Raw genomic sequence first — 60,948 nt, 5'->3', positions numbered from 1 at the left:
AAATAGTGAACTGACCTGATGTAGACGAAGAAAAACGAATTTCTCCCTTTTGATTGTTTTTCCTTCTTTCGTGAACACGGTGAGATTAAGTTAGAATCAACCCTTATGAGATGCAACCAAAATAGATTGCCTCTAATAAACCAACACAAGATCAAAGAGAAAGAGGGATGAATAAGATTAATTAATCGATGGAATGCCGAATGAATTCTTGTCCACGAACTAGGGGGTGGGAATTCTTTTCTCTCTCTAATTAGTAATTTCGAAAATCACTATAGGGGGAGGTTATAGGCTTGGTCGAAATTCATTAGGGGAGGGGTATATATATTAGCTTGTATCTAAACCCTAGTTAGATAGGAATAAGTTACTTAATAGGAATCCAATTCGGAAAAGGATTCCTAATTATTATCTCACTATATATCTAATATAATTAGGATAATAATAAATAACCTAATTGGATAATAATAGGAGAATATTAATCTAATTAAAACTCATAATTAAATTATCTCTTAATTAATTTAATTCATAATCCTAATCTAATTTGGATTAATGGAATAAAATTAATTCCTTACTAACACATATAAATTTCGGCCCCCTCCTAGTATTTGGGCCTTACTGGGCTTAATTGGGCTTCCATCTATTAATCATATCCATCTCTCTTTTGGTTCCAAGTCTTATGTGTGATCCATTAGGTCCTTACTACTTCTGGCCGTATGCAACCTATTAAATTAATTTCTTCAAGAATTATACTTAATCCCTTGCATAACGGAATGATGTACATAGTATGTTATTGGCAAGTCCATAATCATTCCCCCAGAGTTTGTTAAGAAGACAGGTTGATTCTGTCGTTAACCCTTCCGTATTAGTTACGGTATAATACAATCCTTTATCAACTACATCCTTGAATTGAATCTTATGACTATGGGTAATGTCAAGTCACATATAGCGAGACGTTCATTTTACTTGTTATTGGCCGAGTCAACTCAAAAAGATAGGTTAAGTGAAATCTGTATTTCTACTCTTAAGCTATCACCTTGCAAGGGTTTAGAGTCAAATCTTCCCCAAGCGATCCTTGGATGTATCTCCCATTAATCGGGAGTGATAAATGCTCAATCCAATGTATAACTACCCTGAAATTACTTCATGTGACACCCAACCTTTGCAGTTCACACCCCAGAGTCATCTCTGTTAAGGATCGTGGGACCACAGGATCAAAGTCTCACATTCAGTAATTCAGGATGACCAATTAACATTCCTTTGAGTCTGAGGATTAGTTATACCTATTAATACCAATGAGATGAACAGTTGACAAGGATGAATCTACCCATCCTGTTATCTCAAATCGAATCCCCAATCCTAATGAACAACGTTTCACCGGATCTATGTAACTGTCCAGATATCTATATATGTGAAGCTTGTGAGATCAGCTTTCTGTCGGACAGAAGTCATTGTTACATACAAGTCTCAACTGTGACATATCAATCCTAAATATATCACTTGATTTGGGGTGGTTTTAAGTTTATTAGTTTATTATAAAGTTTGTCTCACTTCATGCTTGTATGAACACTTTATAATCACTTTAAACAAACTTACGGATTTCCTTTTATTAGACTTTATTTAGTGCTTAAAAGGGATTGCCTTTATATAGTTATAAAACATATATCTCATTAAAACAAATGATATAAAGAACAATTCATTAACAATAAGTTTTTATCCGGCAACAATTGACTATAGGACACAAAACCCCAACACCTCCCTCTCCCACCTAATGTTCGCTGATGATATTGTGTTAATGGCTAAGGCATCTGAGGGTCAGGCAGGCATAATGAAAGGAATTCTTGATAAATTTTGTCAGACCTCTAGACAACGTGTTAATTTTCCCAAATCGGGGGTGGTGTTCTCTTCAAATGTCTCAGAGTGCATTGGTTCAAGGATTTGTGCTGCATTACAAGTTGCTCCTACCATTAATATGGGTAAGTACCTTGGGGTACAATTGTTCCACCAATGGGTTGATAAAAGCTCTTTGCAACATGTTGTTGACAGGGTGCAAAGTCGGTTACATGGCTAGAAAGGGCAATGCCTCTCGTTTGCGAGAAGAACTACGCTCATTTGATCTGTTGCATCTTCAAACCCAGCTTATACAAAACGGCTCTAATGCCAATTGGTGTGAGTCGTCAACTGGACAGATTGAATCGATAATTCCTTTGGAGAGGGACTAGTGATTCGCGAAAAATCCATCTTGTCAAATGGGAAACGGTTTGCAAGCCGCGTAGATTGGGTGGGTTGGACATTCGCAGTACAAGAGATTTCAAGCTTGCTGTGGTCGTTAAGTTAGGATGGAGATTACTCACGGAGGACTCTACATTTTAGGTTCGAGTTTTCCGAAATCGGTACATGAAAGGTAAGATGACATTTAGGAAATCAGACTCCAATAAAATTCTAGCCATGTGTGGAAGTGTGTGTTTAAAGGATCAGTTATTATCCATCAAGGGCTGGAGAGACTTGTGTGTAATGGGAAGTCTATAAGGTTCTGGACTGATAGATGGCTTGGAGATACCTTAATTGAAGAAGTGTGTGAGTTACCCACCTCAGAGGAATTATATGGTAAATCAGTTGCAGAGTATTGGAAGAGCAAAGGAGGTTGGGATTGGGAAGTGCTTCAGGAAATGGTACCTAACTCGACACTTCTGAACCTTACAACGATGATGGTTTTTTCGGAGGCTGAGGAAGGCGATGTTTGGCGCTGGAAACCATCTAGTAATGGGTACTTTAGTGTCAAGTCAGCATTCAGTTGACACAAAATTGGGAGAGGAATTCCCTGCAATCAGAAGCATGGAAGAAAGTTTGGAATTTACAGGTCCCGGAGAGGTTAAAGTATTTCTACTAGTTGTTGTTACATAACACGGTGCTGACAAACATGGTTCAGGTTGCTAGACACATTTGCGAAGATGAGGCGTGCGTGGCGTGGGGTCTCCTTGAATCCACAATACATATTTTGAGGGATTGCCAAATTACTGTAGATTTGTGGCGGTCGTTAATTCTTGTGACGGAATGGGAGATGTTCTATAATTTGGAGTAGAGGGACTGGTTACTGAGGGGTTAGAATTCGCAGGGGCAGTGGTGGAATGTAGATCGGAGCACTATTTTCATGAGCATCGTATGGTGGGTTTGGCGATGGAGATGCTTGTCCGTGTTCGAGCCTAAAGCATTGGTGTGTTTTGACAAAGTCGAATTTGTCTTTGCAAAAGCTGTTGAGTGCCAGAGGGCGTTTATGGATGAACAACATTTGTGGGATAGGCCAGTAAGGGAAGTTCTCGTAGGATGGAAGCCTCCGGAGATAGACTGGCTCAAAGTAAACAGCGATGGAGCATGCAAAAGGAGTCTGGGACAAGCTACTGCGGGTGGAGTTGTACGTAATGATAGAGGAGGCTGGATTGGCGAATTCACTGTTAATCTTGGTATATGCACGACAGTCTTGGAAGAACTTTGGGGGCTCTATTTCGGGCTAAAATACGCATGAGACAAGCACTACCGTAGAGTAGTTTTTGAAATGGATTCTCCAGTCGTTGTAAACATGGTTAAGAACAGAACACATGCATAGTTTTTACTGGCTTATTGTTGAATGTCAAAATTTACTCAGACAGGATTGGGAGGTTCAGCTAGTTCATGTCTTACGCGAAGGGAATCGAGCCGCGGATTGGATGACAAACTACGCAAGAAGTTTAACATTGGGTCTTCACGAGTATGAGGTGCCTTCTGTAGACATCCAAGATATTCTTTTCTCTGATCTATGTGGTACTTGTGTCCTTAGGATGATGAGTATTGTTTAGTTTTTCTGTTTTGTTTCTCGGGGTATAACCCCTCCATGTTAATAATAATAAAAAAAACATTGGAGGATTTTTTTATGATTTTGATTTTAGTGGATTCAATATCTACTGATGCAAAACAAATTGGATGGTTTATTCGAACAGTCAATAAGATATAGGAAAAGTATTGGATCTATCTTGAATCAAAGTGAAGAGTAATCATCGTTAAAAATAAAAGGAATATTGTTGTTTCCCACACTTGTGGTAATTCCGACCACCATCGAATCAAACCCGATTAACTCAGGATGGTTTCTTAGATCCACACTATACTAATAATGAAGTTGTGATTTTTTCATCAGTCTAAAAAGGATAAAATCGTCAAATATATAAATAAATCTCACCCTTTATAGAAGTCCAATTAAAATTTAATTAACAAGATAAATAAGTTTTTAGAAACTCAACACAAACATCCAGTCGAATTAGGAAAATGCTGTAAAACATATTTCCTCCATTCCATTATATAGGTCATTCTAGCAAATTAGTTTTTTCCCTAAATATAAGTCATTCTAGTATTCCAATGTTTATTGCCTAATAGTGACATGAGAGAGAATTGTTTTTTGTATTGGTACATGTGTTTTTTAATATTTCAATGCTTATTACCCAATATTGACATGAGAGAGAATTTTTTTTTAGTTAATCAATATATTTCTTAATTTGTGTGAAATACCCTACAATGACTTATATATTTCTTAAATGAATAATATTTTCATATATTTTCAATAAAAATAAAAAATAAAAAATCCAAAATGTATATTGACAAGTAAATAACTCAATGATTAATTAGTGTGGGGGTATTAGGAGGAAGGTTACAATGAAGTATTATATTAGTATTTATAATTGGTTATTAAATGTATTTTATTTTATCCAAAGTTTGCCAAGTTGGATGCAAATTGGAATTGGAAAAGATAAATGTTGGAATATGACTGACTTGGTCACAAAGCAAAAGTCATGTTCGTTTAACGCTCTTGATTTGATGTACTACATTTATTTAATTAGAATTATATTACAAAAAGAATATATACACATTTATAAATAGCGTTGAAATGTCAAAAAACTATATCTTATAAAATAGTATATCGAATTAAATTCCTAGCTAATGAGTAACACCGAAATATGCTGATGACTATTTTGGGTCAATTAAAGATGGCATTTTAGGAAAATCATACATTTTATATCAAATTAATATTATAAAATTAAATTTATTTTATTTGTTTTTGAAGAAGTTGTAATAGAATACTAACTTACTTTGTTTTTTTCACTATTAGATGATGATGAATTTTAAATAGTGATAAAATTAAAATAAAACTTATTTGTCAAAAATAAAATAAACTTAATCTAACCTCTAATACTTTTATTTTTAAGTAATTGCATTGATTATAGCAAAACAACTAAATTTACTTTTTTTGATTGTTTAAAATGAAACAGAGTTAAGAATATTTATATTTTATATATTTAATTTACAAGAAAATAAATGAATAATTTATTTGCTTCATTTTTTTTTTGCTTTTTTCTTTCAAGAAAATATTTTTTTATTGAGTTATTTTTACCTTTGTTAAATTTTTTTACATTAAAAAAGACTCACAAATTTGAATTTTGAAATTTGTAAAGTGAAAAAAGAATAACGTATTTTGTTAGATATTTTATAAATATATACACTTATGACCGTTAAAAACTAAAAAGTTAAAATAATAAATTTAACTGAATTTTATGTTACATTAGCTGTATTATGAAAATAATGAAAGTTCAGTGGCCATTGGTGTTATTAACCCTGATATAATATCTAACAATAATATTATCTGTTAAAGAAAACAAAAATCTAATAATTTCCTTTAATAATAGAGGAATAGTTAATCATTTTGCGGCCAAATTCATTATTTATCTTTTATCTGTTTTTTTTTACACCTTATCCATTTGGCGTTTGTCACCGAAATTTCCGAGGACTTACTTGGCCAAAAAGCAACAAGTTCGAGGGTAACATCGTCTTTTCAATTAACATCTCCCACTTGTATTTTATGAACTCTGCTTTCTGCAATTTCCTTTCTCCTTCACATCTATCATCCTTTTTGGGTTTTTACTTCCGCAAGAAACCTCTTCCTGCTCCTCCTCCTCTTCCTCCGCCGCCGCTTCCCAACCACCACCGGATCATATATGACAAATAGCATGAGAATAAATATCAACGCTATAAAATACAATTTCAATTTTTTATATATACATAATCTATAATCCAAAGCAAATTTGTGGAATATTGAATAGAATTTTAATCCATATTTTCAAATTTCTTTCGTTGGAGGTGTTGAATTGAATTTGCTACTGAGTAGTTGATGATTTTGGTTGAACTGTTAAAGAGGAGAAAGGAAGACGACGGACTTAGAAGCGTCGATTTTATATTTATTTTTTAATTTTTTGAGGTTAATTGGAGGGTTTAATTATGTGTGCGGCAGCGGCGGCTGGGGACTGGTTTGCCAGAGGAATTACTGGGCAGATCGGAGGAGGGTTCAGCCATGAGAGCGAGCATGACTTGGCTCTAATGGTCAGTGATTTTCTTGAGAACGGAGGCAGCAGCGGCCCTGATTCCTGGTGTAGCAGCGACAGTGAATCCGGTCTCTCCGATCTCCATCATCTTGCTGATAAAATTTCGGTAAATTTCAATTCCTCCCTAACTATTTAATTCCTTTGTGGTCTTTGATGTTAAATTGTCGAACGGATTGAGCGAAGAAGGGAAGGGAATTTCATTTGTAATTCGTTTTGGGGTCTTCTTTTCCTAAAATTTGCCAGCTGGGATTTATGAATGCTTGTTTTTGTTGGAGGAATTTGAATGAGAATTCGTTTTCTTCTTAAAATTTCTTTGGCTTGGTGTTCGAAATTCAAGTCTTTTAATTGAGGAAACTTGTTCCTATTTTTTCTAGGAACAAAAAAGATTTTGGTTTTGTTTTCTGATAATTATTCAGTAATTTTTGTTCAAAAGGTACAGGGATCAGTCCTTCGTGAGAAACATAAGAATACTTTCCTTTTCCTTACCGTATCAGAACAGAATATAGAGGTTTAATGATAAACCTTTTTCCAATCCTAGAATCAATCTAGTGGAGCCTTTATACTATTAGGTTTTAAATATTGAGATGAAGTTATTTATCCTTGAAATGCAGAGGAAGATAATTATAGGCACCAAATGCCCTTTTTGTGTATCTGCAACTTGACCTGATTGGGTAACCATTAAAGTAAAATCTAATATTTTAGAAGTTGAAATCTATAAGAATGAGTGTTAGTTGCAAAATTTGATTCCTTGATTTTCATATTCTGCATCTAGTTTTTATGTGGTTAAATATCAACCTGGAGCTTGATGATCTTTTAAAATACACCTGAAATGTATGATGTTGGGGCTTATAAATTGTGGTTTATTATCATTTGGCTGGTTTCCAATTGTAAACTATATTACTCACAGGATTGAATAACATTCTTTCCGCACATTAAGCTAATCTTCTTAGGTCTGCTTAACAGTTGATTGTTTGAAAACCATTGGTATTTAGTTTTTAAAGGGCAACATTAGCATCTGCAGGCACAGAACTAGTATTTCAAAATCATATGGAAGATTTAAAGCCATCATATAATTGATGTTAATCTTCAGTTGGTGAAAAATGAAAATAAAGAACTTTAGAAAATTTTCATTGTTAGCATTGTTAGTTTTTAATTGTCACTCATGCTCCCGTTTTTTCTTCTGCTAAATAAATATTCAGTGTCTTAACAATCTGTTTTTTTCATGCTAGAACTATTTCTTAGTTTCTTAAAGATATCGTTTAAATATTGCCATATATTCTTAGTCTATCTTTGCTAGAAATGTTGCTGTCACTTCTGTTTGCAATGTGTTCTCTTTCATTTACTCAGTGAACTAATTTCTGAGCTAAGGTTCCTATTTGTAGTCAGTTTATAAGAAATTTTATTGTATGCTTGTAGGTGTATGGATAGGATAGTGTACTGAAAGTTCCTGACTGTAGCTGAGCGTATATGAAAGCCACAGCTCATGCTTCATGTATGATTGATCTCCTAGTGATTTAATGAACTCTTTGGTAATTATGTGATGTCTTTATCAGTGTCATTTGAGTAGAGATGTTAAAAGGGTATCGGTATGTGTAGTTTCTTAAAAAAAAAAATTCATTTCTGTAGTGCCTTAGAATTAAATAACTTGGTTAGACAACTTTTATTTGCTTCAGTTATTACTTCACTTTTTGAATTTTTTTTAATTAAAGTCCCTGATTATATTTCTTTAAATTATTGAATCATTGCAGTTCTACAGGCACTCAGTGGCCCAGTATGAGTCTGACTTGCTGTCATTAGTTCATTCTCTTATGTTGTCGATCAAGGACACAGACTTGTACCTTGTTAAGGCAGGTCTATGTAATGCCAGCTGCATTAGATTTTCACTGGTGAAGCTCTTGAGACTTGCTGGTTATGATGCTGCTGTGTGTGCATCTAGGTGGCAGGGTGGTGGCAAGCTCCCTGGAGGTATGAAATAATTAATATAGTGCTTTTATTCCAGAATTACATAATTAATATTTGGATAAATCTTATTCTCTTGTGAGAATTGAATATTTTTCATGTCCGACTATTTTTGGGTTAAGGAAACAAGTTTCTATGTCACCTGAATCTGAAGTCCTTGAAGATGCAATTGTAGTATAATGAAATTAAGTGGAGAGTGTTTCTTTAGTTGAAATTTTGGCCTGATAGAAATTTCCTCATCAAGTGCCCTTTTGCATTTAACAGTTGTAAGGTTTGTAATCAAATGCTGTGTTTTATGATCATAAAATGATTGATTCTGCAATTATTGATGCACTTATCCTAAATTGCCTAATGTTGTGGTAGCAATCTTTGATGTCTTTTGCTTATGCTGATTTTATTTTACGTAGAGGCTATGCTTTAATTTATGCACGTTGTTTCTTTTGTATGTTCTAGATACAACTTGTTGCTTAATCTCTTATGAGTTGTGTTTTTATTTTTGTATGGCAGGGGATTATGAATATATAGATGTAATCCACTCCAATAATGGTGGAAGCATTGAGCGTCTTATTATTGATATCGACTTCCGAAGCCATTTTGAGATAGCTAGAGCTGTTGACTCTTACGACAGAATATTGAAATTGCTTCCGGTTGTTTATCTGGGTTCTATGAATAGGCTGAAACAATATCTTCAAGTAATGGTTGAAGCTGCAAAATCTTCCCTGAACCAAAACTCGATGCCTCTTCCTCCATGGAGATCTCTTGCTTATTTGCAAGCAAAGTGGCACTCACCATACCAAAGGCATTTAAGCCCTGATGAACAAGATTTTAGCAGCACAAAATCTTATGATCATAAGCAGTGCAGCGAAAATCTGAAGAGGCTTCAATCTCGGCTTCGATCAGAAATAGACGAAGAACGACTGCTTAAGCCGATGAATGATAACAACTGGAGAGTGAAACGAGAGAGGCGGAGACATTCATTCTTGAGGGGTCTATGAAGAAGTGTATAGCAATTTTGCGTGGGAATTGCTAGTTCCCTTTGTGAGAGAGATCAATTGTACTGCGGCTTTTTGTGTTTAATGATTCTTTTTCCCTCAGATGAATAAATATACAAGTATAACAAAAGAAGTCCAATTTTATAGAGTGGACGTAAAGGACAATAACACGGCAGAGATTATATACTCTTTATATCCTGTGGTTAGCTGCTGCAAGTTACTGACTGTTGGAGGTTTTCAGAAGTGCTCTCTGTCAGCATCTCTAGTCAAGTTTGCATCAAATTGTTTAATTTTTTTAGTTTTCATCTTCAATATATTCTTTGGCTTATTTTTTTATGGCAAAAGGAACTTTTTTTTATAACCTCTTTTCTTCATCATTTATTTTTCTTTAAGTGTTGAGTTTCATGTATTTTCAAGTGATTGTACAAGGGAGTATATATACTTCAGTAATAATGGATATTGATTTAGTAGTTTAGTTAAACTAAACCTCTTGTTTTTCTTTTTTCTTGTCTGATTTCATTTCTTATTTGCTTACTTATTTGGAGATGAGGAACCCAATCTCCAGGATTGGTGATTGCAAATGTTAATGTTTTACCATTTTTCTGTGCAATTTGAATGGATAGGTTGAAAAATGTTTGGTTGGGCTTGGATTGTTAGCGGCTTTGTGTTCATGTTGTGATTAGTTGGAATGGAATTTTGATCCATAGTTCGAATTTTCTTTCATTGGAGGTGTTGAATTGAATTTACAACTGTGTAGTTGATTGTTTTGGTTTAACTATTAAGAGGGGAATAAAGAAGACAAATCTTGTTGTTGTTTTTTTTGGGGTTAATTGGAGAGTTTAATTATGTGTGCCGCAGCGGCAGGGACTGTTCGGCCAGAGGAATAACTGGGCAGATCGGGGGGGCTCTAATGGTCAGTGATTTTCTTGAGAATGGAGGCAGCAGTGGACCTGATTCCTGGTGTAGCAGCGACATCGAATCCGGTCTCTCTGATCTCCACCATCTTGCTGATAAAATTTCGGTAAATTAAAATTCTCGCTATCTTTGTTGTTTTACATTTTCCAGAGTTTACAAAGTTCTTTAATTTAATATCTTTGTGGTCTTTGTGGTTTAGAAAAGATTGAGCGAAGAAGGGAAAGAAATTTCATTTGCAATTCGTGTTGGGGTCTTCTTTCCTAAAATTTACTAGCTGGGTATGATGAATGCAAGTTTTAAACATAGGAATTTGAATGAAAATTTGTTGTCTTCTTATATTTCCTTGGCTTGGTTTTCGAATTGAATTCCTTAAATTGAGGAAAATTGCTCCTATTTTTTCTAGGAACAAAAATATTTTGGTTTTGTTTTCTGATAATTATTTGGTAATTTTTGTTCAAAAGGATCATGGTTCAGTTCTTCAGTTCTTGGTGACAAACATAATAGTAATTAGTATTCTGCTTGGTACTTTCCTTAACATAGGAGAACAGAACAGAAATTGAGGTCTAGTGATAAATCTTTTTCCCTCCTTGAATCAATCTAGCAGAACCTTTATACTATTCCTTTTTAAAAATTGAGATGAAGTTATTTATCCCTGAAATGCAGAGGGAGATGATTATAGGCACCAAATGCCCTTTGTGTCTCTGCAACTTGACCTGATTGGGTAAACCAACAACAACAACAACAAAGCCTTAGTCCTGAAAACCTGATTGGGTAAACCATTAAAGTAAAATCTAACCTTTTTGTGAATTGAAATCCATAAGAAAGAAAATATTAGTTGCAAACTTTGGATTCATTGGTGTTCATATTATGCACAAGTTCATTTGTTTTATATTGAATTTGTTACAAAATTTATGGAATGCATCTAGTTTTCGTATGGTTAAATATCAACCTGAAGCTTGATGGTCTTCTAAAATAAAATTGAAATGGATGACGTTGGGACTTACCAAATTTTGGTTTAGTATCATTTGGTGGTTTCCAATTGTAAATTGTATTATTCACAGGATAATAATAATAACATTCTTTATGCATTTTAAGCTATTCTTAGGTCTGCTTAGCAGTTGATTGTTTGAAAACCATTGGGATTTAGTTTTTAAAGGACAACATTATCCTGTGTCCGCAGGCACAAAACAAGCATTTCAAAATGATGTAAAAGATTTAAACCGTCGTATAATTGGTGCCAATCTTCAGTTGGTGAAACATGAAAATAAATCTTGAAGAAATTAGAAATTTTCTGATATTAGCTTCACAGTGCCTTCTATGGTTACTTTGTCTTTTTCACCATTAGATGATGATGGACTTTAACAAAGTAAGTTCATCCAATGGTGGTAAAAACAAAGTAAGGCTTACTTTGTCAAAAACAAAGTAAGCATAGCCTAACCCTAGCTTTCATTAGTTTTTTAATTGCTACTATCATGCTCATGTTTGCTTCTGTTAAGTAAATATTGAGCGTCTCTGCTACCTGTACTGTTCATGCTAAAACTATTTCTTAGTTTGTTAAAGATATTTTAAAATATTGCCATATATTCTTAGCCAATCTTTGCCTCAGCTCATGCTTCATCTGTGCTTTAATGAACTCTTTGGTAATTATGTAATGTCTTTATCAGTCTCATTTGAGTAGAGATGTTAAAAGGGTATGTGTAGTTTCTTGAGAATTTTCACTTCTGTAGTGCCTTTGAATTAATTAATTTGGTTAGACAACTTTTATTTATTACTTTTCTTTTTGAATTTTTCAATTAAAGTGCCTGATTATATTTCTTCAAACTATTGAATCCTTGCAGTTCTATAGGCACTCGGTTGCCCAGTACGAGTCTGACTTGCTGTCATTAGTTCATTCTCTTATTTTGTCGATCAAGGAGACAGACATGTACCCTGTTAAGGCAGGTGTATGTAATGCCAGCTGCATTAGATTTTCGCTGGTGAGGCTCTTGAGACTTGCTGGTTATGATGCTGCTGTGTGTGCATCAGGGTGGTGGCATGCTCCCTGGAGGTAAGAAACAATTAAAATACGGATCTTATTCCATAATTCAGCAATTAATATAATGATATTGGGATAATCTTATTGTCCTGTGACTAGAAGTGACTATATTTTGGGTCAAGGGAACAAACAGGTTTTTTTGTGATATCCTTGAAGATGCACTTCTTGTATAATGAAATTAAGTGGATAGTGTTTCTTTGGATGAAATTTTGGCCTGTTAGAAATTTCCTCATCAAATGTCAGCCAATTAACTCGTGGAAGCTTCATTTCAAATGCCGTCATTTATGATGAAATTATTTGTGTGCCATTATCGATGCACTTAATTATAGGTAAATCCCACCCGTGGATCCTCAACTTTTGCCTTCCTTTCTTTATGGCCTTTGAATTTCAAAATGGCACATAAAAGAAATGGATTTACCCTATACTAATATAAAACCGTCGACCATTCCAATAACAGAGAACCCTCAAAATTTCCAAAAATGATAAACAACTTTAGTTCTTGTATCTTTTCATTTTGAGGTCTGTCATCCATCATTTTATTGTAAGAGACTTTTACTCTAGTAAAAGGTTACTATGAGATGTATTTTTATTTTCATTTTGAGGTCTGTCATCCATCATTTTATTGTAAGAGACTTTTACTCTAGTAAAAGGTTACTATGAGATGTATTTTTATTTTGTATGGCAGGGGATTTCTAATAAGTTGATGTAATTCACTCCAATAATTGTGGACGCATTGAGCGTCTTATTATCAATATTGATATCGATTTCGGAAGCCATTTTGAGATAGCTAGAGCTGTTGACTCTTATGAAGGAATATTGAAATCGCTTCTGGTTGTTTATCTGGATGCAATGTATAGGCTGAAACAGCATTTTCAAGTAATATTTTAAGAGTCTAACATGATGGGCTAGATTAGGCTGGATCTAACCGGATTATACACTAAATTATGTCCAATCCCATTCTATCTTACATAACATTTATATCGGGTTTGGACTGTGCTGAAAGATATGAAAACATTGATTAAAGACTGATCCTATACTTTGAAGGCCACAAGTTCTTAAGGGCCACAAGTTTTGATTGAATGGTATCAGTACCGTCATGTGAATACTACTGCAGTACGATATATTCAAACAGACCACTCTTTAATTATTATCTTAGTGGAAAAACACACATTCCATAGATGGAATGCGGATGAAGCAACAGTTACATTGCAAAATGTACCAAATCCACCACAATTTGTTTAATTAACATATTCATATTAATAAATTTAAAATTAAACTTAAGCTATAATTATAAACAATGAAAATGCAATAAACTAAAATTGGTGTATTCTATGGTTACTTTGTTTTTGACAAAGTATCATTACTCGGTTTGTTTTCACCATTGGATGATGGAGTATAAAATTAATCTAATGGTGAAAACACACAAAGTAAGGTTTACTTTGTAAAAAACAAAGTAAGCACAACCTTTACCACTAAAATTTTGTTAATTAACAAAATTCAATCAACACGATGTAAAATAAAAATTATATATATTTAACAAAATAATAAGGAATTAAATCTAGGTATAAATAAATATGATATAGGTATGGGTTGAGCAGATTGTGTCAAGCTTGTACTTTTGAGATAAATTCTAAACCCGATTTATTTTATACAAATGCTAAATAAATATATCTAGACTGAATCCATATAGAACGAGTTTGGATGCCTAATGAGCCTGTGAGTAAAACTGAATTGAAATCGAAAAAACTGAACCAAGTCGAAGCATTTTATATCTCTATTTGGTTTGTTTTTTTTTTAATTTAAATTTTATCTCTCTATCTATATGTAGTTTATTAAAGTAGTATTTTTTTTTTTTTTTTAAATTTTGCGCAATGCGCTTACATTAAAGAAGAAAGAAAAATCCCCACCAGACTATAACCTCCCAAGGCATAGGTAAGCTCTCAACCACTAGATTAAGAGCTTCACCACTATTATTATAGTAGTATAAAAATTAAAAAGTCGTTACCTAAAGGTTTAATACATCAAGAGCCCCCTCAACTTGTTCAAAAAGTTTTATTTGCGGCTTGAATTTACATAGTGTCCCATTAACCTCCTAAATTTGCTTAAAATAACCCATTGGCTCCTTGGATTTGTTTAAAGTGGTCTATTGGTCTATGAATTTGCTTACAGTGATTCATTTGCCCATTGAACTTGTTTAAAGCGATGTACATTTCAATTTGTCTAAATTTATAAAAAGAATCAAAACTTAAAAAATAAAGGCCTAATTCGTGATTCTAAATCGTATAAAACAAATTAACTTTTTGTTTCATATATTTTTTATAGTGTTTTTATAAATTTAGGGACTTAATCATGACACTTTAGGTAAGTTTGTAGGGCTAATAAGACCGTTGTAAGTTTAGAAAACCAATCAAGTTTTTTAGACAAATTGAAAAGGCAACTAATGTATTAAACCTTACCTAAACAATACATAAAAAGTCCACGTTTGGAACAATAACACAATAACATTGTTTATTACAGGGCAACATAACCCTAAAAATTATAAATAAAAGGACTTGAAAAAGAAATTAAGCGAAACATTGAATAATTGATTGAACAGCACCAATAGAAGTTATAGAATGAGAGGAAAAGCCAGCCTTTTCAATAACAAATTCCCATTCTTTAGCAGTTCTTTCTTTGCCTGTGTTTGTATGAGCCATCATCACCATGTCCAGCAACAATCTTGCCATCTCCAATTCATCATCCGTTTTTTCTTCGCTAACTACGGCTTCAATAATTATCACTTTCCCTTTTCCTTTCGGAACAACTTCTTTACATTTCTTCAGAATTTCTATACATTCTTCATCGTTCCAATCATGCAGAACCCACTGTATTCATATTATATCATATTTATCAATCAACTAAATTTTAATAGATCTGCATTATCTATGCGTCTAGTAGGCTGCAAATGCTCCGTTCAGCTCGATTTATAAACAAGCCGCTCGCGATTAGAGGCTTGATTCATAAATGAGCCGTGAGGTTGAACATGGAAAAGCTCGCGAGTAGGCTCGGTTATAGGTTTCTGAACAAGTTTATGAATAAGCTTGATTATAATATTCACGCATAGCCTCAACAGAGGTTCATGAACAAGCTCGTGAATAAGCTAATGAATAATATCGAATATTATTTATATTTAATAATTATAATTTGATATATGAGCTATTTCAAAATTAAATATAAATTAGATTAGAACGCTATGGAGTGATTTAGAGTTTTTTTTTTTCCTTGAATCATAATCAGGTAGCTTCGGATCTTCATCATATTCACTTCTTCTTCTTTTATTCCTGTTTTCATTTTCCCATTCCTCTCCTCACACTATTTTTTTATCTAATGATTAAAAGTAGGTTTTCAATGTTTATGTATGTAAAATTGTATTCTTTCATTTACTAAACATGATATTATTTTGTTATTGTTCGTAACCCAGTAAACGAGCTTGTTCATGAACATACTTAACGAGCTGCTCGTGAGTAAGCTCGTGAACAAAAGAAATGAGCTGCTCTTAAGTAAACTCCTGAACAAAATAAATGAACTGCTCGCGATCTAAGCTCATGATAAACGAGTTGAGTTCAACTACAAATTTGAGCTCGACTCGAGTTCATTAACATCAGGATGAGCCGAGCCTGAGCAGATCAAAGCTCGGTTCGGTTCGGCCCGGCTCGATTATAGAATATATTTTAAAGTTTAGCATTTAGGTTGATATTGACTAACCAAAAGAGAAGCAGCATCAGCATTAGGAACACTCTGAAACATGTCACCACCAACATGTGAAACACCATGAAATTCTTTAGCAACTGATACAACATGAGGAAGATCGAAATTAATCCCATGAATCCATGGAAAAGCTTCAACCAACATACTCACATAAGTACCATTTCCACCACCAACATCAACTAAACTTCCCACTCCATCAAAAACCTCCCCACATTTTTCAATCACACTTCTCACAGTCACTCTAGCATTACTCGCCATTGCTTCATCAAACATCTTGCTATGACCAGGATTTCCTTCTGTATATTTCCACAAATCATCCCCTCCGTGAGCCGCCTTAAACGGCGGCGTCCCATTCACCAAGACACGGGAGCTAAGATAATGCCACGGGGCTATCATCACCGGGCTACTTTCTAGCAGAACGAAAGCTTTGAAGGTGTTTTCTCCGGGGCCAAGGAGCTTGAGAGAGAGAGGTGTGTGTTCATAGCCTAAGGTGGTTTGTTTGAAAATGTTTTGATGGATTAAGAACCTCATGATGCGGTAGAGGAAAGATGGATTGCAATTTAGGGTTGATGATAGAGTAGAGAGTGGAATTGGGGTTTTGTGATTTTCAATTGCTTCTGCTATTTTGAGCTCTATTGCACATTTTACAGCTGCCATGTTTGCGAAGCCGAATATGTATTTCCATTTTTCTACTTCTGCTTGTGCCTCTTCTTGGTTCATCTCTCTTTTTTTCTCTGAGTTCTGATGAGTGAGTTCTGCAGTCTCATCCCCATATATATAAGGACAAGAGTAATAATGTTGAAACATATAATGATCTTTTCCATAATTGCTTTGATACCAGAGTTTTGATTACCTTAACCTATGCTACCTTAGAAGTCCTAGGGTACGCATTAACTTTTAGTTGGAAGATGATCTATCTAAAGAGTGTCTTATGAGCATCGAACCGAAAAATCGAGCAACCCATAAAAATAAATAAATGTTAGAGAAATATATATCACAAAAGATTAAGATGTCTTCGAATACGTACAATAACAATGACTGACACTAATAATGTTTTCTTCCAATATCGAACCCAAATGTCTATCCACGTATAGAGATCTTAATCTAAAAAAGATAAAAGTTAACGTTGATAGGCTTATATATATTTGTGATAGGGAAATTTACAAAACTAACCAAATGGGGACGCTCATTTTCATTTTTATATCCATTTCAATATATGTTATTAAATTGTACACTTATACATGTTTTTCAAAACACCTTTAGTATATATAAAACTAATAACACAACACAAAAGCACAATCCAAATTCATCTTTTTATTTTCTCATCTCATGCATTCAAGCTTCATCTCCAACATCACTCTCAAGAATTAATTCAAGTTTCTTGTTGATTTCCAACATCATACACGTTTTTATTGATTTTAAATACATGATAATCAAATGCAATTCTAAGTTCGTCGAAATTTATGATGTTACTACGCAATTGAGGTCCACGATTTATGATTTTACTACGCAATTCGTGAATTGCGAAGTAATTAAACCTAGTTTTCTTCACTTCAAATTTCAGTAGAAGTCTGTCCATAAAGTTTGTTATTTGTTTGATCTCGTGCAATGGCCAATGGATAAAAGTTGCAAATACCATGACATATGTGGGTGGTGAATCGAAGTTGCTTCGAGTTTCAACAAAAATCAAGTTAGAGAGGTTAAAAGAGAAATGTATACTTTTGTAGATGTTGATTCAATCTTATTTGACTTGTGTATGTCCATGCAAGCAAAAATTGGTCCAAATAAAGATTTTGGCAAAGTAGTATCTATTGTTGATCGTAATGATTTGTGATGCTTCCTAGAGTATTACTGGAAGAATCTGACCTATTTGATCTCACTATATGTTGAATTGATACCACGAACAATAGATGCACAAATACTGTGAGGTTGTAAGGAAGAGAATGTTGAGATGAGTAGCCCCATTCAAGACAATACACGTCCAAACCATGTGTCAGATCAATCAAGTTGTGATCCATTTGTTGATGGAATGACACATAAAGATATATGGGGTGCTTGTAACCCCGATCATGATGATGTTAAAGATACATTTATCCCTGAAACACCACCATGAGCTAACTATGTGCCATCAAGTATTTATGAGACATATGATGCAGATAGAAAAAGGAGGACTGATCCATTTTAGTGGTGGCTTCCAGAGGTCCATGATGCACCCATGACTCCTATTGTACCTAAAGCATTAATATATATATGATATATTGTTGAACAAACGAGAATTGCAAGATGCACTTGAAAGACATGCAATTTAAGAGAAGTATGAATGGAAGGTCTACAAATCCAGCAAGTCTTTTCTTAAAGTTAAATGTACACATGATGTAAGTGACGGGCTAGAGCTATTATGATACACAATTTTGAGATGTGCAGGCTTCAAAGAATGGATAGGATGGACCAACACATTTGTCACATAGATCAAATATTACCTCATCACAGGAAACTAGGGAAACACATTGCACACACACTACTAAAAGAATAAGTTTGATCAGGATATAGTGTATCAACCAAAGGACATTATTTTCGATTTTGGGAAGGATCACATAATTAACCTCTCTTAAATGCAAGCTTATAGAGCAAGAAGTTGGATGTCAGAAGCTCAATGTGGTATATTGGAAGAGTCATACATGTTGTTACCAGACTACGATGAGACATTGAAGAGTACTAATCCAGGTACAGTTACTCATATTGAAACTGTTGATGATGATGATCACTTTAAGTACTTCTTTATGGCTATGGATCCTTCACTTAGAGATTTTAAACAACATATTCGACCTATTATATGTGTTGATAGAGCTTCTTAAAAGGTAAATTTCCCGATACCTTGCACATTACGGTTTGCAAAGATGGTAATAATCGAATTCATCCCATTGCTTTTCGGATTGGATTGAATGAAAGTAACCAAGCATAGACATGGTTTATGACCAAACTAAGTGAATGTATTAGTGATGTTAATTTTTTTTTCCATACTATTAGACAGACACAAGAGTATTGATTTTGCAGTTAATTTGGTGTTTCCAAATGCGATACATGGATGTTGTTGTCAACATAAAAAAATGAATGTGAAGACCAAATACCGGTCTTTTAAGAAAATAGCAAAGTAGTATTGACGAGCTACAAAAGCTTATCGCATCTCTGATTTTGAGAGGCATTCTCGAAACTTCGAGAAATACATGCCATGTGCTGTATATTTGGAGGAAGCTAGAATCAAAAAATGGTCACATGCACACTTTTCTACTCATCGGTACAACATCATGACCATAAATATAGCCAAATCATTAAACGCAATCATGGTTGATGGTAGACGTTTGCATATCATAATAGTTTATGGGTTTTACGAGAGACATACGACATCATATGATAAATCTAACTATGTTTGTCACATTTGTTCAATTTAACCCATGTTTTAACATAATATATATGGTTTTCTAGAGAACGAACATCTCATTTAACAGAATCGGTTGGAGTGATGATGACAAAACACGTACATAAAGCAGTTACTTATTCATTTTGGGAAATCGACAATCACACATTTGAGACTTGCGATTGGAATAAGAGGGGAATTGTCGATTTAGTATCAAGAACATGCACGTGTACGAAATGACAACTATATGTGTTTCCAAGTAGACACATATGTAGAGTTATCGAGTTCTAGTTAACTAATGCATATCCATGGCTAGATAGTTACTATAAAAGCGAAACACTTAAATTGACTTATGATGAGTATATAAATCTAGTTGGCCACCATTCGAAATGGGAAACCTATGAGAACCTATGACAACTATATGTGTTTCCAAGTAGACACATATGTAGAGTTATCGAGTTCTAGTTAACTAATGCATATCCATGGCTAGATAGTTACTATAAAAGTGAAACACTTAAATTGACTTAGGATGAGTATATAAATCTAGTTGGCCACCATTCGAAATGGGAAACCTATGAGAACCTTATGAAAGTTCTCCATCTGTAACTGGAAGACCATCTGTCGGTCGATCGAGAAGTCAAAATAGAAGACCAGATCAAGGTGAAGATGTAGTTCCAAGAAGATATAACAGGTGCAAGCTTGATGGGTATAATCGGTTGAATTATCATCTCCAGTACCGAATACATCACGAACTCCAAGTGAAATTCCAAGTTCTTCGAACTCTATGGCGCGAGGTTATGGATTAAATGTATAATTTCACTCAACTGCATAATGTAATATGGATTAAGTGTATAATTTCATTCAGTTTCACTGAACTACATAATGTAATATTGATTAATTGCAAAGTAACTCTATAGTTTAGTGCTTCGCAATTTCCAAAATGTGAACTGACTCTGCTAAAATGGAAAGATGATTTTTATATAAATTGCGATTCACAATACCTCAAATATGAACTGACTATTCCAAAATGCAAATATTATTTCACATTTTATATAAATTGTGAGCCAAGATATCGATTCATAATACCTCAAATGTGAATTGACTCTGTCAAAATGTGAAGATCGTGTGGAGTTTCATTGAAAATGCACTCAATTTCACTAAATTTTATAATATAAAGCATTCAATTTCATAGCATGAAGCATTTAATTTTACTCAGTTTCATAATGCAATATGGATTAAATGTAAACACAACGCAATGTCATAACATTATATCGAGCACTTGAGGAAATGACAAGACTTTAGCCATTTTCCATCAAAGCACACGTGGCAGAAGACAATTTCATTTCTTCATCTAGTATGTCTCCGTCATCTTCCAAAGCTCAAATATCCAAACTTGTACACAAGAGACAAATGAGTAACTAAACTATATTTTTATAATTCCTACGTAACAATATACATGTATATATATGTATATATATACACACACACAATTCATACTTTGAATACATGTGCTAACCCTCCTAGTTGATATTTAGTAGGAGCGTTCTTTTCCTTAGACTCAATTGCTTGTCATCTTTTGGAGATAGCTCTCGTCATAGTCCTGTGCTTCTCATCCCAAGCCACCTCTTCCTATGGGAATGCATTAAACAAAGTTGGATAATCATCAAGCACGATCCAATCAATATTCACCAACCTAGTTTTCTCGGTGGTGATCAACTAATGATGTATAAAATATAACATCGCAATACTAACGACTTCATCGTCATCCTTTTTTCTCCAATGATATTTACAAACACTTAAAATATATTCTGGTGAGTTATGGGATATATTCCTTTGAAGTACTTGCTAATTACTTCCTTTTTATGTAGCCTTTTGATCCTCTTCGTCATCTCTTCCAAACCACAAGCTACTAATAAGTGCTAACTCCCAATCCCCAAACCTCAATTCAACTCCTCCAATAGAGAACCACATCTCTCTAGGGAGAGATCTAACATGCTCAATATCCTAGTTAACAAAATATGGACAATGGTACCGGAGAAGGCAACGTTATCCAAATCCATAAGATGTCCTAAACATCTATTTTTGAAGGCCTTTATTGTGATGTTGTCAAATGATTTTGCAAATCGACCATGGCAACAATGTCACCTTTAACTATTATTGTGCCTTTTAGATCCAAGCTCCACAGATACTTGAATTTTACACCACTATCCAATTTTAGCTTATCACTCGACTTTGTAAAAATTAAAATAGTCTGCATTTCAGAAAATATATTTTCATTTCAGACAATACAATGTGCATTTCATATTTACAATTTGCATTTAAGTAAAACGGTTTGTGTTTTGTAAAACAGGCCAATTTCGCAATTCATCTGAAGGCTTCACGTTTACCTATTTGCGAAACTACCAAATTCACAATTTCATTCAGTTGCGAAACATGTGGAAAATTGCGATTCGCAATGCAAGTGAAATGTTCACAATATCCAAATTATGAAGCCCTTTTGCAAAAAAAAAAAACTTCGCAATTTATCAGAAGGCTTCACATTTACCTATTTGCGAAGCCATTTGCTAAAAAATGGCTTCACAATTCATCAGAAGACTTTTTATTTACCTATTTGAGAAGTTGTAGATTCAAGGTTTTGGGTTTATTGGTTGAAAATTTGGTAAATGCGAAGCAAACCCATAAAATACAAAGTATTGCAAATGAATTCTGAACCAAATCCGTTAATTTCTAAACCAATAAACCAAACAAACACATCCCAAATGAGTTCGCAAATCATCATTGTACCATTAACACTAACCCTAATAAAGCATAACACATTAAATTCATGTTCAATCACAACAAAATAAAAACCTAAAACCTATTTGAAATACATAATGCAAAAAACGCAAAGAGATGGAGGAAACTTACATTTGATTTGGTGTTATCAGGTTTTTGCATCTTCTTTCCAAATTTCTCCATGATTCGCCTTTAGTTTTGTTTCACAAATCGCCTTTCAACTTGGAAATAGCAAAAAAAAAAAAAAGGTACGGGGCTGTGAGAATAAGTGGGGTAAACAGCTTGAGTAAGTGTATAGTTTGGTAACATGTATTGAAATGAGTCTAAAAATGTAAATTAGCCCTCCATTAGGTTAGTTTTGAAAATTTCCATTTCAACATATGCTACCACCAAACTATACACTTACAATACATGTTTTCCATAAATACCCTTACTATATATATATAAAACTACAGTTTTGATCACATACACCTTAATGAGCATGTAGAATTTGTTCATTCACCGTTAGATCTAGGCTTATTAGAATCCTAAGGTGGAGATTCAAAGCATCCCGAGACTTAGATTTAATAAGCCTATATCTAACGACGAATAAGCAAATTCACTTGCTCATTAAGGTGTATGTGAAAATTTATGTATAAAACTAATAACACAACAGAAAATAACATACACAGAAAATTTTAATTTACGGATAGAAATTTCATTTTGCTTAACTTTTGCTTTGAACATTTTGCTTAAATTTTAATCACAATCCAACAGCTTGAACATGTTCTTTCTTTTTTTCTTTTAATAAATTTGAGTCTGGAGATTGTGGTTGGTTGCTGTGGGTGCCAATTTAATTAAGATTTTTAGTTCCTTCTCCTCGTTGTTCCCAGCCTTTACTAAATTATTTTTAATTAATTTCCAGCTAAATATTTATATAAAATTTTATACCCTCAAATATAAATCCAAGCCCTTAAAATTATAATACGCCCGATGCACCACGCCCGTACGTTGAGTCGATATAATTTGATGATTCGTCATATATTTTAGAGTCTAATGTTTATATATTATGGTGTGGTGTAAATTTATATTTTATGGGGGTAAATTACACTCATGGTCACTGAACTTTTATCCATTTTAACATTATGGCAATTGAATTTCAATTCTTAAAGGTATAACCACTGAACTTTACACTTTTTAACACCGGTGACCACTGAACGCCACAAAATGACCGTTGGCGGTCTCAAAATAAAAAATTCTAAGAGTTAATGATATTCTAATGAAATTTAATTCTTGAAAATTTTCGTTTTGAGGTCATTTAGGTGATGTTTGGTCAGGAAAGAGAGATGGTGAATTTTTAGAAAGAGAAAGCTCAAAAACAGGTGTCCAATGGTGTTAAAAAGTGTAAAGTTCAGTGATTATATTGTTAAGAATTGAAGTTCAACGATCACAATATTAAAATGAGTAAAGTTCAGTAGCCATAGTTGTAATTTACCCATGAATTATGATTAGTGAAAAGTGCTGCAATCTCATCCTCGTATAAATGTGTGGAAGGCTGAAAACTAAAACAGTTAGATATAATCGCTTTGTGTGGATGGGTAAATTATTAGAAACATCCAGTTTTTTTTTATGTCAAATGGAAGATTTTCTATATATATTTTGACATGTGTAACACAGACTCATATATATTATAAGAGACCCCACTATTTTAATTATTACGTGGAGTCACACTACATGTGTCCAAATGTGAATTGGGGATCTTCCGAATGACATAGAAGACCGGATGCTTAATATAAGAACTTGTGTGGACATGTGTTATACAAAATTTTATCATTTGACATATTATAGTATTATTTAATAATATTTTCTCTCATGGAGTATTATCATAGGTGACGTTTAACTAATTTTAAATGAAAAATTAACCGATTTGTAATTTTTTTTGCCACATGATACAATATTTTGATATAGTCATGTAAATATAACAATTGTTTTAGGCTTAATACATCATTTGCCCCCTGAACTTGTCCAAAAAGCTTGATTGGCCCCTTGAACTTTCAAAGTGTCCCGATAGCCCCCTGAACTTGCATAAAATATTCAGTTAGCCCCCTGAACTTGCATAAAATGTAATCAATTGATCACTCGGTTGCAAAAAAAATAAGTTAAATACGGAAGATATATTGCACGAGTCTTAAAAAAAGTAAAACGACCGAAATCGGAGTATACGGTGCTTAGAATAGAAAAGACAAGTTGTATAGTTGAGCAAGCAATAACTTCATTTTTAATCTATTTTTGAATTATGTAATAACATTCTAAGATGCGTGGAATACATCTTCCGCATTTAACTTACTTTTTTGCGACCGAGTGATCAATTGATTACATTTTATGCAACTTTAGGGGGCTAACTGAACATTTTATGCAAGTTCAGGGGGCTATCAGGACACTTTGAAAGTTCAAGGGGCCAATCAAGCTTTTTGGACAAGTTCAGGGAGCAAATGATGTATTAAGCCATTGTTTTAATTTATTTTTCTATATAGCCTTAATATGTTGATAATATTTATCTACATATTAAATCTAATTAAATCAACTGCCAAATGTATATATTACGTGTCAAAACTTGTGTCATGTAGTAAAAAATTTAACAAATATATGTTAGCTTTTCATCCAAAATGGGTTAAGTGTCACCTATGAGAATACTTTAAGGGTCAAATGTTACCAAATGATAGCACATAAAAAAATGACAAAATTTTGGATACCACAAGGACCAAATATGTGTTTAATCCCTTTAAATTAAAAGGATAAAAGTACAAAAATAAACTTAAATTTTTTGGAGAGTTCCAATTTAGCTTCCACGTACGAAATAACACCAAATGTTTACAAAATAGCACAAATTTAAACTTTGATAACGAAATATGACATGTCATTCATATTACTTTCTCCATGTACAGTTGACAGAACTTAACGGGATAATATGAATGACGTATCACGTTTGGTTATCAGGATCTAAATTGATACTATTTTATAAACATTAATCATAATAGTACTATTTTGTATTTTGTAGGTATACTATAAATTGATACTATTTTAGTAATAGTTAAGATTACATTAGTACTATTTTTAAGGATTAGTATGTCCAACGTTTGGTACCAAATTAAAAGACATTTTCCAGAAAAGTAATAAGATTTGAATTTATGTGTTGGAATTTATAAAAGCAGAAAATTATGTTATCCACAATATTTGTTGTCGGGTAAATTATTTGAACTCAGTGGCTCATATTCTAACAGTACGTTACAGAATAGGGTAATGTTTGAAACATTGATGATAAACTTATTTGGACACAACACAATATGTTGTCAGCAAACACATGATATATTGTCGCATATTTGGACAAAATATACAGTCACCAAACACATCATGATCAACTTATTTAATATATATAGTCACCAAAATATATTTTCTGCTTTTCTCTTATTTAGGTACCGTTTGTTTGGGGTTTCAGAAAAGGGTAAGGGAAATAGAAAGTTTCATTTCTTTTGTTGGTGTTTGTTTTATTAATTTAATTATTTCATTTACCCTTTTTTAATTTTGGATTTATCCATGACTCTTCTAATCTCATTCCCATAACCCCCTAAAGTTTTTCATTCCCTTTCCCCTCTCTCTCTCACTAATTTGAACATATACTCTCCTTATAAAATTTAATTTTAGTCTCTATTTTGTTTTTAATTTTTATTTTGGTCTATATATTTATTTATTTATACTTTTTTAATCATTGGATTAATTTCACTTTTGATCCTTATATTTATACTTTATTTATTTATTTATTCTCAAAAAATATTTTTGACTAATTTTTACTTTTTGATTTTTATTTTGAACCTTATATTTATGTATTTATATATTTTTTATCCCTAGATTAATCTCACTTTTGATCCTTATATTTTATCATATTATTCGGTTTTGGTATTTATTTTAATTATTTTAAAATAATTATTTTCTTTTTAAAATAGAATATTTATTCATTTTTTCTATTTATTTTATTTCAGTTTCTTCACTTTCATCGTCTTTTGATTTTAATGGTTAAATAAATTGATTTTCATTCTACATGTGATTAATTTATTAACATAGATATATGTATGTATATAAATTATTGTTAAAAAACAACTCTAGTTTATTACCTCATTTGAACGAAACACCCACAAAGGGAATCATGAGTTTAACATTCCGTTTGTGGAACTGAAACAAACAGAAAATAGAATTCAGGGTCATTCCATTCATTTCTCCTTGTTTCCCTTTCTTGATTCCATTCTGTACCCTTGTATGAACCAAACGCCCCCTTACTACCTCATATTTTTTTAAATTTTATTTTTCTTTAACAAATTTCATATTTTTCTTTTTGGTTCTTGATAATTACTGGGTAGTTTTTACAGAGTTCCAATTCTGTTTTTTTTCCCGAGTAAAGACGGAAAGCTAGAATTTAGAGGAGGTTGAGCATTTTAACTAGGCTGACACTCACAACAACGAGCTCCGAATATTATTAATAGAAAAACATATCAAAAAGAGAAAAATTAAACAAAGTGGCATTGCATAACACCGCTAATTAAAATCATTGGATTTATAGAAGAACAAAACAAAATCCCCCAATATTGCATTTCACAGAAGATAAACCGTACTTCGCCAAGATAACAATAACCTGAATTACTTCTTGTAAATATGCGATAACTGTTAAAAATATTAATCCAAAAAGATAAACAATGCGGGAATAACAATAATAACAACATAGAAAACTTATTAATTTGAAATTACTAAAAATATCAAACGAAAGACGAACTCAAACCGTATGTACAAGTTATTACCGGAATATGAATACATATCGAATATAGGGACAAAACCAAAAGTCCAGGGCATTACTCTTTAATTGAACTTAAAGAATATTGCAAGTAAAATTGAAAAATTGACTATGCATCCATAACCTACCAAAAAAGAAATCCAAAAACCAAAAGGCAACGATCCAAATTGTTGTAAATTTTGAGATTAAATTTTACATAAAGGCAACGGCTATGAAGTGTTGCAACACTCAAATGGTTTCAAGATGAATGCAACATTTAATTGCAAATGTTTGGATTCCAACTCCCAGACAAAAAAGACAACAATTTTCATACTAAGCCAACAATTTGGAACCGTTGCAATATTTGGGTTCCAACTCCCAAACAGTTATAAATCGTTTTTGAATATCTTAACACAATTTTTATTAATCTTTTATCTAACAACCCCAACATGAATAAAATTATAAAGGCTTAATAGGCATCCAACCCCCTAAATTTGTAACTTTTTTCACCTGGCCCCCACAACTTAGGGGACAACCTCTCAACCCCATCAACTCTCCAAAAACATCACATACAACCCCTTACATCCCTATGTTCGATCAAAATATTGACCCGTGTAGAAAACGCGCTTAACTGTTGACCACACCAATGTCATGCGCCATTTTTTATTAAATTTTTCCATTGAGACCCCTGCTCGGCGAGCAAGCCCATTTGTGCTCGGCGAGCAACTACCAGAGATGGATTTCAATCAGAATTCTTATGCTAGAATGGAAAATTTTAATAAAAAATGACACGTGACATTGGTGTGGTCAATAGTCAAGTGCGTTTTCTACACGGGTCAATATTTTAACTGAACATAAGGGTGTAAGGGGCTGTATGTGATGTTTTTGGAGAGTTGGGGGGTTGAGAGGTTGTCCCCTAAGTTGAGGGACCAGGTGAAAAAAAGTTACAAGTTTAGGAGGCTGAGTGCCTATTAAGCCAATTATAAACCACAAGATTTGACGTGGTGATAACTTTCTATATATCGCTCTATCTGTATAGGATGTAAGAACAACCCTTAAACCATACCGTTGTAAAAGTATATTACAAAGTATATTTACTTTACCAGCTGACTAGTAGATGCGATGTCCTGAAACTAACGTTTGTGTAAACGGTGATATATTTCACACAAATATCAACATAACACAGTTTTTGGTTCTCATGGCCACTATTAAAAAAACAAGGCCGCATAGACCCGTCTAAATGCTTAAAATCAAGAATTTGCCATGATTTTCTTTGAGTAGTCCGCGTTTTTTTGGCCCCCATGCTATTTTTAACCACCTAGGTTCTGTCTAGGCCGCCTGGACACCGCCTAAACGACCATGAACAAAAGTGTTTTATTATTATTATTTGTTTTATTATAATTCACTTTTGAACAATGTCATATGGTTATTTGTGAATTGTGTTTATTATTTTCGAATATTTTAGTTTAATTGTGTTCTGTACATGATATGATTTAAGATTTTAAGGACATTGTTTAATATTTTTTGGTGAATTATATTACTTGTGAACATTATATTTTATGAGTTTGATTTGTTTCAATGCTATTGTTCTTGAAATATTGATGTTTACACAATTTTAAAGATATATATTACAAATATACATATTTTCTATATTAAATAATTTTATATCATTAATTGTAGATAATATAATACACATTTTAATTGAATTTATATAATAATTTGTTGATTAACAAATTAAAAATATAAAGTTACAAATCTGATTAATCCCCGATGGTCTTGTCCAAGCATTTAGAGTTTTTACAACCATGCTCATGTTTATGTTCGTTATGAACATCTTCCCATTCTACAAGATTTTTAGAGAACTAAGCCCCATTAGTTTTTTTTGGAGAGACCACACTTTACACTAACATAGGTGATTTCTAGTCAACAAGGTTGGATTTTCCTGCATATAAACCTTAAATTCTAATGGGCTTCAATCATATTCCTTTCAATGCCTTTTCAACTTGATCTCAACTTAATCTGTTGGTTAGTTGATCTAATGTTTTATCCTTTGATCCTACAAAATCAATAGAGATGACACACGTTGAAATCCGTTGTCTAACGATATTATGCAACGACGTATGTGTCAATCCTGTTGAGGATAAAGAAAAAAATTAAAGGAAAAAAGGACCAATATCACAACAACAAAATTTCATATACACTATACTCACAATTTTTATTCTTTTTTAACTCATCACAATGATGAACTAACATTTGCAATCCATATTATCACAACAACACAAAGACTCTTTTTATTGCACTTTTTTCTTTGCACTCACGCACAAATTACAATGAGATAACTCTAATATATATAGAGTCTATCAATTCAAACAAAAACCATCACACATTTATTAGCAACCTATTATTAATTGTTCATGCTTTGACTAACAATTTTTTTTCCATTGTCAATGCATTCACGTGATGCATTTAAAAATTTCCTTTTTTTTAAATTAAAAATTTAAGTTTAAAATTTTATTTTAACAAATCCTTACTCCATTGTTATTGTTATTATTATTATTATTATTATTATTATTATTTGCTTATTATAATTCACTTTTGAACATTGTTATATGGGTCATGTTTGGGAATTAGCTGTTAGCTGTTAGCTGATTACATTAGCTGATTTGACTAGCTGATTTGATTAGCTGTTTGTGTAGACCTGTTTGGTAAAAATTAGCTGATTGATAATAGCGGTTTGTGCAAAAAGACAAATAAGGGCATTAATTTTGGCGCAGGAGAAGAGGGAGTCTATCTATTAGGGTTAAAGAAGTCCATTAATTTTAATATTGCAAAACGCTAATTGAAAAAGCTCCTTTTAAGAGTTTTTTCTAAATTAGCGTTTTCATCCCAAAACTCTCTCCCAAACCTCTCTCCACCAAACACTCCAATTAGCGGTTTCAGTGGTCAAACCTCTAAAGTTGGTCAAAACCGATCTTTTTATCCCAAAACGCTCTTTACCAAACAGGGCCATGGTTATTTGTGAATTGTGTTTATTATTTTCGAATATTTTTTTGTTTATTTGTGTTCTATACATGAAATGATTTAAGATTTTAAGGAAATTGTTTAATATTTTTTGGTGAATTATATTACTTGTGGACATTATATTTTTATTAGTTTGAGTTATTTCAATGCTATTGTTGTTATGTTTACACATTTTTAAACATATATATTACAAATATACATATTTTTCTATATTAAAGAATTTTATATTATTATTTTTAGATAGTATAATACATATTTTAATTGAATTTATATAACAATTTGTTGATTAACAAATAAAAAATACAAAGATACAAATCCCCGATTAATCCTCGATGGTCTTGTCCGCCCGACTAGCGCCTATAATTTTTTAGAACCTTGCTCATGCTTATGTTCGTTATGGTTATAAACATCTTCTGGTTCTACAAGATTTTTAGAGAACTAAACACCATTAGTCTTTTTTGAAGCAACTCCACTTCACTCTCACATAAGTGATTTCTTTTGTTCAGAATTCCGACGTACAAAGAATCATTGAAAGCATGACTTAAGTCTTCCCAGTTTATTTCATTATTTGCATCATAAAAATGGACTAAGGTTGAACCCTCAGTGACCTCAAGGATATATGCAATTAGGTTATCCATTTGAATATAGATCTTGGGATCTCCGATCAACAAGATTGAGTTTTCCTTCATATATAAACCTTAAATTCTAATGAGCTTCAATCCTATTTCTTTTGTGGCATTTTTTACTTGATCTGAGTTTAACCCTTTGGTTTTTGGATTTAATGTGTTATCTTTTGTAAGTACAAAAGAAGGAATAGAAATAACTTATCGGAAAGTAAAAGTTGTGTCGTGGACAGAACCACTGTGTTGAAAACGATTACAGCAGACTCTGGTGCAATCTGGAAGTTCGATCGTCAACCAAGGTTTACACAGTGAGCATAGCACTAGTGCACTCTAGGGTGAAGCTTTGGAACAACAAAATATTTAATTGCCTAGAGAAGAAAATCGTAATGGAGATAAAAATTGTAATCGCAAACTTTCTATGTCTCTGAACTTCTCAGAGTTCGTGTTTTATTTTGGTATAAAACGAACGTTGTAGTGGACAACGTTTTTGGAGAGAAAAACGTAATGGTTGAGTAAAATCAGGGATAGGATTTTAACTTGTTAAGAAATAGTAAAAAAGGTTTAAAATATTTAATGGCCAAATAAAAATTGGGCCTAGTCCAGTCGGGCGTCGCGCGAACGAACGAGCGAGCGCGCGCGTGTGGTTTAGTTTGTAAAACCCACAAACACAATTTAATAACTCTTTTGGCCCAACCCAATATAAACCCTTCAACCATCTCAAAAGTTTCCCATGTGGGATACTTAAAGTCACAAAAAACAAGCAAAGGCTAAAGAGCCATTTTACCAAAATCTCCAACAATCCCCCACAAATGGCTTTATAGCAAAACAGTTTTAAGAACAATAATAAATCTTTTCTGGGCAATAAGTTACAGATTTTAAAAACTTAAGCATCAATATCTTTCGATTGAATTGATACATAGTGATGTGAGGCAACATGTTATAGTTTTAGAAGTGAATTGCTCTTGAACTTCTACAACTCTAACTGAGACCCTCACAACACGTAAAGAAAACCTTTAAACGAAATTTTGCTGTTCCGCGATAAAAACAATAGCGCTTTTAATGGCCATGCGCACCCCTTGGATCTCATGAGTGCTCTAGAAAGATAGCCCAAAGTCTTTCATAGAAGGCGGCCCACCTTCACACACATGTAGGTGATCTCTATAAGAGACCATTAAGAGTTTCTCATAACTCAACCTCAAAAGGAGCATCCATCAAGTTCATATAAATGAACCACCACACCACGGGCTATGGATTATACACACACTATCAAAAGTCATAGGAATAGGTAAAATATAGTGTATAAAAAGATAGTATGGTTTTGTTTGACCACGTATGGTATCCACCATATTTTCTTTAATCAGTGGGCTTTAGGCCCATTCCCCTCGACGTTTCTAGAACAATTCTTCTAGGTAACCCTTTAGTGAACGGATCGGCTAGATTCTTCTCTGATCTCACAAAATCTAAGGCAATTACCCAATGTTTTAAGAGTTGTCTTATTGCACTATGTCTAATGTGAATGTGTCTTTTCTTTCCGTTGTAGACACTGTTTTTTGCAGTACCCATGGCTACCTGTGAATCACAATGAAGTGAGATAGGTGCATTAGATCTCCCCCACAATGGGATATCTGCTAATAAACTTCTCAACCAATCTGCTTCTTGACTAGCTAGTTCTAGTGCTATAAATTCTGATTCCATGGTTGAGCGTGCAATACAGGTTTGTTTACATGATCTCCAAGAGACGACACCACCACCCAAAATGAAAACATAACCATTAGTGGAACACACCAAATCATTTTTGGATGACCAGTTTGCATCACTATATCCTTCTGAAACAGCAGGAAATTTATTAAAGTGCAAATTAAAGTTCATGGTACCTCTCAAGTATTTAAGTAAACGACGAAGTGCATTCCAATGTTCATCATTTGGATTGTGAGTATATTTACTCAATCTATTTACAGCATATGCAATGTCAGGTCTAGTATGAGTCATTAAGAACATAACACTCCCAATAATCTTAGCATATTCTTCTTGTGAAACACTATGTCCTTTATTTTTAGTAAGACATGCTAGGATCATAGGGTGTTCTAGCTGGCACTACATCAAAGCTATCAAACTTTTTCAATAACTTCTCAACATAATGTGATTGTCCTAAAGAAAAGCCATTTTCAGTTTTTGTAATTTTGACACCAAGAATTACATCAGCTTTTCCCATGTCTTTCATGTCAAATTGTGATGATAAGAAGGCTTTGGTGTTATTCACTGCTCTAAATTAGTGCCTAAGATAAGCATATCATCCACATAAAGACATACAATCACATAATTTGATCCAAATGATTTAGAATAAACGCATGTATCTGATCCATTAACTACGTAGCCATCAGAAAGTAAAGTGGAGTTAAACTTTTCATACCATTGTTTGGGTGCCTGTTTCAGGCCGTACAATGACTTCCTCAGTTTGCATACCTTATCTTCCTGACCGGGTACAACATTTCCCTCAGGCTGTTGCACATAGATTTTTTCTTCTAAATCACCATTTAGAAAAGTTGTTTTTACATCCATTTGATGTACCACCAAATTATGTATTGCTGCAATTGCAATTAAGATTCTAATAGTAGAAATTTTAGTAACAGGAGAGTAAGTATCAAAATAGTCAATTCCTTTCTTTTGACTATAGCCTACGGCAACTAATCTAGCTTTGAACTTTTCAATGGATCCATCAGGTCTTCTTTTCCTTTTGAAGATCCATTTAAGTTTTATAGTTTTGGACCCTTTAGGCAAAGAGACTAGATCCCAAGTGTGATTGGCCATAATAGAGTCTAATTCATTTTTGATTGCCTCTTTCCAAAAGTTAGCATCTACAGAGGTCATGGCCTCTTTATATTTCTTAGGATCTTCTTCTATTAGATAGGCAGACATAAAAACATCATCTATTCTATCTGAATTTTCTAGCAGAAAAGAGGAAACAAAGTCGGGTCCAAAACTATTAGCTATTTTCCTTCTTTTACTTCTTCTAGGTTCATGTTCACATTCATCATATTTTTCTAAAGAACTAGAAGCAAGAGAATCACTAGCAGATACAGTATTAGAGGGACCAACATCATCACTCACAAGATTTTTCTTTAAAGGAAAAATATTTTCGAAGGATTCTGCATCTCTAGATTCACATATGGTATAGTCATTTAGTGCCATAAATCTAAAGGCAACACTATTAGAAGCATGTCCAATAAAAACACAATCAAAGGTTTTTGCCCCTATGTTGGGTTTTCTAAAAGATGGAAAAGCAACCTTAGCAAGACAACCCCAAACCCTCAAGAAATTTAAATTAGGCGAATACCCCTTCCAAAGCTCATAAGGAGTTTTGTCTAATTTTTTATGAGGAACTCTATTTAAAATATAGCATGCAGACAAAGCAGCCTCCCCCCACATATTATCAGGCATACCAGAACTAATCAGCATGACATTCATCATTTCCTTAAGCGTTCTATTTTTCCTTTCCGCTATACCGTTTTGTTGTGGTGTATATGGCGCACTAGTTTCATATATAATGTCATTTTCCTCACAAAACGTTTTAAGGAAATTAGTTCCGTATTCTCCACCTCTATCAGATCTAAGCCTTTTTATTTTTCTATCTAGCTGATTTTCTACTTCCATTTTATATTTTAGAAACATACTTTTAGCCTCATCTTTTGATCTTAAGAGATATACTTTGGTGTATCTAGAAAAGTCATCAACAAAGGTCATATACCATCTTTTACCACCTCTACTATTGGAATTCTTAAAGTCAGCTAGATCAGAATGAATTAATTCAAGCAATTCAGTACTTCTCTTAGTAACAGATGGAAAGGGCTTCTTGGCAAATTTAGCTTCTACACAAATATCACATTTTCTTTCATGCTCAGAATTGACAATATCAATAACATGCATATTTTTCAATCTTTTAATAGAAGCATAATTCACATGTCCTAATCTACCATGCCAAACATCCAAAGACTCACATAAGTAAGCAAAACCAGAAGAACTTGCATTATTTCCAACAGAGTTAACATAAACAATGTTCATGATAAAAAGCCCATCACCTAGATACCCTTTCCCTACAAAGGTCCCATTCTTAGTAAGAATCACCTTATCAGCCTCAAAAGTAATTTTTAAACCAGCGTTATTCAATAAAATATCAGAAATGAGATTCCTACGAAGTGAAGACACATACAGAACATTATTCAATGATAAACTTTTTCCAGAAGTTAATTTGAGTAAGACTGTTCCTTTACCAACAACACCAGCAGTTGCGGTGTTACCCATGTAGACGCACTCTCCATCAGCAGCATCCTCAAAATGATGAAACAGCTCCCTTGTTGAAACACCTTTCTATATAATTTTGATTTGACAAAATTGTTTAAGTATAATTGAATTACATATTCTAAACACACTAAGTTTAAATGCTTTGATTTATTCTACTAATGTGTTTGTTCAATGTTGAGTTAAAATTGTTTATAAGACACAAGAATTTAAAGGCCCAAGCCCAATACGGAAGTCAAGGCCCAAGTCAAACAACTCAGTACAACTCGGCCCGTGTTTGGTAAAACGTTGTCGCTTTGGACAAAACGCAACTCAGCAAGAGAATGATCTAGAAGACCTTCGGGAACAACTTCAAGATGAAGCTGCTGAGTAGTCTCGACAAAGCGTACAAGACAGCAGCTGGCTAATGAAAACTTCCAGACAAAGTATTTCTACTTTGGGTAAAGTTCAGACGACACAGTATGCTGTCCAGTTGACTTTACCATAAAAGGAGAGACAGTCTGCTGAGCTGACCGAGGACAGAAGATACACAATTCTGATTGGCCGAGAGCTCTAAGCAAGTCAGGATAACAATGATAGGTAGCCATTTCCCTCCAATGGTTATTTCGAAATTCGAAATGACCGATGCCCAGACGTCTCTATAAATAGTGCCATCAGAAGCTTCATTCAACACAGAACTTGATCAAGCCATTACGCTGACCAAATTTCTACACAAGTTCTGCAAGCAAGAAGCAAAGCAAATCTTACACTACAATTCATACATTTGTGTAAAAGTCTAGAGTGATTATTTCAATCGTCTAAACTGTCTTAGCAAATCTTTGTATAGGACAAAACACTTTCTAGAGATAGAAAAGAGAGGCTGAGTACTCGGTTATAGTACTCAGCGAGAGATTAGGATTGAGTAGAGGTATACAGGAAGGTACTCTTGTTATACTCAGTTGCTAAGATTGCAAAAGGTTTGAGGCTCTACCTTTAAAGAGCTCAGTAGAGGATTCAAAATCTCGGAACGTGTTCCGGGGATAGGACGTAGGCTTAGAAGAAGTCGAACCTGGATAAATCTGCTGAGTGAAGTATTTCTTACCTTTAACTCCTTATATATATTGCTTGCTTGAAATAACCAAAAACTGACCAAGTAAAGAGGTCAAGCTGAGTTGTGCGCGTTGAGCATCTGAGCTCAGGAATAGACTCTAAGTGCTATCTCCTGACTCAAGCTAAGAAACTGACCTAGTCACCAGTTGACTAAGCCAATATCTTGCTGTTTACTCAGCGCCGCTGTTAAAACCTTTTTCCTTAGAAAAAGAAGTCTGCCCTAATTGAAAAATTTTTAAATAGTTCCTAACCCCCCCCCTTGGAACTATACTTGCAACCTTACAAGGGACCAACAAGTGGTATCAGAGCTGAAAAGCTCACTATAAAAGGTCTAACAACCTTGAGCTGATCCCTACCATGGGCGAAAACAGCACTCGGTTTCTCCCTGAAAACCAAACAACTCAGATACTGCCTGAGGGGCTGTCCATTACTAGGCCTCCCCTATTCTTCGGGTCAAACTATACCTTCTGGAAGAATAGGATGAAAAATTTCATTCAGGCTACAAACATGAGTGCCTGGCTATCTATAGTCCAAGGCCCATTTGTACCTGTCGAAGTTGTGGCTGGCCTAACAGTTGTAAAAGCTGAGGCCAAATGGACAGAGGATGATCTTAAGAAGCTTCAAAATCACGCTTCGGCTATCAATATGCTTCACTGTGCGCTCGATGTTGCAGAATATAATAAAATCTCAGGTTGTGAGTCGGCACAAGAGATCTGGAAAAAGCTGGAAGTCACCTACGAGGGGACCAATAAAGTAAAGGAGTCCAAGGTGAATCAGCAGATGAGACTGTACGAGCTGTTCGAGATGAACAATGATGAGGGCATTTCAGACATGAATGCAAAATTTACCAACATCATTAATGAGCTCAAGAGACTTGGGAAAATCTTCACTGAGGAAGAACAAGTCAAAAAGATACTCAGGAGTCTTCCTAAAGACTGGCAAGCAAAGAAGACAGCGGTTGAGGAAGCTCAGGATTTAACCACCTACAAATATGACGAACTCATCGGCTCGTTGCTGACCCATGATATATCCATGAAAAACTTTGAGGTGAAGGAAAAATCTGAAGACAAGAAGTAGAAATCCATTGTCATGAAAGCTGACTCCACTGATGGGAGCTCAACTGATGATGAGGAGATGGCTATGTTCACAAGGAAGATGAAAAGGCTATTCAGGAAAAATGACAAATACTCTAAGAAGCCTTACAGAAAGTTTGATAAGTATAAATCTGACTCAAGCGACAGCAAATACAAAAAGGAAAGCTCAAAGCCCATTACATGCTTTGAGTGCCATCAAACTGGCCATATAAAGTCAAGCTGCCCCAGACTGAGGAAAGACAAGAAGAGCGGGAAGAAGGCAATGGTGGCTACTTGGAGCGACAGTGATGAGTCTTCATCTACAGAAACTGAGGCCACCGAGTCAGTGAAGATATGCTTCATGGCTGACGAACTTGCTGAGCCATGCGTCTCCGAGCATGCTGACCTATCCGTTGCATCAGATGACGAAGAACAATCAAATGAGGTAATTTCTCTTCCCCAGCTCAGAAACGATATGGTTAATGCCCTGAGTGATCTCTATACACTTGTCAAATAGTGTAATAAAAAGGTTAGAGCACTCAGCAGGCGCTGTGACGAAGTTGAAGAGGTCAAACTGAGTGACCTCAGATTCCTTCTTCAGGACAATTCAACTCTGCATGATAACATGAAGATCATACATGAGTCTGTCTCTGAAGTCTAGTCAGTTTCAAAGAAACTGAGGAAGGACATCACAACTATCCAGAACCAACTAAAGGTTCTAAATAAAAGAAACAGTCCTCTGAGAACTCAGTACCAAGGTACTCAGCAGAGATGGAATCCCCAGCGAAAAGTCCAGTGTGACTTTTGTGGGAAGTTAGGACACACCACTAAGGTGTGCTGGCACGCTCAGCACTGGGGTGCTGACAAGTCAGTGAAACATCCTAAACAGAAGGTCAGCTATGACTTCTGTGGAAAGAATGGCCATACTGTCCATGTATGTCGCCATAAAATAAAATATGATGCTTTACCTGTTGCACCTAACAAGCAAAGACCCAAAAAGAATTGGGTACCTAAAAGTAACTAGTTACAATGCAGGTAAGCTTGAGATGTGCCGAGAAGTCAAAGATGTGGTATATTGACAGCGCATGCTCAAGGCATATGACGGGTGATGAAACTCAGTTCATCACGTTTGAGCGTAAACGAGGAGGAAGTGTAAGTTTTGGAGACAACAAGAAGGGTAAGATAGTAGGGTCAGGAACCATCGGAGGTAATCCTACTATTGAATCTGTCTCCCTAGTCAGCGGACTCAAATATAACTTACTCAGCGTAGCTCAGCTATGTGACAATGGGAGAAAAGTTATATTTGATGCTACTGGATGTAAAATATACGAGGGTAAAACAAATGAGTTAATTTTAACTGCCCCTCGCATAGATAATGTCTTTATGCTAGACTTAGAGAAAAAGTTTTCAAAAACTGTGTGCTTAGTATCAAAGGAAGAAAATTCCTGGCTATGGCACAAGAGACTTGGTCATGTAAGCATGGACCTCCTGGCCAAACTAGCAAGAAAGCAATTGGTTGAGGGACTGCCTGAACTTAAATTTGAAAAAGATCAATTATGCCACGCTTGCCAAGCTGGAAAACAAACCAAACAATCTTTTCATAGCAAAAATATTATCTCAACTAAGCGTCCGTTAGAGTTACTACACTTGGATCTCTTTGGTCCAGTCTAGCCGCTGAGTCTGGGTGGAAGAAGATTTTCCTTGGTCATTGTAGATGACTTCTCTCGGTATACGTGGGTTATCTTGCTGACCAGCAAGGATGAGACCTTTGAGACATTTTCAAATTTGGTTAGAAAAATTGAAAATGAAAAAGACCTAAAATTAGCTCACATCTGTAGTGATAACGGTGGAGAATTCAAAAACCAAAAGTTTGTTGAATTCTGTGAAGCCAGCGGCATTGACCACAATTTTTCTGCTCCTAGAACACCTCAGCAAAATGGGGTTGTAGAAAGGAAGAACAGAACTCTGGTTGAAATAGCCAGGACAATGCTGGATGAGCATAGGCTTCCAAAGTATTTTTGGGGAGAGGCTCTTAACACAACGTGCTATATTCTTAATAGGGCTCTAGTTAGACCTATGAACTTTGGAAAGGACGAAAGCCCAATATTGGACACTTTCGTGCCTTTGGCTGTAGATGTTTTATTTTAAATACCAAAGATAGCTTAGCAAAGTTTGATTCAAAAGCTGATGAGGCTATCTTTTTGGGCTACTCAACAAACAGCAAAGCATACAGAGTTTTTAATAAGCGAACTCAAGTTTTAGAAGAGTCAGTACATGTAGAGTTCGATGAAACTAACCCTGCAGATAGATACCAGCCGCTGACCGAAGATGATCCACACTCAGTAACCACCGCTGACCAAGAACCAGCTACTGAGTCATTCACGAAGAGGCTGACCAAGAGTAAGAGTGAACCTAAGATTACTTTTACTGACCCATCTACTTCTGCAGAGATTGTTGAAACAGAGACAGCATAAGACATGAATCTACCTAAAGAGATAAGGATCCCAAGAGGGCACTCAGAAAGTGCAATCCTTGATTCTGCTGGGAATACCCTGATGACGAGGAATCAACTCAGGAAGTACCTCAGCAATGTAGCCTTCGTCTCAGTTCAAGAATCGAAGAATTTCGCTGAAGCTGAGTACGATGAATTCTGGATGAACGCAATGCAAGAGGAGCTCGATCAATTCAGAAGAAACGATGTATGGGAGCTAGTGCCTCATCCAAAGAGTCAAAAGACCATTGGAACAAGATGGGTCTTCAGGAACAAGATGGATGAACAAGGAAATGTAGTCAGGGACAAAGCAAGGCTTGTAGCTCAGGGCTACAGTCAGCAAGAAGGTATTGACTACGGTGAGACCTTTGCCCCAGTGGCAAGGCTAGAGGCAATTAGAATTCTATGTGCATATGCATCTTACATGAACTTTAAATTATTCCAAATGGATGTCAAAAGTGCATTTCTTAATGGAGTTATAAACGAGGAGGTTTATGTCAATCAACCTCTAGGTTTCGAGGACCATAAATTCCCTAACCACGTTTATAAACTCAAAAAGGCTCTGTACGGCCTCAAGCAAGCACCACGTGCTTGGTATGAGAGGCTGACCAGTTTCCTGCTGACTAGAAATTACGTTAGGGGCAAAGCTGATACAACCTTATTCATTAAGAGAAAGGGTAAAGATACCCTGCTGGCCCAAATTTATGTTGATGATATAATATTTGGTGCAACTAACGAATCAATGTGCAAGGAGTTTAGCAAACAAATGCAGACTGAGTTTGAAATGTCCATGATGGGAGAACTCAACTTCTTCCTCGGTCTTCAAATTAAGCAAGGAAAGAATGGCATCTTAATCAGTCAAGCCAAATATGCCAAAGAGATATTAAAGAAATATGACTTGGAGAATTGCAAGCCAATATCCACTCCTATGGGCACTGACACCGTCCTCTGCGCTGACAAGAATGGTAAGTCAGTAGACAACAAATTATATCGAGGTATGATAGGCTCTCTACTTTACTTAACAGCCAGTAGACCGGACATTCAGTTTTCAGTATGCTACTGTGCTAGATATCAATCTAACCCTAAGGAATCTTATTACATTGCTGTAAAAAGAATCCTTAGATATTTGCAAAGCTCAGTGAACGCAGGTTTATGGTATCCAAATACTCATGATTTTACACTCATCGGATACACTGACGCTGACTATGGACGGGATAAGCTAGAACGTAAAAGCACCTCTGGAGGATGTCACTTCTTAGGAAGTTGTCTTGTATCCTGGTTCAGCAAAAAGCAGGCGTCAGTAGCCTTGTCTACCACTGAAGCTGAGTACATTGCTGCTGGTCATTGTGTTGCTCAAGTCCTATGGATTAAGCAACAGCTTGAAGACTATGGTGTTCAAACGAAGACAATTGAAGTCAAATGTGACAACAAAAGTGCAATTGATCTTTCAAAGAACCCAATTCAACACAGCAGAATGAAGCATGTCAGCATCAGACATCACTTCATTAGAGACCATGTACTCAAGGGTGAGATCAAGCTGACCTTTGTCCCAACGGACGAACAGCTTGCGGATATCTTCACAAAGCCACTGGCTCGTGAGCAGTTCAGCATACTGAGAGAAGCAATTGGTATGTTTAATCCTCTTCAGTAAATTCCTGTACTAAATGAATATGAATGCTGAGTGAATTACTATGCTGAATGATTGTTTTTGCTGTGTACTCATTGAAACTAATTAAACAGCAAATACTGAGTAAACTTGCACACTGAGTAAGTTAGTTTAAACTTAAACCTAGAAATCATCCCTTTATGCAATACTGACCACTCAGAATATCAAACGATTTGTATTCTAAACGTTGAGTGTTAGATCCGTTAGAATAAATACAATAGCACGCGTATAGCCCTAGGATGACGTATACGCCGTATGTGTCATAAATGCCAGGATCTTTGTCGGTTCAAAATCCCGAGGCAAAACTGACACATGGATTCGATTAAATCCACACCACACATTACCTCTATAAATAATGGGTAATTCCCCATTTTTTATTCTTTACGCTTACCGAACTCTCAAGCAAAGAAATTCCTTCTCTCTAAAAAATCCATCTAAGCTTTCCCATCCTAAAACTATGACTAAGGTTTCCTACAACATCTCCGGTGCCGGCCACCAAAAGTCCAGCTCCGATGAACCTACAGGGAATCCTCCAACACCCAGCAAAGGAAAAGCTGGCCAGGAAAAACCTGTAAAAGTCCGGACCTACTCAAAGGTCTTTGAAAACGTCCGTGAATGGAAGGTTGAGCCCTCAAGATGGGTATCTGAAAACTTCGTGCAAAATGAACAACCGTTCTGCGAGTGGATTTCACAGAATGGATGGACTGGGCTATTTTCGGTTAGGGATGACACCTATCCTGACCTGGTAAGGGAGTTTTACCATAACCTCCGCGTTGCAAATGACAACACTGACTACCTGTGTACTGTGGTGAAAGAGAAAACAATTTTCATTAACCCGCTCTACTTAGGAAATCTGCTCAAGTTGAAAACTGAGGGAGCAAGGCTGAGAAGATCTGGAGATCAGGATGGCACTGGGTATGAACACAACTTCTGCAAACCTGAGGGCCACTCAGGAGAAGTCTCAGCTTCATCAATGGGTCAGCACCAGAAGATGGCTCATTATTTGCTGACCTACTTTATCTACCCAAAGATCAACTGCACTACATCAGCAACTAACTTCGAGCAATGCTTTATATGGCATATGCTGACGTACACTCCCATCAATATGACAGTCTTTCTTGTTGCTGGTTTCCTTCGAAGCACTGGCACGATGCGGCTAGGATCACTCATCACCAGAATCCTCATTGACCATAAGGTTGATCTCGAAGGTGAGGAGAGGACTCGAGGATCTGAGATAACATCTGCCTCGCTGAGAGCATTAAAGTTTGGACAGCCTTTGAAGAAAGGTAAAGCTGCTGCTGCTGCTGGACAAGCTGAGGGAACTGCTGAGCCAAAGAAAGGAAGAAGGACTAAGGCCCCAGCTTCCCGCAAAAGGAAAACTGCTGAGACTCCTTCCAAAAATGTTGAGTCTCCAGCAAAAAGACAGAAGTCAGCTGGTAAGTCAGCTAAAAAACGAAGCAGGCAAGGTGAGCCTGGAACTGAGGAAACTGCTGAGCAACCTCAGAAGAAGCAGAAACCTTCTACAATGACTCCCCTCAACGCTATACCTACTGATTTCATTGTACCGGGTGACTCTCACTTCACCCAGTGTCAAGGTACAATAGCTGAGTCCGAAGAACATGAGGTACAACTAGATGATCACTTCATCTCTCAAGTTGAGGAAGAACTTGATGGTGACAGTACCGAAGAAGAAGAAGAAGAGGCCAGCGGTCAGGATGACGCTGAGGACTCTGAGGAGACAGCAAGTGAACATGAGACTGAGCAAGCCAATACTGGTTTTGCTGCTGGAGATGAGCAAGTACTTGATCAACGCAATGTTGATCCAGTCCAAGAACAAGCTGACCAACCTCATGATGAGCAACACGAATCTTCTCCTTCTCACTCAGGAGATCCTACTCAAACTGTCACTCCACCTCGAAGAAGAAGAAAGTTGGTTAAGGCCAGTGAGAAGCCTGTCAGTGAAGATTTTGTGCCACCACCAACTCTTCCTGACTTTACCATTTCAAAGACAACTAAGGACCCCTCCTCAGTAAAGCTGAAATTTTTCAAACGCCAATCAACTTCCACTACATCGGCGCCATTAGAAAAGCAAGCCTCTGTTTCTTCTCAACAGGAATATGCCGACCAAAATGCTTCCGCCACCTCAACCAGTCAGGTTGAGTCGATTACTGTGAATGCCATTTCTTCAAGCATGGTGCTGACTCCACACACTTCTACCGTCAGCACAGACAGTATTCGGATTACCACTTCTCCAACTCAACTCTCTGCCAATCAATCAACTATACCTAAAACTCAAGTGCAGATTGAAAATGCTATTCCAGTCACTGACCAGGTCACTCCTTTCACTCCTCTTCCTTCCGGTCACACTGATGTCCCTGAAGGCTCTCACAGCTATGTAAATGCCACTGAGTCCGGCAAAAAGCTCCTTGACTCAGTTCAAGCGTTGATCAGAGACCTTCAACATTCTACTCCTCCTGCTGCTGGGTCTTCATCTATTGAGACTACTCAGCTCTCCCGGGTCACTCAGCTTCTCAACGAAGTTAAGGGACTCAAGGACTTGCTGAACGTCATCATATCTTTTCAAGCACAGCAAGCTAAGCAGGATTCCATAGCCAAGCTGGCTGAGATCCAGCTGACAACCATGCAACACTTGAACTCTTTACAACAACAAGTTCAGAAATTGTCAGCTGTGAACACCGACTATGCCACCTCATCTGAAGTAAAGATGCTTTTTGCTCAGCTTCACACCGAGCAACTTAAGATAAATGAGCAAATGGTTTCTTACAATCATTGCTCAGTAGAGCAAATAGGTGAGGCTATTCGCTTGCTTAATCTGAATAAGCAAGAGATGGATACTGACGCAATGAAGCAGACCGAGATGCAGTCTATCATCCAACAAACCTTCAACCACATTCGTCATAACAATATTCAACGTCAGTATTACGACACAGCCCTCTTAAAGACCTTTCACCAAATCTTTGCTAGTCTTACTGAAGCTCTCATCTGGCAAGGCAAAGCTCAAGCGTTTAGCGTCAATATGCTCAGTGCTGCTGACCTTAACATACCCGCAGAGGTATCAACTGATGGAGTTGCAATTTTTGACGGCGTCAATGAAAGCGCTGACAAACTTAAGGAGCTGTCTAAAGAACTGACTCGAGCTGTCTTAACTGATGCTTTCAAACTTCCTCCTCCTGATGCTGACAAAACGGGGGAGAAAGATAAAGCAGCTAGAGCTCAACATGAGCGAAGTCAGTCATAACACAAGAAAAAGAAATAGATAGGCTAGCTCAGTATAGACTAAGTTAGATGTAATCTATATGCCTTATCTATAAGTTTTGTTGTGTAGACACTGACTACTATCAATATATCATATCTGCATTTTTTTATTCCTATTCCTAAGTTATGATATATGATAATATATGTTACTGTGTACTGAGTCATTATGTATCTTCAATTCTTCAATTAAATCATCTATGTTTTATACTTATAAATCTCATTGACTGAATCAAATGCTGATAACATGTTTGACATTGTCCTATGTGCTTATAAAACATTGTTTGTTAAGAATCCATTGAACAACAAATTACTCAGCGCACTCTATATGATTAAACCTTATGCTTTATACTGAGTAAATAGAATATGTTTAATAAGCTGACCTATATCTAAAAACTGACCTTAGACTTACTCAATTAAACCTTTAAAAGTTTAGAGTAAAACTAAGTCAGTAGCTCAACCCTTATGGGGGAGTCTGTTAAGTTGTAATAGGTCAACTATCATGTGGGAGCTCATAATGAGTTCCTCGCTGAATAGTTTTGCCAACATCAAAATGGGGGAGTTTGTTGAAACACATTTCCACATAATTTTGATTTGACAAAATTGTTTAAGTATAATTGAATTACATATTCTAAACACACTAAGTTTAAATGCTTTGATTTATTCTACTAATGTGTTTGTTCAATATTGAGTTAAAATTGTTTATAAGACACAAGAATTTAAAGGCCCAAGCCCAATACGGAAGTTAAGGCCCAAGTCAAACAACTCAGTACAACTCGGCCCGCGTTTGGTAAAACGTTATCGCTTTGGACAAAACGCAACTCAGCAAGAGAAGGATCTAGAAGACCTTCGGGAACAACTTCAAGATGAAGCTGCTGAGTAGTCTCGACAAAGCGTACAAGACAGCAGCTGGCTAATGAAAACTTCCAGACAAAGTATTTCTACTTTGGGTAAAGTTCAGACAACACAGTATGCTGTCCAGTTGACTTTACCATAAAAGGAGAGACAGTCTGCTGAGCTGACCGAGGACAGAAGATACATAATTTTGATTGGCCGAGAGCTCTGAGCAAGTCAGGATGACAACGACAGGTAGCCGTTTCCCTCCAACGGTTATTTCGAAATTCGAAATGACCGATGCCCAGACATCTCTATAAATAGTGCCATCAGAAGCTTCATTCAACACAGAACTTGATCAAGCCATTACGCTGACCAAATTTCTAAACAAGTTCTGCAAGCAAGAAGCAAAGCAAATCTTACACTACAATTCATACATTTGTGTAAAAGTCTAGAGTGATTATTTCAATCGTCTAAAGTGTCTTAGCAAATCTTTATATAGGACAAAACACTTATCATTTCTAGAGATAGAAAGGAGAGGCTGAGTACTCGGTTATAGTACTCAGCGAGAGATTAGGATTGAGTAGAGGTATAGAGGAAGGTACTCTTGTTATACTCAGTTGCTAAGATTGTAAAAGGTTTGAGGCTCTACCTTTAAAGAGCTCAGTAGAGGATTCGAAATCTCAGAACGTGTTCCGGGGACAGGACGTAGGCTTAGAAGAAGCCGAACCTGGATAAATCTGCTGAGTGAAGTATTTCTTACCTTTAACTCCTTATATATATTGCTTGCTTGAAATAACCAAAAACTGACCAAGTAAAGAGGTCAAGCTGAGTTGTGCGCCTTGAACATCTGAGCTTAGGAATAGACTCTAAGTGCTATCTCCTGACTCAAACTAAGAAACTGACCTAGTCACCAGTTGACTAAGCCAGTATCTTGCTGTTTACTCAGCACCGCTGTTAAAACCTTTTTCCTTAGAAAAAGAAGTCTGCCCTAATTGAAAAAAGTTTAAATAGTTCCTAACCCCCCCTTGGAACTATACTTGCAACCTTACAAGGGACCAACATCCCTGTTTGAACATAAGTGTCTGGTAGCTCCGGTATCCAGCACCCATTCAGGTTTGTTTTCCACCAAGTTCAACTCTACCACCACAGCAGCAATGATTTCATCGTTCTCTATCAAATTGGATTGTCCGGTAGGCTTTGTGTTAACATTTTGATTTGAATTTTGTTGGTTCTTCCTTTGGAAACATTGAAATGCTTTGTGTCCGGGTTTTCCACACACAAAGCATTCAACCTTTCGCTTTTGGACCTTTCCATGCTTGAAAGACTTATTCTGTTTGAAGCCTTTTTGGGACTTGTTTGCATGTCCTTTTGATCTGTCTTTTGGAATCACAGCAGATTCAACCACATTGGTATTAATAGAAACAGAAATAGAGGAAAGTTGTTTATCTTTCATTCTGTTTGCTTCTTCAGTTCGCATATGACTAACAAGCTCCTGCAGGTTGAAATCTTTCTTTTTGTGCTTCAGGTGGTTTCTGAAGTCACTCCAGGAAGGAGGGAACTTCTCTAGCAGAACATTGGCTTGAAGCATATCGCACATATTCATCCCCTCACTGAGAACTTCAGCAACAAGGTTCTCATATTCGTGAATCTGATCAATGATTGGTTTCTGATCAACCATCTGATAATGTAACCACCTGCCAACAACATATTTTCTTTTTCCAGCATCATCAGACCCATATTTATCTTTTAAAGAGACCCAAATTTTTTTCGCAGACTTTTTGTTCACAAATATATCAAATAGTGGGTTCGACATATGATTAAGAAGATGTCCTCTGACTGTTTTGTTATTTTTTTTCATACTTAGCAGACTGGTTATCGTATTGTTGAACAATAAGCGACATAGCAGGACCGTTTGGGTCGACAGGGGGATCAGAAAGAACAATATAATCAAGGTCTAATTGCTCAAAAAATATAAGCATTTTCTGAGACCATCTTTTGTAGTTCAGACCGTCTAAGGGCTCTAATTTAGAGAGATCGGGAATGTTTTTTTTGAGATTAGAGCAGACATGATGACGGGCAGAAAATAATCGATTACGGCAGACTCTGGTGCAATCTGAAAGTCCGATCGTCAACCAAGGTTTACACAGCGAGCGTCGCACTAGTGCACTCTAGGGCGAAGCTTTGGAACAGCAAAATATTTAATTGCCCAGAGAAGAAAATCGTAATGGAGATAAAAAAAAATGGTTGAGTAAAATCAGAGATAGTGGAGATAGGATTTTAACTTGTTAAGAAATAGTAAACAAGGTTTAAAATATTTAATGGCCAAATAAAAATCGGGCCCAGTCCGGTCGGGCGTCGCGCGAACGAGCGAGCGCGCGCGTGTGGTTTATTTTGTAAAACCCACTAAACACAATTTAATAACTCTTTTGGCCCAACCCAATATAAACCCTTCAACCATCTCAAAAGTTTCCCATATGGGATACTTAAAGTCACAAAAGACAAGCAAAGGCTAAAGAGCCATTTTACCAAAATCTCCAACAGTTATGTCAACGACGCATGTGTCAATCCTTACTCCATTTTTGAATTTTTTCCGAATCAAATAGAAATCTAATTCATTGTGTTCGGATCTCTGGAAAGGAGGATTTTTAATAATGTACATTGCTGGTTTGCTGTCACAATATATGTATTTGAAGGTAGAGTCTGTTTGAATCCTATGTCTTCCATAATGTACCTTAACCATTGAATTTCACATGTAACGTTTGCTAAAGCCATATATTCAGCTTCACTTGAGCTTTTTGAAACGGTATGTTTCTTTTTGCTTTTCCAAAAAAATTAAGGAGTTTCCTAAGAAAACAAAAAAATCCTGTTACAGACCTCATTGTGTCGTTGCAACTTGCCCAATTTGAATAACTAAAGCCTTTCAAGCTTAATGAACCAGCTGATGAGTAAAACAAGTCTTATGCATGAGTCCTTTAATATATTTGATGATTCTAAATCCAACTTGTTGATGTACTGTTGTAGGACAATCAAGATATTGACTTAATTGATTTACTGCAAAAGTTATGCCAAACCTTATTGTTGTAAGATAAACAAGTCCAAAGCATATTTCCTTGAAAAGCAAGATTCTTGATTTTGAACTCATTATAAAGTGACTGCTGGACTCTCTCAACTTCTTCTTAATCATCTCCTACATAGACAAATAGACAAGTTATAAAATATTGTGATGTTTTTTTTTTTTGTAAATAGAATGTTCAAAGGGAGGGCGAGCCTTGGCGCAACGGTAAATGTTGTTGTTGTGTGACCAAGAGGTCACGGGCGGCCTCTTGCCAAATAAATTGGCAGGGGAAGGCTTGCCCCCACTACACCCTTGTGGTGGGACCCCTCCCCGGACCCTCGCTCAGCGGGGATGCGTAGTGCACCGGACCGCCCTTTTAGAATGGTCAAAGGGTGACTGTCTATAACCAATAGAACCTAAAAAGGTTGTTAATCTGGCAGTTCATTTCTTGCTAGCCTATTTTAGTCCATAAAGAGATTTTGTCAATCTACAAACTTATTTTGTGTTAGAACTAGATTTAAAACCAGGAGGCTAAGACATATACACTTCTTCTGGTAATTCTCCGTGAAGAAATGCATTGTTTACATCTAGCTGGTACCATTTCTAGGTTTTAAGAGCTGTAATAAAATCCAAAAGAAAATCAAGGTATATTAGTTGGAAGCACAAGTTCAGGAGATTAACTAGTTGAACTTATCTAAATATGCACATATATCTTTAAAAATAAGATAAAACATACAATAATTAGCAAGCAAGGAGATAAAATAAGACAATTGTGACGGAATTCCATATTCAGATGTGAGTTTTTCACATGTTTAAGCCGATTTTCTTGGGACTTATAAGGAGCAGATTTTTACTCAATGACCTAACTTCAACTCGACAACGTTAATAACTAAATACAATTAGTTTTAATGTCTAATTTTTCTAAAATTTATTTAAACCTCTGATCACAACAAGAACCCCTTGATAGACAAATATGCTTCGGGTACATGGACAAATTCCTTAATAAAAGTTCAAAGTTGATATGTAAAAAAAAAAAACTAATCTGTGCAACTGAAAATAAATATGAATTATCAAGAGAAGACTATAACAGGCAAGCAAACATCACTAGGTGCTTCTTGCTGGTGAATTGAGAACCAAAATGAGCATTTTATTTCTCCTCCTTGTGCACACATACATTTTATACTTGGAGTCGCCCCGTTTGAGGATTGCAACGAATAAACATCATTGAGTCCTCCTTAATTGAAAACTATTCTTATATCCATGTTTTGGACTGGCCGTCTTGCTAGCAAACATTGCATATTAAAACTCAAAGCTCTTGGCATTAGGTCTCTCGAAGATTGCACTGGATATCGTTGTAGATCTTTTCACTACAACATGAAGCTTTCCATCGTCACCAATTTCAGCAACAACTCTCTCCCGTCATTAGAATCTACACGAAATGACGTAATCTAACCCCCTGCTGTTTTGTGAAATTGATCGGAGATTAACAACTTTGCACCTCTATATTTGAACATAAAGAGAATAAGTGTATACCAAATCACACTCTGCAACTGCAACACAACAACCTGAACCATATGATCATCCATTCAAGACTTCCATCTTTGCTAAAAGTTTTCCAGAGAAAAAGAGCCAACAAAATGACTAGTTTTTGAAGATCTCTAATAAGCTGGAACATTCTCAATGCAACCAAGGACCTGTAAACCAAATCAATACTTAATGAAACAGTGATTGTTACCCATTCAGTGAGCCATAAGCTATTGTTGTACATGCATTAAGTAACCTAAAGTTGCATACACATGTAACAGAATTGCAGCAGAAATTATTGAATTATTCTATTCAAGTATTGAAGTATAGAAGCCAAATCTGATATGCAACTTAAGAATACAGTGAACAAATACAAAAAACAATAAGAGATTTGTTATTCTAAAGCTCAACTTACTTGAAGTTTGAGAAAAGAGAGTTTATTCGCCGGCGACGTTCTACAATCATTGGTAGAATATTCTGAGTTGGCAGGACTGCCATGAAATAGACTGAAGATCCCACATCCAGACATGGATTTTCTCCCAGTTTCTTGATCATTGTTGTTCCTATACAAAATTAAAATTATCATATGCATCAAAATACAAAATTAAAATTATCATACGCATCAAAATTAACTAAGTTTTACCTTCTTTTCCATTAAAACCATCATATGAATCAAAATGAACTAACTTAAAATTAAAGTTCTTTTCTGTTCTTTTCCATTAAAATCATCATATGAATGAAAAATAACACATCTAGGGTTTCGAATTTGATATTTCGTCCAAATCAGTTTCCAAAGATCGTCATCAATTGAAACTGGTCGGATTTCTTTTAATTTCTTAAACATATCAACCTAGATCTATTCAGATTACTTTTAGTTTGTTAAAATTAACTAACTTAAAATTATCATATGAATCAAATTGAACAAAGTTAAAATCAGCACATCTTTTTACCCTAATCCCTATTCATAAGAAAATAAGTTGTTTCTTTTTCTTTTGAATTCTACCATCAAACTATGGCATCACCATTCTTGTTCAAATATTTCCTAGCAAAGCTTAATGGTATTGGAGGCTGTTCAATTAATACATAAAATGATCAGATTAATTAAATATGTGATGGAAATTTGAAGAATTGAAAGCTTACCAAGACATTAGAAGGCTGCATTTCAATTCTGAATGAAGGATTTTCACTTTGCAAATTTGAGATTTCTCTTTCAACAGCCTTGCCTTTTTCTGCCTTTGTAAGTGCTTTCATCCTTAACATACCTTCATGAGCTTGACCTTTTGGGTTTTGAAATTGTTCATCAATAATAGATTTCGATGGCAAGATTTCATCAGAAATATCAATTTCTGGTTCATCAGCTACAGTTTTTTATTCTTGAAATTGTTCATCAACAGGATACTCAATTTCAGTGGCAGAATTGTCAAAACTGATGACATTGAATTCGGAAGCAGTCTTATCATATTCAAATACTAGAAGTGACCCATATTCAATATAGTACTACTCTGCAAATTCTCTCCATCCGTTTTGCAGCCAAATTTCACCCTCACATTTCACAGTATCCACTCTACATTTTTTGCCGGAAGGGACCTTCAAAATTACAGGATTCGAAAGATAGCCTCCAAAACTTGGAAGTTCCTGTTTATTTGAATATGATTAATTATACATGTAACAGATCAAATAACTTAGAATTGAAGCAGAAATGATTAAATCATGCTTTTCAATTATTAAAGTATAGAAGCCAAATTTGATATGCAACTTAAGAACACAATGAACCAATACAAAAACCGATATGTTAATATATAGAATGATTTTCTTCTTTTCATTCAGATTGTAAACTGATCAGAAAATAAATAGCATTTGAATAAGGCGCATTTGATCTGCAACTTAGGAACAAAATGAACCAATACAAAAACTTCATGTTTATTCCCATAAATAATTCAAATTTAACAAGCAACAATAATAAGAGATTTGTTATTCTGAACCTCAACTTACTTGAAGTTTGAGAGAAAAGAGTTTATTTGCCAAGAGAGAAGGGAATTTATTCGCCGGCAACATTATGCAATCATTGCTAGAATATTCTGAGTTGGTGCCAGTGCCGGGAACATAGAGTGAAGATCTCACATCCAGACATGGATTTTCTTCAGGTTTTTTAATCATTGTTTTTCCTGTACAAAATTAATTAAGTTTTACCCTATTTTCCTTGAAAACAATATATGAATCAAAATGAGCAAACTTAAAATTAAAGTTCTTTCCTTATTTTCCATTAAAATCATCATGTGAATAAAAATTAACTAAGTTAAAACTACAGTAAAACCCATGTATATGAATACTCTATATATGAATAACCTCTATTTTGTTATAGGTAATAACCTCTGTTATCAAACTCTATTTAGTAATAACCTCCCAATTATTATACAAATAACACGATCCCAAGTGTATTCCTATATAGAGATTTTACTTTAGCATGGTTTCAAATTTGAGATTTCTTCCAAATTAGTTTCGAACATCAAATGAACCTGTTCAGTCAATTCAGATTTCCCTTAATCTGTTAAAATGAACTAACTTAAAATTATCATATATCATATGAATCAAAATTAACAAAGTTAAAATTAGCACATCATTTTTCCCTAATCTCTATTCATAGGAAAATATGTTGCTAAGAAATTAAGGGGGGTTTGAGGGATGTTTTTCAATTCAGATTTCTCAAAAGAACCTGTTCAAATGATCATCCTCAAACGAACCTGTTGAAATTTCCCCATCGCTCATAATAAAAATAAATAAAAATTAAGACAGAAGTTTACAGAAGTTACCTTGCTCCATCGCCTCAGCAGCCACCCTCATATATCTCTCTCTGCAGATATCTGTTGAAATGGGCAGCCAGAATAGTGTTTATATATTCCCTCCCACTTGGTTAATGGTAATTCTCCAATATCCCTATAAAACCTACTTACCAACCACAAACGTATTTTCCATTTATACATTTATTGAAACTATACATTGCTTGAAAGCCCAATTACATACTTCAAAATTATATAGGAAAATGATTAAAAAAATTAGTATATAGGAAAAAATTACATTTAGGCCCTGTTTGTTAAAGAGCGTTTTGGGATAAAAATAGCGGTTTTGACCAACTTTAGAAGTTTGACCACTGAAACCGCTAATTGGAGTGTTTGGTGGAGAGAGGTTTGGGAGAGAGTTTTGGGATGAAAACGCTAATTTAGAAAAAGCTCTTAAAATGAGATTTTTCAATTAGCGTTTTGCAATATTAAAATTAATGGACTTTTTTAACCCTAATAGATAGGCTCTCTCTTCTCCTGCGCCAAAATTAATGCTTTTATTCGTCTTTTTGCACAAACCGCTATTATCAATCAACTAATTTTTACCAAACAGGTCTACACAAACAGCTAATCAAATCAGCTAGTCAAATCAGCTAATGTAATCAGCTAACAGCTAACAACTAATGTAATCAGCTAACAGCTAACAGCTAATTCCCAAACAGGGCCTTAATGTTTGTGGAAGAATTTTTTATCTCCAAAATATCATCCTACTACTACGTTAGCATTTTTTTTTGGTAAGAAAGGAAAGGAAAAAAAACAAAACCAACAAAAAACCTACACCGGGATCAGTCTAGGAAGGCTGACCCCAATCCTATCCTCTAGGAGAGAAGGCAAAAGAAAAGAAGGAGGAACAGAGAGGGTAGAAACACCTAACATTCTCCCATGCCCAGCAGCTGCTAAGCGATCCGCCACGCGGTTTTGCTCCCTAAAAATATGGGAGAAATTAAGATACTCAAAGGCAGGACGAAGCCTCAAAATAGCTTTGATGAGATTCTGGCTATTCAGACAAACAGTCTGGCTATCTGAAATCTTGTTAATAGCCTCCAGATTATCAGATTCCACCGAGAGCTTTTTAACACCCATGCGAATGGCGAGTTTAATACCTGACAAGATACCCCAGAGCTCCGCAGAAAAGGAGGAGCCCGTCCCCAAGTTATGGGTAAACCCCGCCATCCAATTGCCACCAGCATCCCGAAGAACTCCTCCAGCAGCAATTCTGCCATTGCTAAAGCAGGAGCCATCAGTATTCAACTTAGCAAACCCTTCTCTAGGCTTACTCCAGCCAACTAGCAGGATCTCTTTATCCGGGGAGGGGCGAACAAGGGAATCTCTTTCAAAGCTTTTAGTAATAACAAAGAGCTTCTTCGAGAAGAAAAACAGTAAATCAGGAATAAGGACAGCCTTACCCGCAAATAATTCTTCATTCCTCCACTTCCAGATTTGGTGACAAGTAATAGCAAAGAGGATGGCACCGTGCTCCATGTTGGCCAGCAAGTTCCCCTTGGCTACTTGAGAGAACCAGTCCCTTTCAGAAAAGGCCATGAAGGAAGGGAGGATGTGATGAGGGAGGATCCCTTCCCAGATCTTCTTACTATTTGGGCAATCCCTCAAGGCATGGCACAAGGTTTCCACATTGCCTCTGCATCTACTACAGGCACTAGACTCAGTCAAGTGCCTTCTGTGCCTATCCGCATTCGTAAGGAGCCTGTCTTTGATACCTAGCCAAAGGAAGCTCCTGATACGGTAAGGGATCTTGAGGGACCATATGGACTTCCAAATCTCCAAGGGAGGATCAGCCCTATTAGGGGTAAAAGCTTCATAGGCCGATTTACAAGAATAAGTACCATTATTCGTCAAGGCCCAGCAATGTCTATCCTTATCCTCCTCTTGATTGCTAATCTTCACTCCTCTAATGTTAAGAAGGGTCTCCAGACTAAAGAAAGAGTCGAACTTTGACCAGATCCAGTCTCCCCCCGAGTCCACCACATCAGCAATTTTCCAGGAAAGGAGATCAGCCGACGGAGGGGCATTACACACATCAATCAGCGGTTTATCACCAATCCAGGTGTCATACCAGAAGCTAATAGATCTACCATTACCCACCTCCAGGCCAATCCCCGTACAGAATTCAGCAAACACGGCACTGAGCCCTTTCCAGAGGAAGGAACAGCTAACAACCCTCTCCTTCGGGCCACCAAAGATTCTATCTTTCCGATACTTCCCGCACAAGAGACGGACCCAAAGGGAGGAGGGGCATTGCCACATTCTCCAAAGAAGTTTCATTAACAGGACTTTATTATTGTCCTTTGCCTGCCTAATACCAAGACCCCCTTTGTTTTTAGGCTGGCAAGCTTCCTTCCACGGGACCAGGTGAACCTTTCTCCCATCTCCAGACTCACCCCACAGGAAACGCCGATTTATCTTATCCAGGTCACTAAGGACAGGCTCAGGAAGCTTACAGGCCTGCATGATGTGGTTCGGAGCAGCGCAGTTAACTGACTGGATCAAGGTAAGGCGACCTGCAAGGGAAAGAGAATTAGCTTTCCAGCTAGCACACAAACCATTAATTTTGTCCAAAATATCCTTGAAAGAGGCTTTGGAAACCTTGTCACTGTGAAGAGGAACCCCAAGATACTTCCCCAAAGAGTTCGTCAGAGGTATGCCAGAGAGCTCACTCAGTCTTCTGCACAAGCTATTGTCCATATTTTTGGAACAAAGCATACGGGACTTTTGGATGTTAACCTTCTGGCCAGAAGCCTCGCAAAAACAATCAAGGATATCCATAACTGTTTTAATTTGCTCCTCATTACCCTCAACGAAAAGCATGACGTCATCAGCAAAGAGTAAAAGGGTAATAGGGGGGGCAATGTCTGTTGATAGAAACAGGGTGGAGAGTCCCTTTGCACACCGCCTCTTGGATCAGGTGAGACAGTCTTTCCATGGCAATAACAAAGAGGAAGGGACTCATAGGATCTCCTTGACGAATTCCTCTGGAGGGAGAAAACTCATCCGACATGTCCCCATTGATCATGACCTGGAAAACAGGAGAGGAGATACACTTCTCAATCAAAATCCTCCAGTTCTCCGGGATGCCAGCTTTGGCTAAACTATCTAGAAGAAAGCTCCAGTTCAATCTATCATAGGCTTTCTCCAGATCTAGTTTGAGGGCCACAATCCCTTTCTTACCTTTCTTAATCTTCATAGAATGGACAACCTCCTGGGCAATAACAACGTTATCCATCAATTGTCTACCAGGAACAAAGCTCCCTTGGTTCTGGATAATTATATCCGGAAGGATCTTCCGGATTCTATTAGCCACAATCTTAGTAATAGCTTTATACAAAACATTACAAAGACTGATGGGTCTCATCTGGAGGAAGGAGGAAGGCTTAACAACCTTAGGAATCAAGACAATGAGGGTTTTATTAACCGACCTGATATCGTTAGAGCCACCAAAAACACCTAACACAAAACTGTATATGCCCTCCTTAACAGTATCCCAGTGTTTATGATAGAAACTAGTGGGGATACCATCAATCCCAGGAGCCTTAGTGGACCCTATGCTAGAGAAGGCCAGATCAATCTCTTTAAGGTCAATAGGATGGAAAGCATCTTTAATAGCCTCCTCCCCCAAACGAGGAAAGGAAATACCAGAGTGGGCACTCTCCAAGTCCACAGCTTCCTCTCTAAACAGGTCCTTGTAGAAATCAAGGGCTGAGCGACGAATGTCTTCCTCTTCAAAAATCCACTCGCCACTAGCGTCCTTGATAGCATCAATCCTATTCCTCTGTCTCCTAATGATCGTAGAGAGATGAAAAAACCTGGTATTCCGATCCCCGTCTTGAATCCAGGCCTTCCTAGACTTCTGGAACCAAAGAAGCTCTTCCTGTCTAAGCACAGCTTCCAACTTGTTCTGGAGAGCTCTAAGGTGACCATTTAAGCTATGGTCGAAACGAGCCTCCAAGCAACGCTGAACGCCTTCCATCCTCCTCAAGAGTTTATTCTTCCTCCTGATAATATGGCCAAAGATGTCTTTATTCCAAACAAACACCTTCCTTCTGAATTCCTCAGCAGCGAGGAGAACATCAGAATGGGGATGCCAATTGGTTTTCACGAAATTCCTAAAGTCGGGATGAGAATCCCAAGCCACAAGATATCTAAAGGGTCTGTTACCTTTCAGCCGGTTACTTTTGACCAAATTAATGAGGATAGGGCAATGGTCAGAGTGACGGAATGGGAGATTCAGCACCTTGACCTCAGGAAACCTACAGATAGCCGCAACATTAGCATACACCTTATCCAACCTCACAAACAAGCTATTTCTTTTCCAGGTAAATTTGTGGCCAGCAGCACCCAGGTCTGAAAGCCCACACAGATCCATACTACGCTTGTGGTTAAGGCACCGGTTCACATAATGATTACCCCCTCCTCTCTGATCACTTAAAAGGGCAATATCATTAAAATCCCCGGCCACCAACCAAGCCTCCACCATGTTAGAGCTAATAGAATGAAGGATCTCCCACAACCTTGTACGATTAGAAAGAACAGGATCGGCATAAACAAAGGTAACAAAGAAAGGTTTATTACCAGGGTAGCACACCTTACTATGAATGAACTGACAGTCCATACTAACAATATCAATATTAACAAGACCTGGCTTCCAAAAGAGCCAAATCCCCCCAGCCCGGCCAGTAGCCTCCGATCTGACACAATTCCAATTCTTAAACTTTCTAACCACCTCGTCTGCTTTGGCTCCACTGACCTTGGTCTCTAGAAGAACAAAACAGGAGGGGTTAAACTGTTTAATAAGATCATTAACATGAATGCGGGTTGCCTTGCTCGCCGCACCTCTAACATTCCAAACAAAGAAATCCATCAGAAAGGAAGACTACTAACACAAGCCCAAACCCTAGATCAGGTATTTATTCGGGGCTCCTGAGAGCCTAGAGGAAGTCCCAGAAGGTCCCCTTTTAGCCCAAGAGTCTAACCCATTAAGGTTCTTCTTAGGTTTCACTTTAAGTTTTTTCATGTTCATCTTACTCACTCCTATAGCTTTTCCAATAGGAGCATCCACAGGAGGATTCAGAGAAACAGCCTTACTACTCGACCCTTCCCCTGTAGAAAGGTGAGACTGGAAGCTCCCTTTATCCTTAGCATCAGAGACAAAGAGGGGATTAATAGATTTACCCCGACTAGAAATAGGCTCGACCGATTCCAGACCAGGCATGCTCAAATCAATCTGTTCATTGGAAGGGTCCGATTCCCGACCTTCCTCCAGGGACAAGACACCGAACCTAGACCCTGAGCCAGAAGCTGAGACCACACCAGCCTCACTCCTCTTCTTGATATCCGGGGGTCTGACCTTGATCTCAGGGGCAATCTGGAGCGTAGTCATCTTCCGACTAATATCTGGCGGATGAATAAAACTAACATTAGCACTTGGCTTCCTTCTCACTGACCTCTTGGCCAGCATCCATGGCCCAAAACTCCTTTCTTCCCCTTGACTTTTCTCAGCTCCACCTATGATAGGTTGCATCAACTCCTCCGCCTCCTTCCTCTTCTTAGGACATCCCTCAAATGTATGGCCAAACATACCACATTCAAAACAGATATTATGTATACCTTCATATTCAATATGAAAAACCTTATTCTGAATACAGAATTGAGAAAGAAGAGGCTTAGCAAGATCAATATCAATACAGACCCTGGCAAACTTGCCTCTTACTGCCCCAATGGTAGTCTTATCGACATGGTGGACCTTACCAACCAGGCTACCAATCTTGTTCAGGAATCTATCACTATAGTATTCAAGAGGAATGCTTGGGAACCTAACCCAAGTAAGGATTCTGTTAACAGAGCAGTCATGGGGGTCAAAATTTGGGACCCAAGGTCTCAGAGCCAAAACATGATTGGAGATAATATACGGTCCACCATTGACCACCGCATTGTAATCCTCAGCCCTTGTGAATCTAATGACATAATAGTCATTATCAAGGTCAGTGATGGTAACCTTCCCTTTCTTAGCCCATTGAGCCTGAATCCTCTGGGCAAAGTAGTTGAAACTGATTCTTTTCCCCAAAACAGTGACAATTAATGCCAATTTCCACTTGGATCTCATGACCCGCTTGTCTTCTGAGGAAAGACGGATCCTAAGACACAAAGGGTTCTCAGGCTGACCATCCTCAGAATCGGAATCGGAGAGAAAATCCCCATCATCGTTCTCAAAAGTATCCTCCTCCATCATGGGTTCCTCCTCCACCACCCCTAACAACTTATCCCTCCAGGAGGAAGCTCCCCCATCCTTTTGATAACCTTGGGCATGCTGGCCCTGAGTAACCCGAGTGCCTGGGGATGAAACACCTTCCATAGTTTGTCCCGGAAGTAAAAGACTTAAGTCCCCCGACACAAATGCCTGCGCGGCTTGCGCGGCCTGCGCTGCCTGCGTGGCTTGCGCGGCAAGCACGGCCTGCGCGGCCAGCGCGGCCTGCACAAGCCGCAAAGAATACCCTGCTTATGCGACCGGCACTCCCAGAGCACCAAGCGCAGGACGCGTCCCCCCCATCACAACGTTCTGCTCAACCCCACGGTCCACAGCCGAAAACATCGGACCTTCTCCTTCCCCAACGCCAGACGCGGCAGCCGCAGAACCCTCCCTTCCTTGATCCAGATCGGCCACCCCAACCACCGAAACAGGCACCGAATTAACCAGATCTGCCTCCCCACCATCAGCCCACTCCGATCTACTACGATCCCTGGACCGATTCCTCGGTCTTTCGTTACTCCGCCGTCTACCCCGAGGAGATCCTTCTGATCTCCCATCATCAGCCGCCCAAGCCTCCTCCTGTACCAGATCTGCACCCAGCCCGCGCCCCGCAACCGGACTCGCCAGATCCAACACCGGCCTTCCGCCCACCTTCACCGACCAATCCACCCTTCCCTTCGCAGTCGCCTTCGTCATCGCCACAGAGAGAGAGAGAGAGAGAGAGAGAGAGAAAAGGAAAAAGACTCGTATTTGGAGGAGTCTATTTTATTAGATATAACTAATTGAGAGAGAGAGAAAAAAAAATTGAGTTATAAAATTGATCCTGTGTTTTAGAGAGAGAAGAGAGATCTGAAAGAGAGGAGATAGATCTAAAAGAGAGAAAAAGATCTAAAAGAGAGAAATAGATCTGAGAGAGAGAATATAGATCTCAAAATTCTCCATCTTCATAAAAATTCTTCACCATGACAACAGATCTGAGAGAGAGAAGATAGATCTGAAAAAGAGAAGATAGATCTAAAAGAGAGAGAAAGATCTAAAGGAGAAGAGATAGATCTCAAAACTCTCAATCTTCATAAAAATTCTTCACCATGACAACAGATCTGAGAGATCTGAAAGAGAGGAGATACTACGTTAGCATTTTAATAGAGTTAAAGTATTTGTCTTGATTCTACTAATTAACTTAAAATATTTATTAGAAAAAGAATTAATGATAATTAATGCATGGTTAATAATAATTAATGGAGGATTGATAACATCTGAATATTATCCTTGAGGCAAATGTGTAATAATAAAAGAAAGGAAGGAGTCTCCAGCATTATGCCACGCCATATGGGCCATGACGAGACACGTCATAACAAGATACGCTCCGATGAGAGCGAGTAAAAGAGACTCGCCATTGTTCTCAAAGGGAGCGTACATACGCTTTAACGATTCTAAGAATACCAAGGGACGCCTTTACAGCTATCCATAAATGGGAATAAATACGTATTAAATGACAATTAATAGCCATTAAGAGGAGTAATGACATGACTAGGGGCGTAGACAGGAGGGCCTGGGGGCCCTCCGGTCGCCGGAACCACCTTGATCCCGGGTAGTTTCGGCCCCCCTGTTTCAATTTTTTTTTATCAGGGTGTTGAATTAGCCTCCCAAAATGGTCCATTAAGTGTTAGACTTGTCCAAAATTCAAAATTTTAATATTTTTAGTCTATTAGGTACTCCATAAATCCAAATTTCTATTATTTTTTATTTGTTAAGCCTCTCTAAATTTAAATTTCTAATTTATTTAGCATGTTAGGACTCCCTAAATCCAAATTTCTAATTTTTTGGCCTGTTAGGCCTTCCATAAATCCAAATTACTAATTTTTTTATC

The 60,948-nt window shown here is 36.4% G+C and overlaps 3 protein-coding genes and 1 pseudogene across 6 annotated transcripts; 2 read left to right on the top strand and 2 right to left on the bottom strand.

Annotated features, from left to right (window-relative positions):
* Positions 1-5,901: 5,901 nt before the first annotated feature.
* LOC136225806 (uncharacterized) lies at positions 5,902-9,490 on the top strand. 3 transcript variants are annotated; one of them, XM_066013925.1, is made up of 4 exons: positions 6,363-6,501; positions 7,812-7,887; positions 8,144-8,360; positions 8,862-9,490. In XM_066013925.1, exons 2-4 carry the CDS (start codon positions 7,879-7,881, stop codon positions 9,347-9,349), a joined length of 714 nt encoding a protein of 237 aa, XP_065869997.1. In that variant the 5' UTR covers positions 6,363-6,501; positions 7,812-7,878; the 3' UTR covers positions 9,350-9,490. The 3 variants fall into 3 exon arrangements, with proteins under 3 accessions (XP_065869994.1, XP_065869997.1, XP_065869995.1); XM_066013923.1 differs by having other exon boundaries at positions 7,812-7,924; XM_066013922.1 differs by lacking the exon at positions 7,812-7,887 and having other exon boundaries at positions 5,902-6,501.
* Positions 9,491-9,994: 504 nt separating this feature from the next.
* LOC136225807 (uncharacterized) lies at positions 9,995-13,354 on the top strand (annotated as a pseudogene).
* Positions 13,355-14,777: 1,423 nt separating this feature from the next.
* Positions 14,778-16,805, bottom strand: LOC136225642 (acetylserotonin O-methyltransferase-like). Its single transcript, XM_066013737.1, has 2 exons — positions 16,041-16,805; positions 14,778-15,160 (listed from the first exon to the last, which is right to left on the bottom strand). The coding sequence occupies exons 1-2, from the start codon at positions 16,761-16,763 to the stop codon at positions 14,861-14,863; spliced, it is 1,023 nt and encodes a 340-aa protein (XP_065869809.1). The 5' UTR covers positions 16,764-16,805; the 3' UTR covers positions 14,778-14,860.
* A 32,591-nt stretch (positions 16,806-49,396) lies between these two features.
* LOC136225798 (uncharacterized) lies at positions 49,397-52,922 on the bottom strand. Of its 2 annotated transcripts, XM_066013913.1 has the most exons (6): positions 52,790-52,922; positions 51,972-52,144; positions 51,120-51,614; positions 50,395-50,542; positions 49,989-50,149; positions 49,397-49,914 (listed from the first exon to the last, which is right to left on the bottom strand). In XM_066013913.1, exons 1-3 carry the CDS (start codon positions 52,818-52,820, stop codon positions 51,477-51,479), a joined length of 342 nt encoding a protein of 113 aa, XP_065869985.1. In that variant the 5' UTR covers positions 52,821-52,922; the 3' UTR covers positions 49,397-49,914; positions 49,989-50,149; positions 50,395-50,542; positions 51,120-51,476. The 2 variants fall into 2 exon arrangements, with proteins under 2 accessions (XP_065869985.1, XP_065869984.1); XM_066013912.1 differs by having other exon boundaries at positions 49,397-50,149.
* Positions 52,923-60,948: the final 8,026 nt, after the last annotated feature.

The sequence above is a fragment of the Euphorbia lathyris genome, chromosome 4 (genome assembly GCF_963576675.1).
Source record: "Euphorbia lathyris chromosome 4, ddEupLath1.1, whole genome shotgun sequence".
Classification (NCBI taxonomy): domain Eukaryota; kingdom Viridiplantae; phylum Streptophyta; class Magnoliopsida; order Malpighiales; family Euphorbiaceae; genus Euphorbia; species Euphorbia lathyris.
This window is presented reverse-complemented; position numbering and strand designations above follow the sequence as displayed.

Excerpts from the sequence above, each read along its gene's own strand:
- LOC136225806 (XM_066013922.1), top strand. The coding sequence starts at position 6,292 with ATGTGTGCGGCAGCGGCGGCTGGGGACTGGTTTGCCAGAGGAATTACT. Across the intron at positions 6,502-8,143 it reads ATCTTGCTGATAAAATTTCG|TTCTACAGGCACTCAGTGGC; the intron begins GTAAATTTCAAT and ends GAATCATTGCAG. Across the intron at positions 8,361-8,861 it reads TGGTGGCAAGCTCCCTGGAG|GGGATTATGAATATATAGAT; the intron begins GTATGAAATAAT and ends TTTGTATGGCAG.
- LOC136225642 (XM_066013737.1), bottom strand. The coding sequence starts at position 16,763 with ATGAACCAAGAAGAGGCACAAGCAGAAGTAGAAAAATGGAAATACATA. Across the intron at positions 15,161-16,040 it reads CTGATGCTGCTTCTCTTTTG|TGGGTTCTGCATGATTGGAA; the intron begins GTTAGTCAATAT and ends ATATGAATACAG.
- LOC136225798 (XM_066013912.1), bottom strand. The coding sequence starts at position 52,820 with ATGAGGGTGGCTGCTGAGGCGATGGAGCAAG. Across the intron at positions 52,145-52,789 it reads TGCTGAGGCGATGGAGCAAG|GAAAAACAATGATTAAAAAA; the intron begins GTAACTTCTGTA and ends AATTTTGTACAG. Across the intron at positions 51,615-51,971 it reads TCTTTTCTCTCAAACTTCAA|GAACTTCCAAGTTTTGGAGG; the intron begins GTAAGTTGAGGT and ends TCAAATAAACAG.